This window comes from Panthera uncia, chromosome B1, assembly GCF_023721935.1.
Source record: "Panthera uncia isolate 11264 chromosome B1, Puncia_PCG_1.0, whole genome shotgun sequence".
NCBI classification, from domain to species: domain Eukaryota; kingdom Metazoa; phylum Chordata; class Mammalia; order Carnivora; family Felidae; genus Panthera; species Panthera uncia.
The window spans coordinates 81,044,592-81,101,521 of NC_064811.1; the positions used below are offsets into that span (position 1 = coordinate 81,044,592).

At 37.9% G+C, this 56,930-nt stretch overlaps 1 protein-coding gene and 1 pseudogene across 1 annotated transcript; one reads left to right on the forward strand and one right to left on the reverse strand.

The window, feature by feature from the left end:
- Nucleotides 1-30,486: 30,486 nt before the first annotated feature.
- Nucleotides 30,487-46,703, reverse strand: LOC125922957 (alcohol dehydrogenase E chain). Its single transcript, XM_049630914.1, has 9 exons — nt 46,393-46,703; nt 43,358-43,459; nt 42,761-42,899; nt 40,811-40,898; nt 40,494-40,713; nt 38,088-38,348; nt 36,258-36,393; nt 35,167-35,305; nt 30,487-33,397 (listed from the first exon to the last, which is right to left on the reverse strand). Exons 1-9 carry the CDS (start codon nt 46,408-46,410, stop codon nt 33,373-33,375), a joined length of 1,128 nt encoding a protein of 375 aa, XP_049486871.1. The 5' UTR covers nt 46,411-46,703; the 3' UTR covers nt 30,487-33,372.
- A 1,546-nt stretch (nt 46,704-48,249) lies between these two features.
- Nucleotides 48,250-49,799, forward strand: LOC125922396 (abl interactor 1-like; annotated as a pseudogene).
- Nucleotides 49,800-56,930: the final 7,131 nt, after the last annotated feature.

Genomic DNA, 56,930 nt, shown 5'->3' on the forward strand with positions numbered 1-56,930 from the left:
AAGACATCCGGATGGCCAACAGGCACATGAAAAGATGCTCAACGTCGCTCCTCATCAGGGAAATACAAATCAAAACCACACTCAGATATCACCTCATGCCAGTCAGAGTGGCCAAAATGAACAAGTCAGGAGACTATAGATGCTGGAGAGGATGTGGAGAAATGGGAACCCTCTTGCACTGTTGGTGGGAATGCAAATTGGTGCAGCCACTCTGGAAAACAGTGTGGAGGTTCCTCAGAAAATTAAAAATAGACCCACCCTATGACCCAGCAATAGCACTGCTAGGAATTTACCCAAGGGATACAGGAGTGCTGATGCATAGGGGCACTTGTACCCCAATGCTTATAGCAGCAGTCTCAACAATAGCCAAATTAAGGAAAGAGCCTAAAGGTCCATCAACTGATGAATGGATAAAGAAATTGTGGTTTAGGGGCACCTGGGTGGCGCAGTCGGTTAAGCGTCCGACTTCAGCCAGGTCACGATCTCGCGGTCCGTGAGTTCGAGCCCCGCGTCAGGCTCTGGGCTGATGGCTCGGAGCCTGGAGCCTGTTTCCGATTCTGTGTCTCCCTCTCTCTCTGACCCTCCCCCGTTCATGCTCTGTCTCTCTCCGTCCCAAAATAAATAAAAAACGTTGAAAAAAAAAATTAAAAAAAAAAAAAAAGAAATTGTGGTTTATATACACAGTGGAGTACTACGTGGCAATGAGAAAGAATGAAATATGGCCCTTTGTAGCAATATGGATGGAACTAGAGAGTATTATGCTAAGTGAAATAAGCCATACAGAGAAAGACAGATACCATATGGTTTCACTCTTATGTGGATCCTGAGAAACTTAACAGAAACCCATGGGGGAGGGGAAGGAAAAAAAAAAAAGGAGGTTAGAGTGGGAGAGAGCCAAAGTATAAGAGACTCTTAAAAACTGAGAACAAACTGAGAGTTGATGGGGGGTGGGAGGGAGGGGAGAGTGGGTGATGGGTATTGAGGAGGGCACCTTTTGGGATGAGCACTGGGTGTTGTATGGAAGCCAATTTGACAATAAACTTCATATATTGAAAAAAAAGTCTAGTTTGTCTGATATACATATGGCTACTCTAGCTTTCTTCTGACTTCCAGTGGCATGATAAATTGTTCTCCATCCCCTCACTCTCAATCTGAAGGTGTCCTCAGGTCTAAAATGAGTCTCTTGTAGACAGCAAATAGATGGGTCTTGTTTTTTTAATCCATTCTGATACCCTATGTCTTTTGGTTGGCGCATTTAGTCCATATACATTCAGTGTTATTATAGAAAGATATGGGTTTAGATTCATTGTGATGTCCGTAGGTTTCATGCTTGTAGCGATGTCTCTGGTACTTTGTCTCACAGGATCCCCCTTAGGATCTCTTGTAGGGCTGGTTTAGTGGTGACGAATTCCTTCAGTTTTTGTTTGTTTGGGAAGACCTTTATCTCTCCTTCTATTCTGAATGACATACTTGCTGGATAAAGGATTCTCGGCTGCGTATTTTTTCTGTTCTTCACATTGAAGATCTCCTGCCATTCCTTTCTGGCCTGCCAAGTTTCAGTAGAGAGATCGGTCACGAGTCTTATAGGTCTCCCTTTATATGTTAGAGCACGTTTATCTCTAGCTGCTTTCAGAATTTTCTCTTTATCCTTGTATTTTGCCAGTTTCACTATGATATGTCGTGCAGAAGATCGATTCAAGTTACGTCTGAAGGGAGTTCTCTGTGCCTCTTGGATTTCAGTGCCTTTTTCCTTTCCCAGATCAGGGAAGTTCTCAGCTATGATTTCTTCAAGTACACCTTCAACACCTTTCCCTCTCTCTTCCTCCTCTGGAATACCAATTATGCATAGATTATTTCTCTTTAGTGCATCACTTAGTTCTCTAATTTTCCCCTCACACTCCTGGATTTTTTTATCTCTCTTTTTCTCAGCTTCTTCTTTTCCCATAATTTTATCTTCTAGTTCACCTATTCTCTCCTCTCCCTCTTCAATCCGAGCAGTTGTTGTCTCCATTTTATTTTGCAGCTCATTGATAGCATTTTTCAGCTCCTCCTGGCTGTCCCTTAGTCCCTTGATCTCTGTAGCAATAGATTCTCTGCTGTCCTTTATAATGTTTCCAAGCCAAGTGATATATTTTATGACTGTTATTCTAAATTCAGTTTCCGTTTTATTGTTTAAATCACTTTTTTTTTCAACGTTTTTTTTTTTTTTTTTTTTTTATTTTTGGGACAGAGAGAGACAGAGCATGAACGGGGGAGGGGCAGAGAGAGAGGGAGACACAGAATCGGAAACAGGCTCCAGGCTCCGAGCCATCAGCCCAGAGCCTGACGCGGGGCTCGAACTCACGGACCGCGAGATCGTGACCTGGCTGAAGCCGGACGCTTAACCGACTGCGCCACCCAGGCGCCCCTGTTTAAATCACTTTTGATCAGTTTGTTAGCTGTTGTTATTTCCTGGAGATTCTTCTGAGGGGAATTCTTCCATTTCGTCATTTTGGATAGTCCCTGGAGTGGTGCGGGACTTCGGGCCACTTCCCCTGTGCTGTCTTGAATAACTTGCATTGGTGGGTGGGGCTGCAGTCAGACCTGATGTCTGCCCCCAGCCCACTGCTGGGGCCACAGTCAGACTGGTGTGTACTTACTCTTCCCCTCTTCTAGGGGCGGGATTCACTGTGGGGTGGCATGGCCCATCTGGGCTACTTGCACACTGCCAGGCTTGTGGTGCTGGGGATCTGGCGTATTAGCTGGGTGGATCAGCAAGGTGCACAGGGCCGGGTGGGGGGGCAGGCTCAGCTCGCTTTTCCTTTGGAGATCCGCTTCAGAAGGGGCCTGTGGCACCAGGAAGGAGTCAGACCTGCCGGAGGGATGGATCCGCAGAAGCACAGCGTTGAGTGTTTGCGTGGTGCAAGCAAGTTCCCTGGCAGGAACCGGTTCCCTTTGGGATTTTGGCTGGGGGATGGGTGAGAGAGATGGCACTGGCGAGCGCCTTTGTTCCCCGCCAAGCTGCGCTCTGTCATCCGGGGCTCAACAACTAACTCTCCCTCCCGTTGTCCTCTAGCCCTCCCGTTCTCCGAGCAGAGCTGTTAGCTTATAACCTTCCAGATGTCAAGTTCCGCTTGCTGTCAGAACACACTCCATTTGGCCCCTCTGCTTTTGCAAGCCAGACTCGGGGGCTCTGCTTTGCTGGCAGGTTGCCCCTCCTCCCCGGCTCCGTCCGCCAGTCTCTGTAGCTCTTACCGCCTCTCTGCCCTTTCTACCCTCTTCTGTGGGCCTCTCGTCTGCGCTTGGCTCCAGAGACTCCGTTCTGCTAGTCTTCTGGCGGTTTTCTGGGTTATTTAGGCAGGTGTAGGTGGAATCTATTTGATCAGCAGGACGCTGCGGTGAGCCCAGCGTCCTCCTACGCCGCCATCTTCCCAGGATCTCCTTTTTATTTTATTTTTGAGACAGAGACAGAGTGTGAGTGGGGCATGGGCAGAGAGAGAGGGAGACACAGAATCTGAAGCAGGCTCCAGGCTCCAAGCTATCAGCACAGAGCCTGACACAGGGCTCGAAGCCACCAATCATGAGATCTTGACCTGAGCCAAAGTGATGCTTAACAGACTGAGCCACTCAGGCACTCCTGTTATCCCCATTTTAGGGCTGCATGTTTTCTGTCAATGTCTTTGTCATCATTAAAACCAGTATTTGCGTTTTGTAGCACAGTTTTCCAGCGAATGTTAACTACCCTTCCATCTAAGTTCCTTGAGACACAGTATATTTTCAAGCAAGGGCTGATACAGTATTTTAGATACAATAAACACAAACTTTATTGCCAGACACCTTTTCTGTTGGAGTCTTTGGCATATTGTAGTATGAGCTGGCAGTACCTTGCTTCTGGTCATACTTGCCACTCTGGGGGTTCCCCACCCTCATCCTGGGGAATCCCTATTTACTCTCAACAGGGTGAGGGTATCAGCTTCCTAGATCCCATGTCTTTCTCTAGAATTAGTTGGTCACTTTGGGAGAACTTTGTCAGGTAGCTTCATGAGAAAAGGTGTATTGAGAGAGAAATTTCTTGAGCTCTTTTATTTTTTTTTTTAAGATTATTTATTTTGAGAGAGAGAGAGAGAGAGAGAGAAGAAGAAGAAGAAGAAGAAGGAGGAAGAAGAAGGAAGAAGAAGAAGGAAAGAAGAAAAGGAGAAGGAGAAGAAGAAGAAGAAGTGGGGGGAGGGGCAGAGAGAAGGAGAGACAGAATCCCAAGGAGGCTCCATGCCATTAGCACAGAGCCAGATGCAGGGCTCAAACTTATGAATCATGAGACCATGACCTAAGCCACAATCAAGAGTTGGATGCTTAACTGACTGTGTCACCCAGGTGCCCCAACCTCGTTTATGTTTCTATTGCATTGTTTTTCCTGCTATGAAAACTTTTGTCTGGTGCTTTTTTCCTCCACTGCAACCTGTTCTTATTTCATGCATACAGTATCTTGTTGTCCCCTCCAGGATGTTAATAATAGCTTTTTGGAAGATTTTTGAACTCTTTCTTTTCATGAATTATTTCTTCTAAGCTTTTTTATCTTTGTTTGCTTTGTTCTCTCTCATATTAGAAGGCTAGAATAGCCCCAGATGTCTGATGGTTCTTGGTTATTTGTTTCTGTTGAAGAATGGGACACTAACAAACTGTTGGGAAGCTCTGGACACATGCGTGGTAATTGTTGACCATGGGGTTTACTATAGAATTATCGTGTGGTTTTTATTTTAGGCAATCTGCAACGTCAGTATGTTTAAGTCTTTTCTCTTTGGGAAGGTAAGATTTTTCAGAGAAGGATTTTCCAATTTTTTGTGTAGAAGGTACATGCCCAAATGCCACTATTTTGGAGTCCAAGAGGGCAATTGAAGATCCCAATATAGGTCTCTTGGGAAAAAAAGGCAGAATCCAGGACTATGTAGGCAACTCTAGGAAGTTTGTTTTCATTAATCTCATACGACTATAAGTCAACCATCTATTAGACTTTATAATCTCACATTTAATAGCTCTAAATAGTTTCTTTTAAGGTCTGTGAAAAATGTTTTTTATATCTAGCCTTATGTATCTGCTTTAAGATAATCTCAGGTTCCTAAATTATCCAGTAAGAAAACATGTCTGCAACTCAATGTGTAAAGTGCAAAATGTACAAAGTTTTTTTTAATATTTAATTTTTTTTAATTTGAGAGAGAGGGAGAGAGAAAGATGGAGGTGGGGGGAGAGAGGCAGAGGGAGAGAGAGAATCTTAAGCAGGCTTCATGCTAAGTATGGAGCCTGACACAGAGCTCGATCCCATGACCCTGGGATCATGCATGACGTGAGCCGAAGTCAAGAGTCAGATGTTCAACCAACTCAGTCACCTTTGTGCCCCTCAAATTGTACAAAGTTTTGAATTCTTCTCAAGGATTTAGACGTCTCAGAATAATTTTTACTGGTTAGACAATTATGTGGCCGGAAGGTTTTTTCTCATATGAAAACAAAAATCACAGTCACTTCAAGTTATTTTACAATTGCATTTGAATGTTGGCAACTGAAATCTGTATTTATTCAGTGTTTATTTATAAGTAATAAAGTCATAAATCTCATTGTAACAAGTAAAACCAAACAGTTACAGTTAAAAAGGTAACTTTAGTTTTCTACCTTCCTTCAATCATAGTTGTTTGATTCACCTGATTCAATCAGAGGTAAACAACCAGTTTTGCACATTTCTACACCTTTCTCCATGTTCATATAAGCCTATATACTAACAAATGGGAGTATTTTTACTTTGTTTTGTCTTTCACAAAAATCGAATCACACAGTACACATTACTTTGTACTTTGCTATTTATTTGTAATGATGCATCATATTCATCCTTCTTAAAAATAAAATTTTATAAGTATCTACCTAATTCAAAATAGGGGCTTATTATTCCTTTTTCTGTCAGTTGTACTGTTTAAAGTTTTTTTCCCCCTTATACAATCAAGACTGCAATAAATAACTTTGTCTTTATATCCTTACACCCAGATGCTTTTATTTCTGTGAGTTGATTCCCAGGTGTAGTATTCCTAGGAAGAAGGCCATGTATGTTTTAAAATTTTCCTAAATATTGTCAATTGCGTTTCAGAAACCTATAACAATTCACATTTTTATAAATTGTATGAACTAGTAGGTGAGCAGTAATAACTCATTTTCTTTTATGTTTTATTGACTACTCTCAAGGTTTGGCATCATTTCATATGTTTGATGGCCATTTGTATTTTCTCTGTTAAGAGTTTCCAGTATTGCTCATTTTCCTATTGAGCTGTTTGTTGTCTTTTTAAAAAAACACTTAGATATTAGGGATAGTAATTGTTTGTCAATTACATGTTATAAATATTTTTCCTTATGAATTATTTTCTTTCTGACTTTATTTATAGCAGGATTAAAAGTTTTCTCTGTGCTAAATTTGATTTTAAATACTTTCATGGAATTATTGAATTAAATTCCAACTTTATTTGAATATTTCTCACAAGAAGTCAGAGATTTAAAGAAATACATTTTTATATACCACACGCATTTTCTCCTCTATCCTCTTTGCCCCCTGCTTTAGTTACCCTTATAGTCCTCTTTTCAATATCCATGCCATCTGCCTGTGTCTTCTCCTTTCTAGGGAAATTCTCCATTATAGACCTAGCCAATAACTTCTGCATTTGGAATATAATAAATATAATAAACATAAATATATAAATATATCATATTTATATCATATATAATATAAATATAATAAATATAATCACTTGAACTACTTAATCAATTTGCCCCATAGCAAAAGCTGATTTATCCAATATTCTTAAAAGTCTTAAAGAGAGGAGTGCTAATCAAATTGCTGTTAAGCACATTATTTAATAATTTATAAGAACTTGATATTTGGTTTCTAGTTCTAAATTCTTTTTTTTTAAAGTTTATTTATTTTGAGAGAGAGAGAGGGAGAGGGAGAGAGGGAGCAAGCGGGAAAGGGCCAGAGGGAGAGGGAAAGAGAGAGCAAGTTGGGGAGGACCAGAGAGAGAGGGAGTGAGGGAATCCCAAACAGGCTCCATGTTCTCAGCATGGGGTTTGAACTCACAAACTGCAAGATCATGACCTGAGCCGAAATCAAGAGTCAGATGCTCAACCAACTGAGCCACTTGGGCATCCCTAGTCACTTCCTCAATTAGGTGATTTTATATGACAAATGGTGATGCTATAGTTACGGCCATTATTATGTTACATCACATAAGACTGGAGGAGGATTGGAAGTCAGGAGATTGTAAGCATGGAAGAACATATGGAAGGAGCCAGGCTGACATTGTTCCTGGCCTACTACTAACAAAAGAATGGAAGCCTTAGTCCTCTAACCACAGGGAACTGAATTTGGTCAACAACCATGTGAACTTTAGAAGAGGATTCCAAGTTCCAGAAAGGAATTCAGCCTGTCTGACACCTTGGTTTCAACTTTGAGAGACCCTGAGCAAAGAGACCACTTTTGACATGCCCACATTTTTGCCTTAAAGAAGCCATGAAATAACACATGGATGTTCTTTCAAGCCACTAATTTTGTGGCAATTTGTTACATAGCAGTGGAAAACCAATACGTCTATGGAGAAATGTTTCATGTAATTATGAATCACCTACAATTATGGGTATTTTTCAAGTACATTTCCTCAAATTTAGAGGGAACTTTTATGGGTAATCAAGGGAGATGTTTAGAAAGGGATCACTTTCAGTTAATAAGAACAGAATTTAGGGAGGAGAAGGAATTTTTGGAATCTTTTTAGTGACGTAAAGGAGACAGGTGAGTAGAGATGGGGAAATCACTTGGGGTAAGATTTTGACTTGCAGAGGGGGCAAGCATTGAAGAAACTGACAATAGAACACTTCTTGCTAAGAAATTTTTGAAAATGGAAATTTTAGCTTAAAATAGAAAAGTTTATGATACAAGAATAGAAAGAAGGTCTAACAATTTAGAAAATCCTATATACTGGCTAAATGTTAAAATTGTTTATTTCTACTTCTGACACTTATATAAAGATGTTTTAAGTAAAGTATTTAACCAACAATTTTTATAGTTCTGAAAATATAACCGAGAGATCCTAAGCACTCCGCCAGCAATTTGGGACAGTGGTTCCTTCTCCCCAAAGATTACTAGTAGCTTGCCCTGCCACAGCTGCCCTTGCCAGCTCCCCCAGTATATCTAGAAGATTGGGCAAGGGAAAGGGGTGTTTGTCAGTTATGAGATTTTGTCTCAGGGGAAGCATTATAGCTCTTCCCTCCTTTTCTATTTCTTTCCCAGATTGTAGGGGGAGTTCTAAGACATTTGCTCTCCCAGAGAGTTGCAGAAATTTCTACTTCTGAAGCAATACGCATTATGTATTTGTAACAGCTAGGTCCCAAGTTATCAAATCTTCAGATTTCAGAAGTCTATTATATAAATCTCCTTCCTCCCCAAATGCAGAAAAATAATTGAATATATTGTAACTTCTTTCAGACTCTTAATGATTTACTTCTCATTTAATGATTAATTTTGGCACTGGTCAGAACACTTTCATGAGTAATTTTTTCTTGTTTCCCAATTCCCAATTGCCCAGACAGTGGACTAGTTCATTCCAAAAATGAAATGGAATGAAATGACATGAAAAATTTTCAAAGTTGTCATTTCTTCTTTATACAATACTAATTTTCCATATATGAATTATCATTTAATTAGAATTTTTTACTTTTTCTTCACTTCCAAACTACAAAAAAATATAATTCCTTTTGGGAACTGTTTTAGGGGAAATAACAATTTTTGGTTATTTCACAAGAATTATCGTATCTTTAAAGATCTGTGGAGAACCGCAAAATTGAATGGAAATGTAGGCCCAGACAGGCAACAAGACTCATTCATGAGCTTACACTTTAGCCTCAGTGTAATGGACATGATGAAATTTCATTACTACATATTAGTGTGATTTATTGCTGATGGCCACGTCTAAATTGCAAAATATTAAGTTGCAAAACAACACTTACTGCTCCCCTACCATTTGTATTGCAGTGTGTTTAGTACTGGGGAGATCAGATATACATTAAACACGGTCTTAGCATCATAAGACACAGCCCTTGCAGTGAGGGATTTAAGTAAATGTTCAAAATAATTTAACATAATATTAAATGTAATAAACCCATTAAAGGTCAACATAACCTTTAAGTTAAACAGAATATTAAAGGTTATTTATAAGGCAACACATGAACACTTGATATATAAGCTATAGAACTATCTGTTCAGGAGCCAGGACTAAAAATTCTCTTGCTTCCATGTCTTGTGATATCTATGTTTCCATTATTGGGGAAACTTTGTCACAGTAAAGGAGTTTTTTGAACTCCTTTGTGAAATATTTCACAGAAATATTTTAGTAGCTCATTTTGTTTATTCACTTTTTCATTTCTCTCATCAACATGATGGCATTTTATGTTTGGCAGGCTTACATGAGAAAGGAGGAATACAAGGTAGTGAGGCTCAAGTTCGAATTTCAGTGTAGGGATTGAGAAGTCTAAAGCAGTCCTAAGAAGTATATTAGTTTGAAATAGATTCAAGGACAAGTAATTGAAAACCTGACTCAGGATGCACTAAACACCTACAGGTTATTTTCTTCCCAGGTGATGAGAATTTGGAGGTAGAATTTTCCTACCTGTGTTCAGCAGCATGATAACGTCAAGGCCAGTGTTTCAGAAAGTACCTTAGACTTTCCCATGATTGTTATCATTGGGTCCAAGATGGCTATCCCAGTACTAGGTTTTACAACTATGTTTAATCAGGCAAAGGGAGGGGGAAAGGAAGAAAAAAGGGATAGGGATAGTGCTAATTATACCTCCTTCCTTCATCCAGAAATGGGCAGCTTCATTTCAGAAGGCATCACCAAAATTTCGTTACATCTCTATTGGTAAGAAGTATGTCATGTGGCCACTCATAGATGAAAAAAAAGACTAGGAAAGTGAGTATATAGCTTTCCCAAGCCCTATGGTAGAGCCGGCAAGGCAATAGCTATTATATGCCATGGAACAAAGGACTACTGGGGGTGGGAATATGTATTTTATATGAACTGTCTCATTTAGTTATCATAATGATGCTGTAGGTAGGTGTTTTTATTATCCCCAGTTTGCAGATGAGAAAACTGATGTTCGCTAATTTGTACTAGATGGTTGCTAGGATTCAAACTAGATAGTTGCAGGGATCTGCACTGCCTGTTGAGATTCAAACTCTCTTATTATTTTTTAAATGCAGAGTTCATGTTCTTACTTACATTATTACTACAGATTTTTAAAATCAGATGTTGCAGACTTTTATGTCAATGATTAAAAACATATTTTGAGCAATGGTAACATGAGTGGAATAAACATATCACCCTCTAAAGATAATAAAGTGAAAGTAGTAATAGTCCATTGAATCTGCAAATTTTGTTCCTTTTTAAAAATCTTCTTTAAAAATTTCATCTTATTTTTCATACAGTCACTTTTCATATTTGGGAGAGAGTCACCACAGACCTTCTGCAGCATGCTCAGGGCAGTGGCCCTAAGGATAATCTGGCATGATTATGAGAACTGACCACTGGGGTCTGGGCTCCATAATCCTGAGAAAAAACACTGCCTGAATCTTTCCGTCTAGAAACTTGATGGATGGATGGCCAATAGTCTTGAAAGGCTTGTAATATTCATTGGATAACAAATTATATAGGGTCAGTCATCTATGAGGGTAGGAACAAGTTAGCTTTTTGGTTTTTAAAGTGAGGTAAACACATATTCTGGTTCCACTGTCTTCCAGGAGGTTGACTATTACTGTTTTCACTATTTATCTTTGAAATATGCTCATTTCCTGATAAAGTTAGTTTAAATGCTAAAATTGTGGGAGAAAGAAGGCTATATATGGTTCTTCTGAATTTTCTGGTGGCCCTCATAGAAAAAGCATCAGTATTGACATAGTGTTTTTTAGAGCACGTTGTTTGTTTAAGCTGCGTGTCTTTAAATCCCAGACTCTTACTGTTTTTACGTATACATAAATCAGGGTTAAAAAGAGTCCTTCCTTGGAGGTTGGCTTATTTTATGTGAAACATCTCCCTCTTAATACATATTTGTAACATTCAGGGTGCTTAGTTGACAAATGAAAATTGTGCATCTTCACTTTAGCATCTTCATGAGGCCACATGTGGGACAGGTAGTCAGTGGGTTGCACTGTATTATTGTAACTGGATTCTCAAGGGAATGGGTAAGCTTCCCTCTGCCCCCTTATCTAAAATCTATAGCCAGACTCCCAACATCTTCCCTTCCACCTGGTCATCTATTCATCCACCATCCTGGACTCATGTTTGAAATGTATACTGTTAAAAACTGAGAACAAACTGAGGGTTGATGGGGGGTAGGAGGGAGGGTAGGGTAGGTGATGGGTATTGAGGAGGGCACCTTTTGGGATGAGCACTGGGTGTTGTATGGAAACCAATTTGACAATAAATTTCATATATTAAAAAAAAAAGAAAAAAAAATGAAATGTATACTACCCTTAACAAGACTTACAGTGAAGGTGCTATTGTCTAGGGTAGCAGAAAGCATTCCCTAGCAACACCAAAAGAGTTTAAATTTTGTGCTTTTATCCTAGGATGTATTATTTTCTTTATGTATAAACTGCAACATATTGTTAAACATATGGAAGGTGGGGTGCCTGGGTGGCTCAGCTGGTTAAGCGTCTGACTTCGGCTCAGGTCATGATCTCACGGTCTGTGAGTTCGAGCCCCGCGTCGGGCTCTGTGCTGACAGCTCAGAGCCTGGAGCCTGCTTCAGATTCTGTGTCTCCCTCTCTCTCTGACCCTCCCCCATTCATGCTCTGTCTCTCTCTGTCTCAAAAATCAATAAATATTAAAAAAAATTAAAAAAAGACATATGGAAGGTGGACTAAGTTGGTAACTACTAGTATAACCGATCCTCTTACGTGTTAATTTTTAATTTGGATATGTTAATATCTCATGGTCCAAAGTTTCAGTTCATAGTCATTCACAATCAGTTAACCCATGAAGTTGCAAGGTGAATTTACTAAGATGGCTGCTATAAGTAATATCCAGTTTATACACCATATTTTGGAGGTTCCCTTCTAGAATGCTTGGGATTTGAAAAGCATTTCCCCATATGTATAAATTATGGGGAAGATCAGTCCCATATTAGAGATCTTCCTCATTATTCTTCTCAATTGCTCCCTAGAAGGAATTTCCTCTTGGCCCTGTTGTTACTGCTATTATCCTGCTAGTCTCCTTGTCCAACCTTTTAAAGTTGACCATACTTGCCTCTTTTACTTTGTAGTCAACTCTTGACAAGTTTTTTTGTTTATGCCATTTATTTCTCCTCTCCTTCTCTTTACTAGAACTTCCACTTCCAGAGGTAAAGGGGACCTCTTTCCTCAACTCTCTGGTCTTGATAATCCAGTGTCTCCTCATTGTCTTCATGTCTCCACTGGCTGCTGCTTGTCTCTTCTCTTCACAGAACTTCCTTCTCTTTTTTCACCCCAAAGATGGGGACACATCCCAGCACAGGTTCTATGCTCTCAGAAAGTGTTTCTTTTTTCATGCTTTTTACTATTACCTCTGCCTGGTATAACCAGGGATTGAGGGGAATGACCACCTTATCTCCCATAACATCTCGGATCTCAAGTCTTACATCTGCTTACTGGACATCTTTTGAATACCTCTTGTCACCTCAAAAATCCATGTTTCTAAGATTTCTTTTAAAAAACTTTTTTTTGATGTTCTGTTTGGCACAATGGATTATTCTTCACTTCTCCCTCCATCTCCAGACTTCTGGTAATCTTTGGATTTTCTGTCATAACAAACACCATCTTAATGCCCCTTTCTTTATGGCATTTCTCACATCTATCTCTTGTGATCCCTCTGTCATCTATGTCACTTATGTCCCATTGAAATCCTCTCCAATTGATCTCTTTGTTCAGCTCAATCTATTCTGTTTACTACTGTTATATTAATTTTCCAGATTGGCATATTTGCTAAAACTTCAGTGGCTTTTTTCTGGAGAAAAGGAGCCAAACCTGACATGGAGGGTGTCTTTACAGTTTATTTTCTCTCTCCCTGTTCAGTCATATCTTCTAGTTCTCAATTGAGCTATTCATGGTTCCACAGATAGTAGTGCAAACACTTCTGCCTATGGCCCTTCGCTGATACTTTTTCCCTGCCTGAAATGTTCCTTCAGTTTCTACTTCTGTTATTCTCGTAATGCCTTACACTCCCTCCCTGGACTGTATTATCTATGCCCAGTGATTCAGTTAACACCCCATACTTGGCAAAGTGCTCATTGTTATAGACAACAGAATCCTCTCAAGATAGTTTACACAGAAGGGATTTCTTGAGAGAGGTATGTAGCTCATAGAACCTAGCAGACTCTAGGCTGAGCTTCCAAAAATAATGTCAGGACCTAGAAGGCTAAGGGAATTGTGCCTTTGTATTAATCAGGGAGCTGCTAGAACAGCTCCTGACTCCAGCTCCAGAACCTTTCTGTCCTTGCTGTGATCGGTACCAACGGAATGGATGCTACATATCCAGACTCTTTTGACAAAATGCAGTTCTCAAGCATGGTCTCTCATGAATGTATTTGACTGGAGGAACTTAATTACACTTCTGCATTAATCACTTTTTGGAGGGAGGGGACCATGGGAGAATTCAGTGCTAGGAAAAGAGGATTTACACTGTGGAGACTTATCAAAATGGGACTCACCCCAAATCTATATATTTAGCTCAGAACTCAATTCTCAGCTCTAGCCTTTGTGTGGACAACTTTATTTGAATATCTTAGAAGCACTTCAGACTTGCCAAGTCCAATGCCAAACTTAACCATCTTCACCACAAATACCTGATGCTGTTCTTAGATCCCAAATTTGTGAAGGGGCCTACTGTCCACTTCCAGTTGTCAGGAAAGACACTGGAATCAGCCTCAATTCCATCTCCATCTACCATGCATCCTGTGCTCTTTTCAGTCTTGCTGCCATGTCACCTATACTTCCTAAGAATATGCCATTTATCTGATGCACTTTTTCCCTTCACACTGCCCTAAAACAGGCTCTTATCTGTTTTAAATTCTCTCTTGTCTCTACATAGTGAAAGCCTCCTTACTGCCCTCACCTCTAATGCCCCCTCCCCAGGGCTGCAAGAATGAGTTTCTAATGTGTTCTGACTAATCACCACTCTGCTCAGAAAATTTCAGTAAAGATCCCATGGCCCAGAGGATAAAATCTAAAGATCTTTTGAGAAATTCAGGAATCACTATTACCTGGCCCCACACATTTCCCCTTCTGAAGTCTGCAGGTCAGCAATACTAAGTGATTATAATTCCCTGAACACATTCTGCTTTTTCATGCTGAGCCCTCTCTCTGGGAGGACCCCCCCAAATTTTCCTCTTGTCAAACTCCTCTTAATTTTTTAAGTTATATGTATTTATTTGCCTCCGGGTGACAGTGTAATCACAGAGTGCAAAGTTTAGGTCAGACATCGACAGTTTCTCCTTTAGGTGTTAGTTTTGGATGTAATTGTTATTTTTTCACCCCTTCTTCATTCCCTTCTTTTTCTTCAGAACTATTGGAGAAATGGAGAATAGCTCAAGGCCTTCAAATCTCTCTTGTGCTGAAAAGTCAACCAGCATATTCTTCAGTGTCTTGTCTTGAGTGTCACTGAAGGAGGGGAAAGTAGCAAATGTAAAATAAATGGACATTGACAGTTCTGAATCCTTTCTGCTATTAATTAGAGTTTGAAGATTTTGGAAACATAAAACCAAATGCCTTTGTATTTCCTTCCATTAATGATGGACTTGACTTTACTCAGCTTCTCTTTCACTTCTAACTTACTGAGGCTTGAATTCAGGTTCAAAAGAAATGGTCCTCAAGTTATTTCTCAATCTCTTTCTCCCACCCACTCTGAAACTTGGAATATTTATTAGGGGATAAGTTATCCTAGGGGACATTTATTATTATTATTATTGTTATTATTATTATTATTTTAAAATGCTTTTTATTTTAACTCCAGTAGACTTAAAATACAGTGTTACATTAGTTTCAGGTGTACAATATAGTGATTCAACAATTCTGTACATTACTCAGTGCTCATCATGATAAGTGTACTCTTTAATCCTCATCAACTATTTCACCCATCCCTCCAACTACCACCATTCTGGTAACCATCAGTTTGTTCTGTATAGCTAAGAGTCGTTTCTTGGTTTCTCACTCTCTCTCTCTTTCTTCTTTGTTCATTTGTTTTGTTTCTTAAATTTCATATATGAGTAAAATCATATGGTATTTGTCTCTCTCTGACCTATGTTGCTTAGCATAATACTCTCTAGCTCCATCCATGTCATTGCAAATGACAAGATTTCATTCTTTTTTATGGCTAAATAATATTTTATTGTGTATATATATCACTTCTTTATCCATTAATCTATTGATAGACACTTGGGATGCTCCCATTATTTGGCTATTGTAAATAATGCTGCAATAAACATGGCGGTGCATATATCCTTTCAAATTAGTGTTTTTGTATTATTCCCAGTAATAGAATTACTGGATTGTCAGGTAGTTCTATTTTTAATTTTTTGAGGAACCTCCACACTGTCTTCCACAGTGGATGCGCCAGTTTGCATTCCCACCAACAGTGCATGAGTGTTCCTTTTCTCCATATTCTCGCAAACTCCTGTTGTTTCTTGTGTTGTTGATTTTAGCCATTCTGACAAATGTGAGATGATATATCATTGTAGTTTTTTTTCTTCCCACAATTTTATTTAGATTATAGTTAGTTAACATATAGTGTAACAGTTTTCAGGAGTAGAATTTAGTGATTCATCACTTACATACAACACCCAGTGCTCAAGAAAACAGGTGCCCTCCTTAATACCCATCACTCATTTAACCCATCCCCACCCACCTCCCTTCATTAACCCACATATTTGTTCTCTGTTATAAACAGTATCTTATGGTTAGTTTCCCTCACTTTCTCTCTTTTCCCCCCTTCCAATATGTTCATCTATTTTGTTTCTTAAATTCCACATATGAGTGAAATCGTATGGTATTTGTCTTTCTCTGCCTGATTTATTTCACTTAGCATAATACACTCTACATCCATCCACGTCATTGCAAATGGCAAGATTTCATTCCTTTCGATAGCTGAGTAATATTCCATTGTATATATATACCTCATCTTTATCCATTCATCAGCCGATTGACATTTGGGTTCTTTCCATAGTTTGGCTATGGTTGATAATGCTGCTATAAACATTGGGGACATGTACCTGTTGGAATGTGTATTTTTGTATCCTTTTCATAAATGTCTAGTGGTAAAATTGTTGGATTGTAAGGTAGTTCTATTTTTAACTTTTTAAGGAAGCCCCATACTGTTTTCCATGGTGGCTGTACAAGTTTGCATTCCCACCAACACTGCAAGGGGATTCTCCTTTTTCCACATCCTCACCAACAGTTGTCGTTTCTTATGTTGTTAATTTTAGCCATTCTGACAGGTGTGAGGTTATATCTCATCATGGTCATGCTTTATGTTTCCCTGATGATGAGTGATATTGAGCATTTTTTCATGTGTCTGTTGGCCATCTGTATCTCTTCTTTGGAAAAATGCCTATTCATGCCTTCTGCCCATTTCTTAACTGGATTATTTGTTTTTTGGACATTGAGTTTAATAAGTTCTTTATATATTTTGAATACTAACTCTTTATCAGATATGTCATTTACAAATATCTTCTCCCATTCCATTGGTTGCCTTTTAGTTTTGTTGATTGTTTCCTTCACTGTGCAGAAGGTTTCTATCTTGATTAGGTCCCAATAGCTCATTTTTGCTTTTGTTTCCTTTTCCTCTGGCAATGTGTCTAGTAAGAAGTTGTTCTGGCTAAGGTCAAAGAGGTTGCTGCTCATGTTCTCCTCTAGGATTTTGATGGTTTCCTGTCTCACATTGAAGTCTTTCATCCATTTTGAATTTATTTTTGTGTATCATGCAAGAAAGTGCTCCAGGTTCATTTTGCATGTTGCTGTCTAGTTTTCCCAACACCGTTTGTTGAAGATACTTTTTTCCATTGGATATTCTTTCCTGCTTTGTAAAAGATTAGTCGGCCCTATTGCTGTGGGTCCATTTCTGGGTTTTCTATTCTATTTCACTGATCTATTTGTCTGTTTTTATGCCAGTACCATATGGTCTTGATGACTATGGTTTCATAATATAGCTTGAAGTTTGGAATTGTGATGTCTCCAGCTTTGCTTTCCTTTTTCAAGATTGCTTTAGCTATTTGGGGCCTTTTGTGGTTACAAATTTTAGGATTGTTTGTTCTAGCTCTGTGAAAAATGTTGATGGTATTTTGATAGGGATTGCATTAAATGTGTAGATTGCTTTGAGTAGTATAGACATTTTAATAATGTTTAATAATGTTTAATAATGTTCTTCATGAGCATGGAATTTTTTCCATTTCATTGTATCCTCTTCCATTTCTTTCATAAGTGTTCTATAGTGTTCAGAATGCAGATCTTTTACCTCTTTGGTTAGGTTTATTTCTAGGCATCTTAAGGTTTTTGGTTGTAATTATAAATGGGATTGATTCCTTGATTTCTCTTTCTGCTGTGTCACTTTTGGTGTATAGAAATGCAACAGATTTCTGTATGTTGATTTTATATCCTGAAACTTTGTTGAATTCATGTGTTAATTCTAGAGTCTTGGTAGAGTCTTTCAGGTTTTCTATATAGAGTGTCATGTCATTTGTAAATAGTGTAAGTTTGACTTCTTCCTTGCCAGTTTGGATGCCTTTTATTTCTTTTGGTTGTCTGATTGCTGAGGCTAAGACTTCCAGTACAATGTTAAATAGTAACAGTGAGAATGGACATCCCTGTCTTGTTCCTGATTGTGGAAGAAAAGTTCTCAGTTTTTTCCCATTGAGGATGATATTAGTTGTGGGTCTTTCATATATGGCCTTTGTGATGTTGAGGTATGTTCCCTCTATCCCTACTCTGTTGAGAGTTTTTATCAAGAATGGATGCTGTATTTTGTCAAATGCTTTTTGTGCATCTATTGAGAGGATCATATGATTCTTATCCTTTCTTTGATTAATGTGGTGTATCATGTTAATTGATTTGTGAATATTGAACCACCCTTGCAGACCAGGAATTAATCCCACCTGATCATGGTGATTCTTTTAATGTATTGTTGGGTTCAATTTGCTAGTATCTTGTTGAGAATTTTTGAATACAGATTCATCACGGATATTGGTCTGTAATTCTCCTGTTTAGTGGGGTCTTTGGTTTTGGAATCAAGGTCATGCTGACCTTATAGATTGAATTTGGAAGTTTTTCTTCCATTTCTATGTTTTGGAACAGTTTGAGAAGAATAGGTATTAATTTTTCCTTAAATGTCTGGTGGAATTCCCCTGGGAAGCCAACTGGCCCTGGACTTTTGCTTGTCAGGAGATTTTTGATTATTGATTCAATTTCTTTCCTGGTTATGGGTTTGTTCAAATTATCTATTTCTTCCTGTTTTAGTTTTGATAGTTTGTATATTCCTAGGAATCTGTCTATTTCTTCCAGATTGCCCTGTTTGTTGGCATATAATTTTTCATAATATTTTCTTATAATTGCTTGTATTTTTGTGGTGTTGATTGTGATCTCTCCTCTTGTATTCATGATTTTATTTATTTGGGTCCTTTCTCTTTTCTTTTGATAAGTATGGCTTATAAATTTTGTTAATTCTTTGAAAGAACCAGCTCCTGGTTTCATTAGTCTGTTCCACTGTTTTTGTTTGTTTGTTTCTACATCATTTATTTCTGCTCTAGTCTTGAATATTTCCCTTCTTCTGCTCATTTTAGGCTTTATTTGCTGTTCTTTTTCCAGCTCCTGTAGGTATAAGGTTAGGTTGTGTACTGAGACTTTCTTGCTTCTATAGATAGGCCTATATTGCTATATACTAATCTCTTAGGACTGCCTTTGCTGTATCCCAAAAGTTTTGGACTGTTGTATTTTCATTTTCATTTGCTTCCATGTACTTTTAATGTTCTCTTTAATTTCTTGGTTAACTCATTCATTCTTTAGTAGGATGTTCTTTTAAAATTTTTTTTTTAACGTTTATTTATTTTTGAGACAGAGAGAGACAGAGCATGAACAGGGGAGGGGCAGAGAGAGAGGGAGACACAGAATCTGAAACAGACTCCAGGCTCTGAGCTGTCAGCAAAGAGCCCGACACAGGGCTCAAACTCACGGACTATGAGATTATGACCTGAGCCGAAGTTGGACGCTTACCCGACCAAGCCACCCAGGCGCCCCAAGTAGGATGTTCTTTAATCTCCAAGTATTCATGGTATTTTCAAATTTTTTTCTTGTGGTTGATTTCAAGTTTCATAGCGTTGTGGTCTGAAAATATGCATAGTATGACCTCAGTCTTTTTGTACTTGTTGTGGGCTGATTCATGACCCCATGTGTGATCTATTCTGGAGAATGTTACATATACACTCAAGAAGAATGTGTATTCTGCTTTAGGATGAAATGTTCTGAATATATCTGTTAAGTCCATCTGGTCCAATGCATCATTCAAAGCTACTGTTTCCTAGGTGATTTTCTGGTTAGATGATGTGTCCATTGTTGTAAGTGGGGTGTTGAAGTCTCCTATTCTTATTGTATTATTATCAATGAGTTTCTTTATATTTGTTATTCATTTATATATTTGGGTTCTTCCAAGTTGGGGGCATAAATATTTACAATTGTTAGATCTTCTTAGTGGATAGACCCCTTAATTTTGATATAATGCCCGTCTTCCTGTCTTGTTACAGTCTTTGGTTTAAAATCTAGTTTGTCTGATATAAGTGTAGCTATGCTGGCTTTCTTTTGAGATCCATTAGCATGAAAGATGGTTCTCTATACCCTCACTTTCAATCTGCAGATGTCTTTAGGTCTAAAATGAGTCTCTTGTAGGTAACATATAGATCGGTGTTTTTTTAATCCATTCGTATATCCTTTTGATTGGAGGAGTTAGTCCATTTACATTCAGAGTGATTATTGATATGAATTGAGTTCCTTTGTAGTCTATTCCTTTCTAGTCTTTATTGCTTTTGCTCCTTTTTTCCCCACTTAAAGCATCCCCTTTAATATTTCTTTCAGGACATGTTTAGTGGTCACAAACTCCTTTTTTGTTTGTTTGTCTTTGAAACTCATTATCCCTCTTTCTATTCATAATGGAAGACTTGCTGGATAAAATATTCTTGGCTGCATATTTTTCCATTCAGCACGTTGACTATATCATGCCATTGCCTTCTAGCCTGCCAAGTTTCTGTGGACAGATCTGCTGTGAACCTAATCTGTTTTCCCTTGTGGGTTAAGGACTTTTTTTCCCTTTGCTGCTTTCAGGATTCTTTCTTGGTCTGTATATTTTGTGACTTTGACTATGATATGTCTTGGTGATGGCTGGCTTTTGTTGAATTTAAGGGGAGTTCTCTGTGCTTCTTGGGTTTTAACATCTGTTTCCTTCCACACGTTAGGGAAGTTTTCAGCAATAATTTGCTCAAATAAGCCTTCTGCCCCTTTTCCCCTCCTTCATATTTTTGGGATTCCTATAATATGAATGTTATTATGCTTCTAAGAGTCACTGAACTCCATAAGCCTACATTCATGATCCAATACCTTTCTTTCCCTCTTTTTTTCAACTTCATTATTTTCCATAATTTTATCTTCTGTATCACTGATTCCTCTCCTTGCTCATCCTTGTTATGGCATCCATTTGTGTTTGCATCTTGGTTATATCATTTTTATTTTGCCTGACTAATTTTTAGTTCTATTATCTCTGCACTAAGGAATTTTCTAGTGTCTTCTATGCTGTTTTCAAGCCCAGCTAATATCCTTATAATTATTGTTATAAATTCCAGTTCACACATCTTACTTATGTATGTATTGATTAAATTCCTGGCAGTTACTTCTTCCTATTCTTTCTTTTGGGGTGATTTCTATCTTGTCATATTGTCAAAGTCACTGTTTCTTTTGTGTGATGGTTAGGAAAGCCTGCTATATTCCTTCTTCTGGGAGTAATGACTATATACATATACATATACATATATGTATACATACATATACGTATATATATAATTTAAAAATTAATATGTATATAATAAGTTAAAAAATTGTTTTTTTCTGTATCCCAAGAAGAAAAAAAGAAATACAGAAAAAAAACCCTAAAGGAAGCTGGATCCTATTTCCTCTGGAGCTGAAGCTTTGCAGTACTGTATGATTACTAGACATAGTGAAAGGAGGGATTTATGCTGGTCTTCTGTGGGTGGAGTATGCTGCGCTGAATCTCTGGGTGCCTTACCCTGGTGGAGATGCACCTGCCAGGCACAGTGAGGTAAGGCTAAGTGGCTCTTACCTCCACTTGGTGGTGCTGGTTTGCTCACTGGAGTTGGTCAGTGCTGAGGGGTGTGGAGAGGGAATGGCCTCAATCTGGTCTCTGGTCCTGTCCCCAGAGTGGTGAGCTCATGCCTGCTACTCTTCAGAAAGCCCTCACGGAAGAGTAAACAATCACCTCTCTTGTGTCTCCAGGTTCTACCAGATCCCCACCTTCACTCTGCCTACATCTGAGCTGTCCTCCTACTTAGTGGTACAGCACTGCTGTGTTTTATCTCAGGCGTGGGCTGGGCTTCAAAACATCAAATTTTAGAGATCTGCACGATTCCAACTTACAGTAATCCTCTGGGGGAAGCTTTCATTGCATTTGACCAGTGCAGGCTTCCTCTAGAAATTGGTTGCATGACTGCATAGTGGTTCTGAGTTTATGGTAAAGTGCCATAGAAAGCTGGTCATGGCTTGCTGCTCTCAGTCAGTGTCCCCATTCCTATGTTTGTGAACAGACAGCTCAATGGTGCCCACTGGGTCTCTTGCCCCCTGAGAGGCTGTTCTACCTCAGTTCTATTTTTAATTTTTTGAGGAACCTCCATACTGTTTTCCAGAGTGGCTGCACCAGTTTGCATTCCCACCAGCAGGGCAAAAGAGGTCCTCTTTCTCCGCATCCTCACCAACATCTGTTGTTGCCTGAGTTGTTCATTTTAGCCATTCTGACAGGTGGGAGGTGGTGTCTCATTGTGGTTTTGATTTGTATTTCCCTGATGATGAGTGATGTTGAGCATTTTTTTATGTGTCTGATAGCCATCTAGATGTCTTCTTTTGAAGTGTCTATTCATGTCTTTTGCCCATTTCTTCATTGGATTATTTGTTTTCTTCGGTGTTGAGTTTGATAAGCTCTTTATGGATTTTGGATACTAACCCTTTATATGACATATTTGATATGTCATTTGCAAATATCTTCTGTCATTCTGTTGGTTGTCTTTTAGTTTTGCTGATTGTTTCCTTTGCTGTGCAGAAGGTTTTTTGTTTTTTTGTTTTTTTCAATCTTGATGAGATCCCAATAGTTCAGTTTTGCTTTTGTTTCTCTTGCTTCTGGAGACGTGTTGAGTAAGAAGTTTCTGTGGCCAAGGTCAAAGAGGTTTTTGCCTGCTTTCTCCCTCTAAGATTTTGATGGCTTCCTGTCTTATATTTATGTCTTTAATCCATTTTGAGTTTATTTTTGTGTATGGTGTAAGAAAGTGGTCCAGGTTCATTCTTATGCATGTCGTTGTTCAGTTTTCCCAACACCATTTGCTGAAGAGACTGTCTTTATTCCATTGGATACTCTTTCCTGCTTTGTCAAAGATTAGTTGGCATGCATTTCTGGGTCCATTTCTGGGTTCTGTATTCTATACCATTGATCTAAGTGTCTGTTTTTGTGACAGTACCATACAGTCTTGATGATTACAGCTTTATAATACATCTTGAAGTCTGGGATTGTGATGCCTCCAGCTTTGGCTTTCTTTTTCAGGATTGCTTTGGCGATTCAGGGTCTTTTCTGTTTCCATACAAATTTTAGGATTGTTTGCGCTAGCTCTGTGAAGAATGCTGGTGTTATTTTGATAGGGATTGCATTGAATATGTAGATTGCTTTGGGTAGTGTCGACATTTTAACAGTATTTGTTCTTCCAATCCATAAGCATGGAATATTTTTCCTTTTTGTGTGTGTGTTTGTGTCTTCTTCAATTTCTTTCATAGGTTTTCTATAGTATTCAGTGTATAGATTTTTCACCTCTTTGATTATGTTTATTCCTAGGTATTTTATGGTTTTTGGTGCAATTGTTAATGGGATTGATTCCTTGATTTCTCTTTCTGTTGTTTCATTTTTGGTGTATAGAAATGCAACCAATTTCTGTGCATTGATTTTATATCCTGGGACTTTGCTGAATGCCTGGATCAGTTCTAGCAGTTTTTTTGTGGAATCTTTTGGGTTTTCCATGTAGAGTGTTATGTCATCTGCAAAGAGTAATAGTAGACTTCCTCCTTGCCAATTTGGATACCTTTTATTCCTTTGTATTGTCTGATTGCTGAGGCTAGGACTTCCAATATTATGTTGAATAGCAGTGGTAAGAGTGGACATCCCTGTCATCTTCCTGACCTTAGGGGGAACGCTCTCAGTTTTTTTCCATTGAAGATGACATTAACAGTGGGTCTCTCATATATGGCTTTTATGATCTTGAGATATGATCCTTCTATCCTTACTTTCTTGTGTTTTTTTTTTTTATCAAGAAATGATGCTGTATTTTACCAAATGCTTTCTCTGCATCTGTTGAGAGGATCATGTATTCTTGTCCTTTCTTTTATTAATATGATGTATCACATTAATTGATTTGTGGATATTGAACCAGACTTGCATCCCAGGTATAAATTCCATTTGATCATGGTGAATAATTCTTTTAATGTATTGTTGGATCCTGTTGTATAGTATCTTGAGAATTTTTGCATCCATATTCATCAGGGAAATTGGTCTGTAGTTTTCCTTTTTAATGGGGTCTTTGTCAGGGTTTGGAATGAAGGTCAGCCTGACCTGATAGGATGAGTTTGGAAGTTTTCCTTCCATTTCCATTTTTGGAACAGCTTCAAAAGAATAGGTGTTAACTCTTCTTTAAATGTTTGGTAGAATTCCCCTGGAAAGCCGTCTGGCCCTGGATTTTTTGGGGAGGTTTTTGATTATTGATTCAATTTCTTTACTGGTTATGGGTCTGTTCAAATTTTCTATTTCTTCCTGGTTCAGTTTTGGTAGTTTATATGTTTCTAGGAATTTGTCCATTTCTTTCAGATCACCCAATTTATTAGCATACAATTGCTCATAATATTCTCTTATTATTTGTATTTCTGCTGTGTTGGTTGTGATCTCTCATCTTTCATTCTTGATTGTATTTTTTGGGTACTTTCCTTTTTATTTTTGTTCAAACTGGGTAGGGGTTTATCAACTTTGTTAATTGTTTCAAAGAACCAGCTCCTGGTTTCTTTGATCTGTTCTGATCAGTGTTTTGATAGCATTAATTTCTGCTCTAATCTTTATTATTTCCTGTATTCTGCTGGTTTTGGGTTTTTATTTGGTGTTCTTTTTCCAGCTTTTTAAGGTGTGAGGTTAGGTTGTGTATCTGAGACCTTTCTTCCTTCTTTAGGAAAGCCTGGATTGCTATATACTTACCTCTTATGACTGCCTTTGCTGCATCCCAGAGGTTTTGGGCTGTGGTGTTATCATTTTCATTGACTTCCATGTACTTTTTAACTTTCTCTTTAACTTCTTGGTTAACCCATTCATTCTTCAGTAGGATGTTCTTTAGTCTCCAAAATATTTATTGTCTTTCCAAATTTTTTCTTATGGTTGATTTGGAGTTTCATAGCATTGTGGTCTGAAAATATGCACAGTTTTATCTCGATCTTTTTGTATTTGTTGAGGGCTGATTTGTGTCCCAGTATGTGATCTATTCTGAAGAATGTTCCATGTGCATTCGAGAAGAATGTATATTCCACTGCTTTTGGATGAAGCGTTCTGAATATATCTGTTAAGTCCATCCAGCTTAGTGTGTCATTTAAAGCCATTGTTTCCTTGTTGGTTTTCTGCTTAGATGATCTGTCCATTGTTGTAAGTGGGGTGTTGAAGTCCCCTATGCTTATGGTATTATTATCAATGAGTTTCTTTGTTTGTGATTAACCGATTTATATATTTGGGTGTTTCACGTTGGAGGCATACATATTTACTATTGTTAGATTTTCTTGGTAGATAGATCCCTTAATTATGATATAATGCCCTTCTTCATCTCTTGTTACAGTCTTTATTTTAAAATCTAGCTTGTCTGATATAAGTATGGCTACTCTGGCTTTCTTTTGGCAACCATTAGCACCATAGGTGGTTCGCCATCCCCTTACTTTCAATATGAAGGTGTCTTTATGCCTAATATAGGTCTCTTGGGGTGCCTGGGAGGGCTCAGTCGGTTAAGCATTTAACTTCAGCTTAGGTCATGACCTCATTGTTTGTGGTTTCCAGCTGCACATCACGCTCTATGCTGACAGCTCAGAGCCTGGAGCCTGCTTCAGATTTGGTGTCTCCCCCTCTCTCTGGTCCTCCCCAGCTTTGCTCTGTCTGTCTGTCTCTCTCTCAAAAATAAAAGTACATTTAAAAAAATGGTTCTTTTGTAAACAGCATATAGATGGATATTGTTTTCTTATTCTGTTACCTAACATTCTGTTACCCTACATCTTTTGATTGGAGCATTTAATCCATTGACATTTAGAATGAGTACTGAAAGATTTGAACTTATTGCCATTGTGTTGCCTGTAGAGTTGGAGTTTCTGGTTGTGTTTTCTGGTCCTTTCTAGTCTTTGTTGCTTTTGGTCTTTTTTGTTTTATTTTGTCTTTTCTCCTTTCAGAGAATCCCCCTTAATATTTATTGCAGGCTGGTTTAGTGTTACAAACTCCTTTAGTTTTTGTTTGTCTGGGAAACTTTATTTTTCCTTGTATTTTGAATTACAGCCTTGCTGGATAAAGATTTATTGGCTGTGTACTTTTTCAATTTAGCACATTGAAAATATCTTGCCACTCCTTTCCGGCCTGCCAAGTTTCTGTGGATAGGTCTGCTGCAAACCTAATCTGTCTCCCTTGTAGGTTAAGGGCTTTTTTTCCCTTGCTGCTTTCATGATTCTTTCCTTGCCTGAGTATTTTGTGAATTTGACAATGATATGGCTTGCTGATGGTTGGTTTTTGTTAAATCTAATTGGAGTTCTCTGTTCTTCCTGGATTTTGATGTCTGTGTCTTTCCCCAGGTTAGGAAACTTTTTCTGCTATGGTTTGCTTACATAAACCTTCTACCCCTTTTTCTTTCTTCATCTTCTGGCATCCCTATGATTCGGATGTTATTCCTTTTTAATAAGTCACTGAGTTCTCTAAATCTTAAATCGTGCTTTTTTGCCTTAGTCTCCCTCTTTTTTTCTGCTTCATTATTCTCCATAAGTTTGTCCTCTATATCACTAATTTGCTACTCTGCTTCATCCATCCTTGCCACCGTGGCATCCATTCGAGATTGCATCTCAGTTATTGCATTTTTAATTTCATCCTGACTAGATTTTACTTCTTTTATCTTTGCAGAAAGGGATCTATGCTGGTATTCTTAGTATTGTGATCCTAAATTCTGGTTCAGACATCTTACTTATGTCTGTGTTGTTTAAGTCCCTGGCTGTCTCTGTTCTTTCTTTTAGGGTGAATTCTTTCATTTCGTCATTTTGGAGGAAGAAAAAGAATTAATAGAATAAAAAAAATAAGTTAAAAAAAATTAAAAACAACACGAAAAAAAATCAAATAAAGGAAGCTATATCCTAGGTGTGTTTTGATCGAGTTGTTGAAAGAAGCTTGGTAGAATAGAGAAGAAAGGGAAAGAAAAGAAAAAAAGAGGAAAAAAAAAAAAGAAAATGTTTAAAATTCTTAAAAAATGTATGCAATAAAATAGAATAAAATGGAATGAAGAAAGTAAAATAGACTTAAAAATTTGCAAAAAAAATAAAAAATATTAGAAATAAGAAAAATCTTTTTTATAAAAATGGAAAATAAAAATGAATTTCTTCCTTTTCTGTATCCAAGAATAAGAAAAAAAAAGAATAAATGGACAATAAAACAGAATGATATCTGAGGGAAATTACATCCATTTCCCCTCCAGAAGTCAAACTATGAAGCACTTTATAGTCTGTACACTAAGTAGGGTGGGAGACCTGTAGTCGTCCTCTAGGGCTTGCTTGAGGCAGCTGGATGGGGCTTGGTGTAATGGCTCTGTTCTCCACTAGGCGGTGCTGCTTAGTTTACTGGGGTATATCTATGTGGCTGTGTACACATGTATGTGCATGCATGGGAGGGGTGAAAATGGCATCACCCATCTTCTCAGTCTCTAGCATCAGAACTCTTGGGGCGCCTGGGTGGCTCAGTCGGTTAAGCCTCCGACTTCAGCTCAGGTCACGATCTCACGGTCCGTGAGTTCAAGCCCCGCGTCGGGCTCTGGGCTGATGGCTCAGAGCCTGGAGCCTGCTTCCGATTCTGTGTCTCCCTCTCTCTCTGTCCCTCCCCTGTTCATGCTCTGTCTCTCTCTGTCTCAAAAACAAATAAACGTTAAAAAAAATTAAAAAAAAAAAAAGAACTCTGTGCTCTCGCCAATCGGCAATCAAGCACCCTTCATTTGTTTACAGCTTCTGTCCACTTCCCACTTCTACACTGTCTGCAACCAACCTGTCAGCCTGTCAAGCAGCACCTACCTCCTGAATTTTATCTCAGATGGGGCTGTGTTTCCAAACCCCTTTTGAGGGCCCTGTGGCTTGGACCCATTCTGACACTCTGGGGGAGGGCCTCATTGAGCAATGGCCAGGTGCTGGCCCACCCCCAAAATGCTCATGCGACTGTGTCATTGCAGAGGCCCGGAAACTGTGGTTGGGTGCCAGTCCACCCCTGAAAAATTTCACTTGATCATATAGCAACAGTGGTTCAGGGACTATGGTAAATCACACATGTGGCACCAGGCTTCACCGCACCCTAGTGTCTTTGTTCTAACACCAGCAAACATGGCTGTAATCTGGGGTCCATTGGGACCATTTCCTGTGGGTAGGCTATAAGGCCTCTGCCAAATGTCTTCCTGACAGGGGAACTGCCTCTCCCCATATGGCCCTCAGACCTTGCTGTCTGCTCCTGGGGATTCACTGTACCCACCAGAGCCCCACCAGGTATTGAGCTACAGAGTTTCTGATGCTGTGCTTCCCTGCTTATAGAGTCCTAATGGTAATGAAACCTTCTCTTTTCTCCTTTTTTCTTTTTCTTGTTCAGTTCCTTATGGGTGTTTCCATTCTTTCTTTCTCTCCAGCTGCTTTTGGGGGGAGGGCTTTTCCTATACTCTCCCCCCTCACTCCGTCCTCTCTCTGCAAACAAAATATCTCCCTGCCCTCTGCAGCTTCTCTCTTCCAGTTCACCTCTCTGTGCTGCCTACCTGCTGAGTTCTGTGGCTCAAGTTATGCAGATTGTTGTGTTAGTCCTTAGATCAATTTTCTAGGTGTGCAAAATGGTATGGTGCTGATCTAGCTGCATTTCAGGGATAAAAGAATCAGAGAATTTCCATGCTGCTCCGCCATCTTGACCCCTACCTTCAATCTCGGGGAAGAGTTTTTCGTATGTAGTTCCCTCCACACACTTTCATTCTTTCTCTCTCTGTCACTTCTCTCTCCATTATCAGGGCTCCCTCCCATTTGCAGCACCCACAGCTCTTCTCTCCCCCAAGTCAACTGTCTGCAGCTCCTGCCTTCCACAATGTGGTGTTTTTTTCACCTCCAGTTGTGCATTTTTGCTCTCTCAGTCCTCAGATTGATTTCCTGGGTGTTCAAAATGTTTTGATATTTATCTAGCTGTGTTTAAGGGAAGAGGCAAGCCTAGGATCTCCCTACTCCTCCATCTTAACTCCTTCCTGGGACATTTATAATTTAAATTTAGAATAAACTAAAATTTTGTTTGCTTTGAAATTGTAGTTATTACTCCTTAAGGTAATTGAATATGTTCAAAAACAGTGTAAATTATTGGTTTCTGGGTGAGTGGCAGTCTTTAAGCATCATATTTAGGTAACAATTATCTGGTGATCTTTCATACTTTCATTTCTAATAAATCTACTGAATTATTTGTTGAGATACCAACTGCCTGAAAGACTAAGTCTAGACAAGGAAACCAAATGGTTTTTCTCTCTAGTTATCATTGTTTATGAGGTAACTTAGTGAATTATTAAGCAACTTCTGTGTTCTCTTGATTCTGATAGAGTTGTGCAGATGGTCTTTTGGACACTGGGTCCCAAGTGAATAAAATGATCAAACCAAGTCCACATATATCACCATTAACCTCATCAAAATAGTGTTTGGCCCCAAGTATAGTGTTCTAATTCTGATTTATACTTTCCCCACTTACTTTGCTTTCTCTTTTTATTTGTTGACCCGTTTCCTGAATATTACTAGGTATTTGACAAATAGAACTTAATATACATCAATAAAATTGTGACTTTAACATTTTTCAAGACTACTTAATAGAGATTATTTGTGCAATAATAATTTAACAGAATTAACTAGTCAAATGTCAAAGAAATGTAATTTTCAAATACAGACTTGCTCTCACTCTGCTTCAACTTCTGAGTGATTTTCTAATGAATCTTTCCAAATGACTTTCTTTCTAATACTAAACCAGCTTATGTGATTTGTAAAATGGCAAAGGTTAGTTAAGAGTTCAATTGTATTGCTTTTTGTTTATTTAATATTTCAGGGGGAACTGTGTCATTTTATCAGAGCTATTAGATAAACCGTCAACATGAAATTATTACTCTGCAAACTGAAAATTTTCTTAATTTTGATCGAGCTTGTTATGGCTGGCTAAAAGTAAGTACGTACATTAAGAGTTATATTTTCTTAAGGGAGGCCAGTGAATATGGAAATTTTTGTTTCTAGAGTTAAAATTTTTATTGCTGGAGACCAGCAGTACAGCCTGAGTATATGCACCATTATAGGCCTATCAGGATACCAGCCACTCCATTTTTATACTTTGATTTCAACTTGCCTCCTTTTCCATCAATGTCAATACAAATAGCCAGTGCTGGATGCAGAAGGCACCTACCCCCAACTTCCCCAGACACCCCATGGAGGACTGTGCCACTCTGTGAATATACTGACATGCCCACCTATGTCCCACTCTTTACTTGCTACCCATGACCTGGGAGGAAGGAGGGTGGGAGATTAATACAGGCCTCTGGGAAACCAGAAGGATTTTATGCCCACTCTTGTGATTTTAAATTTAGAACCATACTCTCTTTTTCTGGATCTCTTATCAGCAGCACCAGTATAAAACATTGGCACACTGAGTAATATGGGATCCACAGTATTTCAGGGTGTTTTCTTAGGGACGTTCTGAAGGCCGCCTTCACCCTAAATATCTCCTTCAGCCTCTTTGACAAAACAATTAAACTATGTCCTACCTTTACATGGCGCTCCATAGTTGACAGAGCCCTTTAACAGCATCATCCTGTCTAATCTTTATGAAGCTGTATTGTCCTGGTAGAGTAATTTTTTTTTAATGAAAGCATCTTTCATAGGTTTATTGATCCATTACTTTCAGTTAATTGAGGTAGAGAAATCTTTTTAAATTTATAATAGTTTATCAAGCAATACAAATTTTTGTTTACCTACAATGTAATACTAATCTCATAGTAAAGAGTGGACAGAATTTTTTTTACATAGATATATGAAAAAAGAAGACAAATGCCTCAATCCAGTATCAAAAATGCAACAAAACTTTTTTTTTTCCTTTTTACAATCTGAGTTCCATAACAAAGAAAAAAACGGTGACTTTCCCCCCCCCCAAGTTTTTATTTAAATTTCAGTTAACATATAGTGTAATATTAGTTTCAGGTGTAGAATGAAAAAGTTTGGTAGCTTCATGAAAGAAAGACTTTGATCTGTAAATAAATCACTTTCTCATCTACACACATTCTCGAGCACTTTTTTTTTGTGGCTTTCGATTTGGCTTCCTGGAAGCATGGACAGAAGAGAACACACACATGGGGACTTTATCAGTACCTCAGTTTTTTCTTTTAAAATTTTAAAAGTAAAGAATGATTTCTAAAAATAAGAAATATAGTCCATAATTTGGGCATGACCTAAGCAAAAATTTTTAATCTTTTTTCCATAGTTAAAAAGTTAGAATTTTCTGGCAATTTATTTCATGGAGATTTATCAAATGTACATCATCTCTCAATGCATTCCCAGTGCACAGACATTAGGGGACATTCCACAGTTGATGGTCCACCTCAGGTGTGTTTAGGTAAATTGTGCTGACTGTTAAGAGTTGCTGATTTGTTGTTCAATGAAAGCCCAGCTGACACAGGCATCATTTTATCACACTGATTCACATTTTGTTTGTAATCTTTCACCTCCCCATTTCTACACTGGTAAAAAAGTGATACCCCCTTTCTTCTTCCACTATCATCATGACTGAGGGGTTGGTCTGAAACTGTGAACAGTCTGTCAAACAGGGGTGTTGAAGGTGTTATCTGCTCTGACCTGGCTTATAGGGAACCCAAAATCACCTGGTGAGGTGGGGGGGTGGGGGTGCATGCACAGTGCTTCATCATTGGTTTGGATGGCGAAAGCTCTGTTACAATGGACCAAAGTATGTGAGTCAACAACACATAGATTTTGGATTTTGGCATTTCAACCTGTGGAGAATTTCTATCTGAAGCACGCAGCTTTGAGGCCCCCATAGTATCTTTTAAAAAGCTGTTCTGCAGAATTGGGATAAACCTTTAATGTTGTCACAATCTAGAGTTCTTTGTATTTGGGTGACCCGTTAATGCTGATACCATATGTCCTCTACAGTAAAAAGTGTGCCAAAGGCATTAAATTAATCTTTCAAACTTAAAAAAAAAAAGGTTTTGTGGTCCTTGTGTTTAGAATAATTTTTTTTTTTAAAAAAGGATAAAATGGGCTCAGAGAAGTTGAGTAACTTCCAGTTAAGGTCACAATTAAGTGGTAGATCACTTGCACTAAGTTTTAAGTCCTTTCCACAATATCAACAAATTGTAGACATGGAAGCAAATAACACTTTTGGAGAGAGACAACACCCCTTAAAGGAGTAAGCTTTTTAGCTTTTTATGTATATTTAGAGATAAAGCTTAAAATGCAAATCTTCCCTTGAGAGTGGGAAAGCATGAACAAATGACTACCATAGGCTTTTACATATTCAAAAAATTAAATTCCAGAATTCTAGATTTAAGACGTGGCAGTTAATAGAAAAGTTCTAATTTAAAAATAATTTCTATAGAATACACATCTGTATATGCACATATATTTACTTAGAAAACATATTTCTTTGGATGTTTGTGCCATTTCTTAGTTATATGTTGTGTCCATAGCTGTTTCATTCCCATCCCTACACTTCAAGCCGCCATATTACTTTTAAATTACCTTATGACTCATTTTCAGTTAATTATAATAATTAACTATTTAGCCAATAAAGCACTTTCATGAGTAAAAAATACAGATTTTTGAATTTGGTTCTAGGAATAGTTCAATTTTCATATTTAATATCTGAATCTCGTATTTATCACATGTAGCATGAAATTGCTTCTGTTTTAAAAGAATAATTATATATTCATTGCAAACAGTATAAGAAGTAATAAATATACCTCCTTCTATCATATGAAAATATGTGACATTTCCCTAAAAAATTCCTTGAATTTAGAATATAGTTAATAATATGGTAACAACTTTGTGTGGTGACAGAAGGTAGCTAGACTTATCATTGTGATCACTTCCTAATGTAAATAAATGTTGAATCACTATGTTGTACATCTGAAACTAATATAAGATTATACGAATAAAGAGAAAAAAATTTCCTGCATATAGAAATTCTAGACCTTCTCTACTTGTAAATCTAAGTGTATCCTTTCCCAGATGATAGCGTTTCCCCTAGGGCTTTGGTACATTTCATAAAAAGGAAAATATAGACAGTGGAAATACAGGTAGAAATAGAAGAGTTCAAGTGTGGTAGCTCATCATGTGTATGCTGGGGACAAGTGTAATGAGGACCTGCTCCCCTGGGTTTCAGTGACTGAGGGTGGCAAAGATACAAGAAGTGCAAGAAATACCTACCTTTCCTCAATGGGAAGGATGCCACAATTCAACATGAGTAAAATGAGTAAGAAGGAAAGTTTACTGGACTCAACTATGCAGCTGATATTGCATTTAGCTCTCACTTGAATTTTAAACATTTGCTTGAAAAAGGATTTTTAAAAAAAGGTGGATTTCATTTCATTTTTTGCTTCTTTTGGAAAGCTCTCCTGTGTAATTTATTGATTGCATTCCTGAAGAACAGAGTTAATGATGCTGTTTGGTTGATGGTTCCAGAAGGTGCAGGAGCCAAAAGACCTGCTCCAAAGGAAGGCATTTGTATGGTCTCAAAATGTCAGGATGGTGCGGAGGCTGAAACAGGAAATAAAACATGTTAATTGTTTTAATATTTGGATAACCCACATGTTCCATGTGGGAGTCCAGGGAGCATTCAGCTTTGAAGAAAATGTAAGACTTCAGCATTTAAAAGAGCAGTCCCTTTTTCAATACAGGCACACCTCACTCTATTCCTCTCTTTTTTTTTTTTTTACACATTGAAGGTCTGTGGCAACCTTGTGTTGAGCAAGTCTACCAGTACTATTTTTCCAACAGCATTTGCTCACTTCATGTCTCTGTGTCACATTTTAGTAATTCTTACAATATTTCAAATTTTTTCATTGTTGTTATATTTGTTATGGTAATCTGTGATCAGTGATCTTTCCCGTTATTATGTAATTGTTTTGGGGCTACCACTAATGTGCCCATGTAAGACGGTGAACTTAATCGATACATATGGTATGTGTTCTGACTACGACTGGCATTCCCCTGTCTCTTTGTCTTTCCTGGGTCTCCCTATTTTCTGAGACACAATGATATTGAAATCATGCCAATTAATAACACTACAATGATCTCTAAGTGTTCTAGTGAAAGGAAGAATCAATGGATATGGCAAACTATTGTTGTATTTATTTATTTATTTATTTATTTATTTATTTATTTATAAATAATATAATTTATTGTCAAATTGGCTAACCAACAGTGTGTACAGTGCACTCTTGCTTTTGGGGGTAGATTCCTGTGGTTCATTGCTTACATACAACACCCAGTTATTGCTGTTTTATTTTAAGAAATTGCGATAGTCACCCCAAACCTCAGCAACCCCCACCCCGATTAGTCAGCAACCAGCAACACTGGGGCAAGACTTTCACCAGCAAAAAGGTTACAACTCACTGAAAGCTCAGATGATGGTTTGCATTTTTTTGCAACATAATATTTTTTATGTTTATTTATTTTGAGAGAGAGAGGGTGAGAGAGCATGAGTGGGGGAGGGGCATAGAGAGAGGGAGAGAGAGAATCTCTGATGCAGGGCTTGATCCTGTGAACCATGAGATCATGACCTGAGACGAAATCAAGAGCTGGATGCTTAACCAACTGAGCACCCAGGTGCCCCGGCAAGATAATATTTTTTTAATCAAGGTATGTACTTTTTCAGACATAATGCTATTGCACACTAGACTACAGTATAGTGTAAAAATAACTTTATATGCACTGGAAAAGCAAAAACTTTGTTTGACTTGCTTTACTGCAATATTCTCTTTATTGGAATGAACCCACATTATCTCTAAGGTATGCCTATAATTTTTGTGAAAACTTCTCTGTAAACTGAAAAAAGAAAAAATTTTAAAAATTTTTAATGAAAAAAATTAGTGGCATCTGTATACAAAAAAATCCCAAGGTAACTCCAACTCCTTCCATAATGAGTAGGTCCTTAATACAATTTAAATTTATAGCCATTAATGATAACCCTTTTTAGGTGGCCAGAAAGAGGCTGCAGTGACTCCATATTATAATTAAGACTCTGTGACTCTGAATCTTTTTCTTTGCAAGGGTGACTGTTCTCTTGTAAATAAAGCTGGGGTGGCTCTGATCATCTAGATTTACTGTAACCAAAATAGTTTGGTTTCAGTAGAACAGGAAGTGCAAAGCAACTATTTTAATTTCTCACAATATGATGTAAAATGTGCTACATCCTAAGACTGAACTACTAATGGAGAACCAAGGCACTCCAATGTTTTTTTCATTCTTTCACCTTCTTTCTCTATTGGCCAACACCTACAATAAAAAAGAAATTTAATACCTACCTTTTTCCAGAGCGAAGCAGGTCAAATCCTTCATTTATTTTTTCAAGAGGCAAAACATGGGTTATTAATGGATCAAGTGAGAACTTCTTAGCCATAAAATCGGCCACAAGTTTAGGGACAGAATCTTTACTCTTAAAGCCTGAAAAGAAAATAACATCATTTAAGATTCAGCCATAGGTTAAGAGGAGAATTGGAGAGGAGGCTTTCCAAGTAGAATTGAAATGAAAGTTTATAGAAAGTGCTACATCCCACAGACTACAATTACTGAGGTTAATAACAGATAGTGTTTCAGTATCCTTTTGCCATGGTTAGACTTTTTAAAAATCCACCTAGATAAAGTGGGGTCCTTAATTATTAGCTCTCTCACAGAGAAATTATACTATGGGTGGTTATTCCCTTAGGGAGCAAATTTAGCAGTTACCTAAATTTAGGCAATGACAGCACACATGAATGACTGCTATGGATTTCCTGGGTCCTATGAGGTATTTCAGTGCCTTATACAGTCATGAGTATAAAAGAAGTGGGACTGAGAGATTCTAGTTAATTTATGGGGACACTAAAAGGTGTGTCTTGGAACCTTCTGTGAGCATCCTTATATCCGTATCTAGTTCATTTAACCATGTTGCTTTAAAAACATTTTTTTAAATGTTTATTTTTAAGAGAGAGAGCCAGAGTGCAAGCAGGGGAGGGGCAGAGGGAGAGAGAGAGGGAGACACAGAATATGAAGCAGGCTCAGGCTCTGCCCTGTCAGCACAGAGCCCGACGTGGGTCTTGAACTCACAAACCATGAGATCACAACCTGAGCCGAAGTCAGATGCTTAACTGAATGAGCCACCCAGGCACCCCTAACCATGTTGCTTTTTAAAAACTGGCTTTGGGGTGGGAGGGAGGGCAGGGTGGGTGATGGGTATTGAGGAGGGCACCTTTTGGGATGAGCACTGGGTGTTGTATGGAAACCAATTTGACAGTAAATTTCATATATTAAAAAATAAAAAAAAAATAAAAAAAAAATAAAAACTGGCTTTGTCACTTGTAAAAGGGAAGAACTCCTGAGGTCCATAAGAATTTAGCCATCAAGCCTAACTACATACCACCAAAAACTGCTCCTTTCCAGGTACGTCCGCCCAGTAGCAACATGGGGTTCATAGAGATATTTTGAGAATAAGGAGCTACTCCTATGATGACGCTTACACCATATGACTCTTGGCAGCAGGACAAGGCAGCCAGCTGGAATAAAATTAATATTTAGCATCATTAAAGTGAATTTTCTGATAGTCCACACTCATGGTGCATGGTATCACGTAATATTGATTTAGCTAGATTGTGAGTGTGTGCAGGGAAGAGATTATGGCTTTTGCTTCTTCATTCCCCACTGTGCCTAGGATAGTGTTGTGGTTTTAGGAAATGCTCAGAAAAATTTTTTTTAATGAAACAGTGGATGAATGAATCTGTTGTATATGCTTAATTCTTCCTTATAAAATAATAGAGGCAAACATCATCACAAACATATCTACCTATTTATTTATTTTAAGTAGCTATTTTGAACTCAGTACTTGAACCAGGTGTTTTGATGGCAAACAAGATGTTAAGGTCAATTACATCATCAAAATTGGTGTGTTTGTCTACTTGATGGTCTTCTGGAACTTCAAAAGAAAGCTTCTTCATCCAGCCAAGTTTTTAATCATATTCCACAGTAAGAGAATTGTTGAGGATTCTCTAGCAATATATAATGGTTAACCCTTTGATTTTGGAGTATGATGTTTAGAAGACCAGATAACCTCAGAACATGTGGCTATTGGATATTTGGTAACTTCAAGTGAAGTAGCAATCTAATTTCACAGGAGAAAATAGAGGGAAAACAACAGAAAAAGGGCATAAGGAGAAAAGCTATAGCCTTAGAACTTTAGTCATCTGAAGTGAGTATATTGTCTCAAGTCAAGGCTACAAAGAGCTTTATTCTTAGGGTGGTTCCTCATGTTACCATTACTACTAGGATTTACTGGAGAACCTCAAAAGGGGGATTTGTTGGTTTCTGGAGACTTTCTTTCAGTAAGGTTCTAGGGAGTTCTGGGTAGGCGGGATATATATAACTGGAGATGTATTCCTCCTTGCAATTGATGATATTTATCATTGAAAGTAATGTTATGTATATTCCAAAGATTATGTAAACACTGCAAGATCAGAAACAGCACTGCATATCAGTAACACTAGCTAACATTTACTGAGCTTACCATCTGACAGGTCATGCTGTGCTAAGTATTTTACATGCATTATCTCATGTAATTTATAAACAGTGCTATGAGATACAGATCTCTTAAATTTTTTTGGTGGAAAAAATTGTTGAGTTTCAAAGGTATTCAACCCAACACATAGTTACTGGGTGCTTACTATGTGCCAGGAACTGTGCTCTCTGCTGTGGCAAAATAAGGCAGCATGGTAAATGGAAAAATGCAATATTTTCTGTTAATAAAATGATACTGATCTAAAATTGGCCATTATTCCTCTGGCCAAAGTATGATATATGAAAGAAAATGGAAGTTTCTTAAAATGTAAAATATTGATAAACCATTTCATTATGAATGTGAGAAAGAAATCAAACTTGCCAATTTGAAAACAATTTATATTACCCATATTTACTTGTTTGAAATTTTTTTTACCAAAAATTAACAAAGTAAAATTATAGTGGTTTAATTTTATAAAAACCCTCTTTCCTCTCGAAAGGAGAAATATTACTTGAGACAGATTTGCTGAGCTGATGGAATTAAAGATTTCTCATAATAATAAGTAGAATAACCCAACAGGATATGGAAAATCACCTTAGTTTTAAAAATATTATTTATATATAATATTTATATTCTACTGCCTCAAAGTATACTATGAAATATAGAAGCAGATATCTCAAGGCATTTCATGTTACATACCATGGTGTCAAGCTGCCCAATGACTTCAAATGAAAAATCCACACCGCCACCACTCATCTCTTTTAGCACCTCCTGGATTGGTTTCTTGTAGTCCTGAGGGCTGATGCACTCAGTGGCACCCACCTCTTTGGCCTTTGCAAATTTGTCTTTGTTGATGTCCACCCCAATAATCCTGGACGCTCCTGCTGTTTTACAGCCTATGATAACAGACAGACCGACTCCTCCAAGGCCAAACACGGCACAGGTGGAGCCCTGGGTGACCTGTGTTTTCAGAAAATGTAAAAATGGATTAAATAATGATTGCCACTGGGGCACCTGGGTGGCTCAATAGGTGAAGCATCTGACTTCAGCTCAGGTCATGATCTCGCTGTTCATTGAGTTTGAACCCCATGTTGGGATTTGTGCTGACAGCTCAGAGCCTGGAGCCTGCTTTGGATTCTGTGTCTCCCTCTCTCTGTCCCTCCCCTGCTTGTACTCTGTCTTTCTCTCTCAAAAATAATCATTAAAAAAATAAAAATAAATGATTGCTAGAAAATACCTAAGCTATATAAAGTGCTATGCCTTTTCTGTTATGAGGAGCTGTTCGAACTCTTACGTCCAGCCTTCTGCCAAATCTCTTTTGGCTTCAGTTGCTTCATGTTTAAATTGAGGTGGTTGAACTAGATGAGTGGTTCTCAAACGTTGCTGGACATTAGACTCACCTGGGGAGCTTCAAAACATCTCAATGCGTAGGTCACAGCTTATAACCAATTCCATCAGAATTTCTGCAGGTGGGACCCAGTCCCCAGGTGACTCCAATGAGAAACTCAGGCTGGGAGCCAGTGCCCTAAATGCCAGGGACTCCCGTCTTGAATCGAATCTAGTAGCTCAAATCTATCAACAGTTTTAGTATATCAAACACAGAAATGCAAAGTTTTGGGAAATGAAATAATAAGTGGAAAAGATTATTCTGGGAGACTGAAAAATAATTCAGTGAAACCTTCAATAATTAAGTATTTGTTTCATTAACTTTCAGCATCATGACCAGTATCATGAGAGCATAAATTAGCTGCGAAATATAGAAGAGTTAACCTTAGTTTAGAGGAAAGCCCAAGAACAGGGGAAATTTAACAGATAACTAAGATAATATAGCTTGAGATCACTGTGATCTTATTGGGTCTTTATCCCTGCTTTAAAAAATATACTAATGAGCAATAATGCAATCAAAAGTTGGTCTATATTTTATTAATGGTTGAAAATAATTATGAATGCTCTCAGTTTCTGCTCTGTGTCTAGGCTCAGCTAGACCATCTGTTTAAACAGATGATGCAGTTGCATAAGAGACTCAGTGCTAGAGCCACAGAATTTGGAAAACTCATGCTTTCAATTGTTTTAGTTGGCTAGAGACTGTTTAGTAAACCTAGTCTGCTGTAATCAGCCTTCAGTGTGGCTGTTGATTTCTCCTATCCCAAGTAACTATACTCTGGGATATAACACCACTTTTTACCTTACTTAGAAAAATTTGAGACTTGTAATTGTGATCTAAAGGTGAAGGTAATTATGTATCCTGGTTTAAGATTCAGCAGGAATTTTGAGAGATAGGCCAATCACAATTCTCATACTAACCAGCTGTGAGATCTTGGGCAAATAGCTTTATGTCTCCGGGTTTCCATTTCACAAAATGAAGGAATACTGCTAGATTTCCATACTTTTGGGAAGAGGAATTTCTGTTTAAAGAATTTCTCTTTAAAATCTACCACCTCTGAACTGTGTGTATATACATGTGTGTGCAGAAGATGAGATGTAGCAGTGAAATCCCCTAATGACTGGATTAATGCAAAGTGCATTACTGAAGCTTTATTACTTCCTTTGTAGGGATCCACAGAGTGGGTGGGTTGGTAACTCTTGGTTTGGAGGTGCACTATATAAGGCTTTGGAATCTACTGTTCATCCCAATTCTGAGAGTAAAAGATCCATGGACTAGATGCTAGTCAGAGGTGATCTCTTCATCTTATTTACTGTTGTTGCCTCTAAAGTTAGCAGAACCTACTATGCCTGATGCATGTTGGTGTTAACAGTACAATAAATTACTAAATGAGCTCCCAGCTCTAAAATTTAGTAATCACATAAAGAACAATTGTAGAATAATTATTGAAAATTACATCTTTACTTTTTCTTAACTAAGCGTCAATAGCATTTTCATCTGTGATAAATAAATTTTCTAGGATATGCTCATCAATTCCTTCTGAGGCCATTTTTACAGTCATAACTGATACCCTAAATTTTATCAATGTTATTGTGATAGCAGGAGGAAAATCTACCAGTAAATCTATGAAGAACGATCTCTGATTCCTGTGAGAAATTGCTCTCCTCTTGGTTCTTGATAGTCTGAGTGTAACTGGTTTTATCAACCATTGTCTTTCCTACCTTGGCAACTTTGACTGCAGACCCATAACCAGTAGAAAATCCACAGCCAATGAGACAGACTTTCTCCAGTGGTGAGGCTTCGTCAATCTTGGCCACTGAGATCTCATCCACCACTGTGTACTGGGAGAAGGTGCTGATGCCAAGGAAATGGTAAATGGGCTTCCCTCTGCAGGTGAATCTGATGGTACCATCCTGCATGGTCCCCCGAGGCATGTTCAGACTGGCCAGTGCAACACATAGACACACAAGGGCATGAGACAGTAGCATAATGGATGTGTAAATCCATTGCCTGTGTAAGGAGAGTATCAGAAACTTACTCGTTTTTCACGCAGAAGTTGCCTTCTGGGTGTTTACAAACATTGCATTTTCCACACTGGGGAGTAAAGAGTGGAATGACTTTGTCACCTGGAGGGTATAAAACAAATTCTTCTTAAATTTCTACCCAGGAATTAATACAGCAAGAACCAGAAGCTTATGCATATGTATTAGAGGTGTGTCTTTGAAGTCTCCAAGAAATAGGGTTCACCACTATGTTGTTGGTCATTGCCAGCCAGCATTGTTATTGGTTTGGGTTTCCATGTGCCTGAAGATTCTCAAAGAGGAAATGCAAATATCAGAAACAACATAGATTTAAAAAATATTTCTGCCATATTAATAGTTATCTTTTGTTGTGTGCCTTTATTCTTGAGAGTTTTATATATATCATTTAAGCCTCGGTAATTAAATGTTCTCATGTAACTGTAAACATAAATTTTAGCTGTGAGCAGGCTGGTATTCTTCCACTAGATGCCAGGGAAATCTGCTACTTTGTAATAGTTTGAAATAAAGTAAAAATGAGTGTTTGAACAACCATTTCTTGGCTTTTCAAAGTGACTATGCTTTTAAGTTTGTTTGTTTGTTTTTAAGGAAAACTAACAAAAATGGGAAAAAGAAGAATTCAAGAAATCCCTTTGTAAACCTCATCAATGAGTTAGGCACTTTCTTAAAGGATAAAAACTGACTTTCAAATGTTTGTGGCTGATAACTTAATTTGTAAATTATCTATTTTTTCTGCTATGATTAAGGGATCAGGGTGAAAAGTAAGGGTGTTGTTTATTATTAATTAATTTTCCCTCCACTGGTGAACTCTACCAAAAATTTATTTTTTATTTTTTAAATATAATTTATTGTCAAGTTGACTAACATGCAGTGTACACGATGTGTTCTTGGTTTGGGGGATAGATTCCCGTGATTCATCATTTACATACAACACCCAGTGCTCATCCCAACAAGTGCCCTCCTCAATGCCCATCATCCATTTATTAATTTATTTCTGAGTAAAGGAAATATTAAGAGCTGAAACACAAACCAGACAATTGACCTGTTCACAGGTCAATTAAGTATTCGGTAATGGGGGAGGCCAAATCCATTGGTAAATTGATTTTTTTAGAATTAGACAAAATTTTCATTTTTAATCACCTATGCTACCTAGCCACAAGACCTAGAAAAATGGTCAGGCCATAACATCTAATTGAAAAATTTCTATGCCTATCATCTCCATATAAAATTTCCATCTATTCACCCTTTAAAAATATTTATTTATATTAATATAAAATTAGAATAAAATCTATATTAAAGATAAAATAGTACTTTGTCACCAGTCACATTTAACCATGGTTAAAGGTAATAACACAGATATTGTTTATGGCAGGGTGTCTTCTGCTAGGTCTATTTCATTCCCTTCCATCTAGTCTGTTTTGTTCATTTAATGTTCAAGAAGGGAGGCCATACTGGAAGAGGAAATCAGTGAATGAGTCTCTTCCCACCTAAGAGTAGGTCATGTAGATTCAGTTAAAGCCTCATGGCCCCCATCCTGTGAAATCAGTACACAACAGTTTCCATATAGTGATGTGGAGGGTCAGGACATAGACTTTTGTTTTCTTATTTTGTCCCATTTGTATGTCTCTTTGGACCTGACAAAACATAGTACTCAGCAACACTCAAATGGAAATTATTTGTTTATGAACTCTAACCTTGGCAGTCACTGCGTCTCACTTGATCTTTATGTGTTCCCGGGATCTAACCCAGTGCCTGGCATCTAATAGGCACTTGCTAAAGGAGAGAAAACATGATTGCATGAATGCACACATGTCTGAGTCAGGCAAGGGAGGGAAGAAAGGAGGAGACCTATGTTCTAGTCCCAGCTCAGCCATGACCTTCTGCAAGGTCTTTCCAGGCTGCATGATCTTGTTCTTGAACTGTGAATTCCCGAAGTGTGAATTCTGTACCTGGTTTTACTGTCGTTACACCTTCTCCAACACTTTCCACAATGCCAGCTGCCTCATGGCCTAAGATCGCAGGGAGAGGCGTGATAATTGTTCCACTAACCACATGGTCATCTGAACGACAGATTCCTGTGGCCACCATCTACATGGGAAAGGGAGGATGATTAGATACAGAAAAGAATAGGACACTTATCTTTTCCTCATCAAACAATTTGGAATAGTCTGTGAAACATTTTTTTTCTGAAATAAAGTCTTAATATACAAGAATGTATCCTTTTTATAGAAGTAGAAATTGCAGATTAGCACTAGGAAAGTTGTCACTCAAATTCTACCAGCTGATGCTAATTGATGTTGAAATCTTGATGTACGTCCCTTTATACTTTTTTCCTGTAGAAACATGTAAATTATTTTTTATTTTATTGGGATTAGACTGTATATACCCTGGTTCCTTTTTAAAAACTTAACAACTTGTATTTGTATCTTTCTTGACGATAAGTGTTTGGATCACCATATAGAAAGTGCCTTTTAACGGATTTTTGCTTATTTCCACTTTTACCATTTTTGGAGCCTAAAATTAAAAAACTGGAAAAAATGTTTCACCTTAATACGAACTTCATGGGCCTTAGGGGGTGCAACCTCCACCTCCTCAATGGAAAAGGGTTTCTTTAACTCCCACAGCACAGCTGCTTTGCATCTGATCACCTGGAAATTGAATAGAAAGATGCTACTAGTTTTTCCCCATTCTTAAAGTCAGGTATAGTGACTTTCATCTTGTTACGTGCAACATGTTCCCTCATGTCTGGACCCTAAAGTGTCCCATAGAAATGAAGGAAGGACCTCTGATTTACAAAGAGAATAAAAATACCTTTTTAAAAAACAGGCAAAGCAATCGCACAAGGAAAGAGAAACAGGATTAACTATAATGAGACATTGAGATAAAATGGAATATATTCTTTCAGGCCATCTTCATGTTGCTTTTTGTTTGCCAAGGGTTGTTTATTCCTGATATTTCCTAATGTCCTTAACTCGGTTGTTTACCCGCGACTGTTGGCTGGTGTGTGAAATTCTAAATCAACATAATTTTGCTGACAGGTTTAGTGCTGTTCACATAAAAGCTATTGCCCTCTTGCTCAATTCTCTGCTGAAGCCCAAATAATCTAACTTTATGATTTCGGTTGCACATTGGCCTCCCTACCTAGGATGAGTTTTTTTTTTCTCTATTTGCCTGTTCTCTTCCCTTGACTTTGTTTTCCTTACTGCTTGTGGTTGCTACTTGCTTGCATCACTCATTTGAAAGTTAGCTTTGGCAGTGCTGTTTTGTTGTCTGATTTATGTGTAGAAATTCCTTCCAGATTAGATTTGCAACAAAAATTTCAGAGGTTATAGCTGTATACGCACACTCACACACACCTATGTACACATGTACGTATATATTTAAAAATGGGAGAATGGTGTGCTTGAATTTCTAGCTAGCACAGTTTACCCATTGGGGTTCTTAAAAATAAAAGTTGAAAACATATTTTTAGTGGTTGGGATTATAATATAAAGCTGTCTTCATTGTTGCAAAGCTTACAAAATTAAGGGAGTTTTCTCCTAGAAAGAATTGACTTAATTGCAAATATGATAAAAAAATTTTCAATGCAGATTTATCCTTTTGACAATTTATTTTCATGTTAAATCCCCCCCAGTTTTCAAGGTGTTTGCCAGGGTCAATGCCACAATAGATATGAAAATTCTTGGAAATAATACGCTAAGGGTAGATAAGTCCTGACTACAAGGTCCTGTCTTGGGTGAATTACATACTTGATCTTTAAACCTCACAATGATGTTACCAGGGCAGTATTATTGAATTATTGGTCTTATTTTACAGATGAAAAGATTGAGGCTCAATGGACTCCATAATTGACTAATTTTCCCAAAGTCACAAAGCTGGCTGTCCAGAGAATTAAGATCAATGCAACTTTATTTTTTTACTACTCCATGGTAGTGAAAAGAGATTAAATAATAATAGCAGTAACAATATAACAGCAGTGACTAACATTTGTTGAATTATTTCTTTTTACAATCTTTTTTTTAAGTTTATTTATTTTTGAGAGAGAGAGAGACAGAGCATGAGTAGGGGAGGGGCAGAGAGAGAGGTAGACACAGAATCCGAAGCAGGCTCCAGGCTCCGCGCTGTCAGCACAGAGCCTGATGCGGGGCTCGAACTCACAGACTGTGAGATCATGATCTGAGCCGAAATCGGACACTCAACCGACTGAGCCACCCAGGTGCCCCTGTTGAATTGTTTCTATGTACCAGGCACTGTTACAAGTGTATTACAGTATTAATTTATTAAATTCTCACACCACCTTATAAAATGGTATTATTATTGCCATTTGGCATTTGAGGAGACTATAATGCAGGAAGGGTAAACAGAAATGGGTGTTATCACAAAGCTAAAAGTGATTAATGCTGCACCCAAAGATTTATTGTTTTCATTAATACATTTGGTTTGCACATTTGCTCTCTGAACTCCTTTTAAGCTTAGTTTTGGCATATTTAATTGTTCTTTTTCCTAACTATTCCTCATTTGAAATGTAACTTGCCATTGTAAATACTAACCAGTAATGAATTAAAATAAAGAGATTTGGAATAAGAAAACTGACAACTGGCGACCCATGTGGTTTCCAACCAATCTAATTGATATAGGAGTGTTGTGTCACACAGTGTGTGTAGAAACCTCGGAATCTTTAAGTTATCATAGCAAGATAGTGTATGGTGTGATCCACTCCTAACATAACACATGTCCTAGAAACAGTTGCATAGACTTTTGTAATTGAGGTAGGTTAAACAATATGAGTTGCTTGTATTGAATGACCACATGTGTTTCTGTGCACCTAAGCACATTGAACAAATGAGCATGAATCCATGGAAGACTTAGAACTGATTATCTCTGTTCTCAGTGCTAATAAGTGATTCAAACTGTATCACTATTATTTTTATTTTGTAAATCCATGTTGACTTTTGTGTGGAGAAGATACTGTTCCACAGTATTTCTATGGAAATTTCCTGGATTCTGCACAGTAGGGCCCTTGTAATTCAGAATTTGCATGTTGATGCTGGCTTGCTTATTAATCTTGATTGTTCTAAAGTTTTGAAATCAGTGTGCCTTTTGTAAGAGATTTTATAGGAAGGTTCAAAGTATATCTCAAAGTCCTCTGAATCAAATTCCTCTCATAAAACTTTTGTCAGGTCTAACTTTCCTGTGTTCCCAAAAAGAATATGATTACAAAAAACATTTAAATTATGGTTTTTTATTATAAAGAAAACTCCTTGATTAAAAACATAGAATGTTAGATTTACAAATCTATTTATGATTGACTATAACTACTGCACATGTATTTAATACAGGAAGTAAAGATTTTATTAAGTACAGATGCTATGCATTCTTGATAAAGATATTTAGGAATAGGCTATTTTTAACTGTAGTTTAATATACATTGAGTATTGAAGCACACACTCTGTTTTGTATTTCAGTACACATTGTTTCTAATTTATATATGCATTTTAAATTATTCATTAATACTATATCTTTGTGAATTATATAGTAAGAATATATTTCCAAAAGTAGAAACAAAATTTTTTTTGCTTACTTTTCCTGCTGTGCTCATCGTTCCGTTTTCTCTGCAGACCAGGAGACTGGTGAATTCTTATAGACTCTTCTGTTTGAGTAGATAAAGCTGATATATTATACAGATATTTTGTTTGCTTGAGTAACTGCCCATTCCACACATGTGATCTGGGGTCTTTAAGCCACACCTATCAGCTTTTTCTCAAGCCAAGTCAAATCAGGAAGAAAAGCGCACTCAGCCAGCATCCAAACCTTTGACTTTGCACCTTGCCAATTTCAGTTAATATATTGGGTTCATTAGGTAAATTTTAACCTCGCTCTCTTTTTTTCCTAGATTGCATATTTCTTCTCTTTCCATCCCACATAGGGTGTTCGGAGTTGTTTGCCCTTCATGTGAGCTAATCTCCAACTTCTAGTCCATATGTTGCAGTTCGAAAAGAGGAGTAAGGAAGCAGCACAAATGATATTGGACAGAGAGTGCTCTGAGCCAGAGGAATAGGTTTGATTTAGCACTCTTTTCATAGAAGGGACGTTGGACAACAATGAGTCACAGCACAGACACTCACCTCTACCTGTCATAACAGGGAGTTTGGAGCAGTGGTTATGGCTTGGCAGACCCTATGCTTACTAGCTGTGTGCAGTTGGATTTATTATTTATCTGTCTTTGGCCTTAATTTTCTTACCTATAAAATGAGGATGACTGTTGGTACCCCCTCGAGGAGTTGTTTGAGGAAAACTGAGATAATCCTTTTAAAGCACTTCTCAGGGTGCCTGACAAATAGGACAACCTTCAGTGAATATTAGCTACTCACTAAGGTTTCAGTGCTGACAACCTTACTTTCTTTTTGTTCTCCCAGCCCTCTAGGGGCTGAATGTTAATGTTCTCTGTGGCCTAACATGCCTTTTGTGATCTTTCAGCTTTTCAACAATTGTGCAGCCAGTTTTCGGTAATAACTCTACTTTGTTTGAAATACAGAGTTTTCTATTTTCCTAACTGGACACTGATACAGTTCTTGGCACCAAAAGTGCTCCCAGAAGCATACTGTCTAGCAAACCATAGTATTACACAGACTGAGTTAATTTACCCAGACTGAGTCTTTTTAATGGTTACCATGTGCTGACATAGAAAGCACTGGAATGAGTATGTTAAAGGGGGTTGAGAAGAAAGGAAAAGAACCCAGAATCATCAACAGAAGAGAAACCAATAGATGACTAACAGGACCCACTTGCTCTTTTCCATTATAGATTTCACGTAGGCCTGATCTGCCACGGTTTGCACACCGCCCATTATGTTTTCAAGTAGTTTTCCAGAGCACTTTGAAGACGTTTGAAGTATTGTACCTTTCGAATCCCTGTATGATACAGTCACTGAAAATGTTATGCTCAGCCATATATGCCTATTTGCATGATGCTACAAAACTTGTTTTAGAATTTTCATTCATTTTGTATTTTAAGAGTCCTAGAATATAAACAATTCTTTTGTGTTCATCACTTTTCCAGTTTTTGATTTTTCATTTTCATTTTTACCAAAATTATACATGCATATACATATGCAAAACTTTTTTCTACAAAGCCTCCTAAGAAAAGCAGCTGTACTTGCTTTCCTGCTTTTTCCTACATTTACTCTTCCCTACAAGCCACTGCTGTCAACTTTCGAAACTTATTATTTTGGTTTTTTATTTCCACATCTCCAAGTAGCATGCATATATTACTAACTTGGTTTTGCTTTGGACATTCCTATTAACTTTCCATTTGGGAGGATGAAAATTTGGGGCAGTCATTACCACAAAAATGCTCTACTTCTGGGGGTGGAGAGAGTGAGGAGGAAGAGGAGGGGGGCCATCCCACAATACCAGGCGGGAGGGCAGTAGGTGGTTTGTATCTGGGCTGTGAGGTGCTCAGTGCCTCAGACGTTGCTGCTTCTGTCTCTTTAATGCGAGAGGAAGCAATGCAGTGGAATTGGTGGAAACTGGCAGAGCTGTAGATGTTACTAGAGGAGGAGATCCCTGTGGCAAGATGGCACTGATGGAGAGTTACCAGAATCTGACCCGGGTGGTGGACTACTGTGAAAACAACTACATACAGGCTGCAGACAAGAGAAAAGCTTTAGAAGAGTCCAAAGCCTACACAACCCAATCCATAGCTAGACTTGCTTCTCAAATAAATGCACTGGCCAACAATGTACTCCAGTTGCTGGATATCCAAACCTCTCAGCTTTGGAGAATGGAGCCTTCCACCAATCATATGTCACAGACCGTGGACATTCATAAAGAGAAAGTGTCTTGAAGAGACATTGGCATTTTGACAACAAATAAGAATACACCAAGAACTCACAAAATAATAGCACCTGCACATATGGAGCGCTCTGTAAGGTGTATTCAGAAACCTATTGACTATACAATTCTGGATGTTGTGGGCCGTGGTGTCAAGCATGGAAATACCCAGCCTGCAAGAACTGGCACACTGTCCAGAACAAATCTTCCTACTCAGAAACCTCCAAGCCCTCCCATGTCAGGCCGGGGAACACTGGGACAAAATACTCCTTACAAAACCCTGGAACCTGTTAAACCCCCAGCAGTTCCTAATGACTACATGATAAGTCCTGCTAGGCTCAGAAGTCAGCATAGTCCAGGCAGGACGGCTTCTTTACACCAGACACCGAGGACACACAGTAGAAGTAGTGGGGGGGGAGTAGAAGTCGAGAAAGCAGTGGAAGCAGCACTATTGGCATCCCCATTGCCATGCATATATTTCACCACCCACTATTGGACCAGCAGCCCCAGGCTCAGGTCCCAGTTCCCAGTACGGCACAATGACCAGGCAGATTTCTCGACACAACTCGACCACTTCCTCGATGTCTTCTGGTGGATACAGACGAACTCCCTCTTTGCTCAATTTTCTGCTCCTCAGCCTCATGTTAACGGAGGTCCACTTTATTCTCAGAATTCAATTTCTGTTGCTCTCACCCCTACCCCTATGCCTCAGTTGACTCCACAGATAACCTCTCACAGGCTTCGTGGCCAGGATGTAGGAAAGCATTGCTGATAGTCCAACTCCACCACCACCACCTCTCCCAGATGACATTCCCATGTTTGATGAGTCTCCGCCTCCGCCACCACCCCCAGTGGATTATGAGGATGAAGAGTCTGCAGTAGTTCAGTATAATGATCCACATGCAGATGGGGATCCTGCTTGGGTCCCAAGAATTATATGGAGAAATTTGTGGCACTATATGATTATATGAAAGACAAGGACGATGAGCTATCATTTATGGAGGGTGCAATCATTTATGTGATAAAGAAGAATGATGATGGCTGGTATGAAGGAGTCTGCAATCAAGTGACTGGTCTGTTCCCTGGGAACTGTGTTGAATCAATCATGCGCTATGCTGATTACATTTTTGCTTTTAAAGCAGGTTCTTCTTATTAGTCATACTGTGGGATTATTATGGTTAACAGAGTTGTCTTAAAATATTTTCAAACGTGCCCATATTTTCAGTACATGCTGTTTTATTGGTATAATTGAATGTCTACCTGTAGGCATAAGTCTTTGAGGCAGTTTGTGTATTGCTAATCAGCAATTATTACAGGAGGCTGTCCATACCTGATAATGCTTATGTACTTACACAGTTAACTTTATGACCAGCCTAAGTATTCTGGGGGAGTGGTGTAGAATATTTAACAAATCATGATTCAGACCGTACCATTACATGTTTCCATGCGGCATGGTTACTAACGCTACGTCAGACTAATATTAAAACCAGAAAACTACAATCCTCGTGCTGGTCATACTTTCCGTTTAGATTTTCTCATTATTGAAATATACTATTTGTTTAAAGCATGCATACAAATTTATGTATTGAAATATACATAAAAAATCCAAGATGCTTCCAATTTGTGTAATATTTACTTGGAGTACTCGTACTTAGGTCTCATGAAATGAATTGAGTCTCTAAGGTCTCTATGTGAAACAAAACAAAGGGTTATCTGTAATGTTGTAATTTGTACCTAAGTTTTTTAATGGGTGAATTTGCGTTATAAATTTTTTCCATTCATAAATACATAAATGAACCAAAGATTTTTGTCCTTTCCCTCACTGGTTTGCTTATAAAATAAATGAGTAAATTTAAAAAATATTCTACTTCTCTCTTGTTTCCCGAAAGAATAACAGAATAATTTGTTATTAGGACTATGTAAATGTTACATATAGGTGAACCATTTAGTTTGCAGTGGTTTTTTTTTTTCCCCTTTACCTAAACAATTCTGTTTTTCCTAGGATTAAATATTGTTCGTTTTTTTTTTGTTTGTTTGTTTTGTTTTGTTTTGTTTTTGTTTTTTTTTTAACTAGCTTAGTAGGGCACTTGGGTGGATCAGTTGGTTAAGAGTCTGACTCTTGGTTTTGGCTCAGGTCATGATCTCGTAGTTTTGTGAGTTTGAGCCCCACATCAAGCTCTGTGTTGACAGTGCAGAGCCTGCTTGGGATTCTCTCTCTCTCCCTCTGTCTCTGCCCCTCCCCTGATCGTGCTATCTCTCTCTCTCTCTCTCCAAACTAAATAAACTTTAAAAAAATATATAGGGGCGCCTGGGTGGCTCAGTCGGTTGAGCGTCCAACGTTGGCTCAGGTCATGATCTCAGGGTTCGTGGGTTCAAGCCCCGCGTCAGGCTCTGTGCTGACAGCTCAGAGCCTGGAGCCTGCTTCGGATTCTGTGTCTCCCTCTCTCTGCCTCTCCCCCACTCATATTGTGTCTCTGTCAAAAATAAATATTAAAAATTTAAAAAGAATTTGTAAAAAACTAGCTTGATTTTGTCTTTATGCTTACATCTAATTCAATGCCCAAAGCATCTCCAGTTGTTTAGTTCTCCACTTAGGACAAATAGACGCATCAAGTATCTCACCAGTTTTGTCTTTAGAGAAATCTTACTTGGAGTCTTTGACATGCTCCAGAATGGCCTGGGTGTGCTCTGAATCTGGGGCAGCATGCTCTTTTGGATTCCTATGGCTGCTCTAACAAATTACCACCAACTGGGTGGCTTCAAACAATGGAGATTTATTTTCCCCCACTTCTGGAGGCCTAATATCTGAAGTCCGTACCACTGGGCAGAAATCAAGTGTCAGCAGAGGTACTAAGAGAGAAGCCATTCCTTGCCTTTTCCAGCTTCTGGTGGCTGCCACATCCCCTGGCTTGTGACCACACACTCCAAACCCCTTCCTTCCCTGCTCCTTTCTTCCCCCTCCTTCTTCGTGTTGTCTTTGGGAGCTTGTAGCATGTTCTGTTTATCCCTGGTAATCTGAAATTTTACAATGACCAGTTCTAGGTGGATGTATTTTTATCCATTTTACTGGCATTCCGTGGCTTTTAAAAAAAGATGAGGGTTGGGGCACCTGGGTGGCTTGGTCGGTTAAGCGTCTGACTTCGGCTCAGGTCATGATCTCACGGTCCGTGAGTTTGAGCCCCGCGTCGGGCTCTGTGCTGACAGCTCAGAGCCTGGAGCCTGTTTCAGATTCTGTGTCTCCCTCTCTCTCTGCTCCTCCCCTGTTCATGCTCTGTCTCTCTCTGTCTCAAAAATAAATAAAACGTTAAAAAAAAATTAAAAAAGATGAGGGTTAACTTTAAAGTTCCAGAAAATTTACTTAAACTGTTTTATTAATGCTCTTCCTTCCCTACCCTTCCCACCCTAGCTTCTCTGTTCTTTTATTCATTCTGGAACTCCTACTACTCAGATACTGAATGTTTTGATATACCACTCTCATTTTCTGTCCCATGCCCCTTTTTCCTTTTTTCCATCTCTTTGTGTTTGTGCTCCCTCCAGCTTCAAATATCCTCTTGAAATGAAGGCACAGTTGGCATAGTCAGGGTTTGCAGGGCATGACACGAGCCTCCTGGGGGTTGGGAGTTCCTACCAGCCCAGCAGTGGCACTTCATCTTTAGTTCCAGTGGTGGGGCAGGAGGTGGGTTGGAACCGAAGCCTGTAGTGATGAGCAGTATGTACCAGCTCTGAGAGCCCTTCTGGCTCCCAGCAATGAAAAATTTTATTTCTAAGATTAAAAGCTTCTACTTTTGCTAGTTTTCCCTAAACTATCACCTGTGAATTGAGACATCTTATGTTCATGGAAACAGGAGCCCTGATATTTTGCTTACCATGCTTGTTAGTCCCCTGAGAAATTGTGAAGGATATTTATACAACGATTGATAAGTTCATGGTCCAGTTAAGACCTGTGCTACACCTTGAGCAGCTATAGCTGGATAATAACACATCTCAGTTTGCCAGAGACAATTACTATGTGTGTTCCCAGAGTGATTATGAATAGCTTACTCCTTGCTTTCAAAAGTGTTCTAGTTTAGATGATTAATTATGTGGTCACCCTACTTATACTTGCATGTGAACTAGGACAGAGGCTCTAGGACATCCTGGATTTAGTCAGCTACAAAAGGCCTCCTTGGAATAAAGAAAACTTCAGAGTTTCAAGAGTTAGAGCTTATTGTTTAACAACTAGCTTTGACCCTTGTGACCCGTTTCAGTTGTATTGAAACAATTAAAAGAGTAGTACAGAATATCACTTAGCTAACCTTTACTACTTTATGAATAATATAAGCTAGTCTGGGATTAGAGCAAAGGCTGATGTGATTTTTGAAATTTGATAGTCTTATAAGAAAATTACTCTCAGAAGCTGAATTAGAATGAATCAAAGTCTATGTTCAAAAACTACATAAGAGTTAAATATTTAATTTTGTTAGGAAATGATTATTACAAAACCTTAATGAAGTGGTCACTGAAAGATTTGAAAGTGGTGATCAATTTTTATTTTAAAACCTGGAAATGGATTGTTGCATAAGAACAAATAGAGTTATTGGAATGAGAATAAGTGGAAAGTCGTAGTTATACCATAGTTTTAATCAAATTGGTATTGGAAGAGATTAAGGGTCATAAAGGTGAATTTAGGTGTTCTTTTCTTTATCTTTTTCTTTTTTTCTATTTATCTATCTACCTACCTACTTATTTATTTATTTATTTATTTATTTATTTATTTATTTATTTATTTAGAGTTACAATCCAGAAGCCATTCTATGTGCTGCTAGGGTAAACAACAAAGACAGAACTTGTTTATTAGTCTAAACTGCATGCTAAGGGGAAATTTTAAAAATCCTGGTTTGCACAGCTAGGTGAGAGATTGTCCAGGTAAGCAATTTAAGGCATTTACCATATCAGCAAATAGGAAAAAAAAATTTCTTTTCAATTAAGGCAAATCAGAGGAAAAGCAAGATCATTATTATGTAAGAGTGATGTTTCTGGTTTACTCTGGTTTACTCACCTGGGAAATCCTGGGATTGTGGTAATCTTGGCAGGATCTAGTTGTCTTAAGGTTGATCGCTGTAGTCTCAAAACAGAATTAATGTTTGTGTACTTTAATGTTAAAAGTAAATGTCTTCCTGGAATGCCTTGTCTGGAATCTAAGTTGCAGGGAGGAGAAGGGAAGAATGGGAAAGGAAGAAGGGAATAAGTATTTCTTCTGAGTCTAAATTCAGGCCTTGGGAAAGTAGAATCTAATCAAGAAAAGTTGGAGTGAAGTATATTCCTTTATAAGAGAAAGTTCAAAGGCACCCTCCCACCCCTCCCCCATGCTTAAATAAAAATAGCAGAAAAGGTTTAAACGAGTTCATGAGCTATTTATGTGACACATAGTACCTTCTTTTCTTACAAGGACATTCCAAAGCTCTTACAACACTCAAGTAGTGGGTGATTTCCAAGTCTGAGGGTTCTGGGGGGCTTTTGAGCAGTTTTTGCTTATTTATTTTAAAATTAACTTTATTGATGTCAATTTTATACACAAAAAATGCATCCATTTTCAGTGTATACTCAATGAGTCTTGACCATTAATAGAACTGTAAGTCCACCACAAACAAGATATAAAACATTTCTATCCACCCCCCCCAAAGTTCCTCTTTCACCCCTTTTGCAGTCAATTCACCTACATACACCAAGCCCCAGGCAACCACTGATGTGCTTTCTGTTAATATAGATTGCTTTGCCTATCCTATAATTCCATATAAATAAAATCATGCCAGTACAAATTCCTTTGTGTTTATTAGCTTCTTCAGTTTTTGAGATGTAAGTATCTTGTGGGTATCAATAGTTGGTTCCTTTTTATTATTCCACAGTGGTCTGTTGCATGGATTTACCATAATTTGTTCGTCCATTTACTAGGGGATGGACATTTCACTTGTTACAATATTGGCCAGTATGAAAACAGCCACTATAAACATTGTGGACAAGTGTTTTCATTTCTTTTGGATAAATATCGAGGAGTAGATTTGCTGGTCATGTGGTAGGTGAGTGTTGAACTTTATGAAAAATGGCCACACTGTTTGCCAAAGTAGTTGTACCATCTTACAGTCCCATAGGCAATGTATGTGAGTCACCAACATTTGATACTGGCAGTCTTTTATTTTATTTATTTATTTATTTATTTTTTCCCAGAAAATATTTTGTGATATTTATTTATTTACTTATTTATTTTCACTATTAATATATGAAATTTATTGTCAAATTGGTTTCCATACAACACCCAGTGCTCATCCCCAAAGGTGCCCTCCTCAATACCCATCACCCACCCTCCCCTCCCTCCCACCCCCCATCAACCTTCAGTTTGTTCTCAGTTTTTAAGAGTCTCTTATGCTTTGGCTCTCTCCCACTCTAACCTCTTTTTTTTTTTTTTTTTTTTTCCTTCCCCTCCTTCATGGGTTTCTGTTAAGTTTCTCAGGATCCACATAAGAGTGAAAACATATGGTATCTGTCTTTCTCTGTATGGCTTATTTCACTTAGCATCACACTTTCCAGTTTCATCCACGTATACTGGCAGTCTTTTAAATTTTAGCCAGTGTATTGGCTGTAGTGTAATTTCAATGTGGTTTAAATTTGCACTTACTTCAAGATGAATTTTGAGCATTTTTTTCATGTACATATTGACCATTTGTATATTTCCTTTGTGTGAACTATTTAAATCTTGTACCTATTTTTATTTGGCTGTCTTTTTACTATTGAATTGTAAGAGTCCTTTATGCATTCTGGATATAAATACTCCATCAGATATCTGTGTCAAGAATATTTTCTCCTATTCTGTGGTTGGTGTTTTCACTTCCTTAATGGTGTTATTAAAAAAAGCATTCGTTTTTAATTTGGAGAAAGTCTTTTGTATCCATTTGCTCTTTTGTGATTAATACTTTTTATGTCCTGAGAATTATTTCCGTAACCCAAATATGCAAAGAGGTTTCCTATCTACTCTCCTTGAAATGAGATAGTTTTAGCTTTCACATTTAGCTCTATGATCCAATTCAAGGTTTTTTGTGTGTGTGTGATGGGAGGTATGTGTTGAGGTTCTTTTGTTTTCATATGGATAACTACTTGTTCTAGTATTGTTTATTGAAAAGCTCTCCTTTCTTCCATATATTACCTTACCACCTTTATTTTTAAAAAGAAATAACATATGGGAGTGCCTGGGTGGCTCAGTTGGTTAAGTGTCCGGCTTCAGCTCAGGTCATGATCTCGCAGCTCGTGAGTTCGAGCCCCATGCTGGGTTTTGGTTTGACAGCTCAGAGCCTGGAGCCTGCTTTGGATTCTGTGTCTCCCTCTCACCCTGCCCCTCCCCCACTCACACTCTGTGTCTTTCTCTCTCTCAAAAACAAATAAACATTTAAAAAAATTTAAAAAAAAATAAAGGTTAAAAAGAAAAAAAATAGCATATGTGTGGGTCTATTATTTTTGGAATCTGGAATCTCTATCATGTTCTATTGCTATTTGTGTATCCTATGCCAATACTGCACTATTTTAATTACTATAGCTTTACAATAATCCTTGAGTTGTCCTACTTAGTTCTTATTTTTGAAAACTCTTTTGGTGATTCTTCCTTTGAATTTTCATACTAGTTTTAGAATGAGCTTATCTATACAAACACACACACACACACACACACACACATAAACAAACAACACCAACCTGTATTAAATCTATAAATCAATTTACAATTGATAACATATTTGTTATCAATAGCAGTCTTGTCTCATCTAACCCATAAACATGGTGTATCTGTTCACTTAGCATCATCTATAATATATGACAATAATGTTTAGATTTCAGTGTATGATTCTTATTCATGTTTTGTTTTACTTATTTATTTATTTATAAAGTTTTATTGATTTAAGTAATCTCTACACTCTAGGTGGAGTTTGAACTCATGACTCTGAGGTCAAAAGTCGTGTGCTCCTCTTATGTGGATCCTGAGAAACATAACAGAAACCCATGGGGGAGGGGAAGGAAAAAAAAAAAAAAAAAAAAGAGGTTAGAGTGGGAGAGAGCCAAAGCATAAGAGACTGTTAAAAACTGAGAACAAACTGAGGGTTGATGGGGGGTGGGAGGGAGGGCAGGGTGGGTGATGGGTATTGAGGAGGGCACCTTTTGGGATGAGCACTGGGTGTTGTATGGAAACCAATTTGACAGTAAATTTCATATATTAAAATAAATAAATAAATAAATAAATAAATAAATAAATAAATAAAATAATAAA

Bases quoted from the DNA above. Each gene is read 5' to 3' on its own strand.
- LOC125922957 (XM_049630914.1), bottom strand. The intron at 40,899-42,760 runs GTACAGAATTCA...TATACCCTCCAG, and splicing joins TGTAACGACAGTAAAACCAG to GTGACAAAGTCATTCCACTC. The intron at 38,349-40,493 runs GTAGGAAAGACA...CTGAAAACACAG, and splicing joins CTGCAGTCAAAGTTGCCAAG to GTCACCCAGGGCTCCACCTG.